Genomic DNA, 72089 nt, shown 5'->3' on the forward strand with positions numbered 1-72089 from the left:
AACTTCAACACTGCCTTCGCAGTGCTTTAGTCCCCCCCGTTGGTCCCTCCAATCCTCTCCTGTACTATCTTACTTAAATACTTAGGGATGCTCAAAGGGAGTGATGTCAGGCCTCTATGGAGTACTCACTCAAGATCTCTATTCGCAACCCCTTCTTACCAATTTACAGACAAGATGGCAGCGTCAACTTCATACCGTCTTTGAAGACGAAGTCTGGCCAGACATTCTGAATGCCCTAGACAGGGACACGTGAGAGCCCCAAACGAAATTCTGCCTCTTTAAAATACTAAATGACTGCTCAAGGACCCCAGCTAAACTGTGCAAAATGGGCCTGCTGCGGTGCAGTGAGACATATTGTGAGATCATCCATATTCTCTGCAACTGCCCCCCGATACGCCTTTTTTGGGAATCAGTTATTGCCATTCTTGATAACTCTATCCCTCTCTGCGAACCACTCCCTGTTTCCCTCATCCTCCTACATGGCACGGGCAACCTCCCTGATCTATCCAGACCACAACATCGCCTATTACACATTACCCTCGCACTGGCCAAGCTATGCATCCTTTGCCATTGGAGATAACCCCACCCGCCTACCTCTGAAGAGTGGCTGGTGGCAATGATACAGACTGCGACACATGAATGTGTCATTTACAATCTCCAGGATCAAACTGCTCTATTTACCCAGATATGGGCACCCTTCCTCCCCGAAACATCATAGTGTGTTACACTCTTCCTACATGCAATACATTCAGTGATATGGTACGATTTACTCATGGAAAAGCCACAGACACGGCATTGGTACTCTTGAGGTATTAATCTACATGCCCGTGCCTCTACTCCCTCCACTTTGGACCGATGGTTTTCATACCGGGCTGATTTCTCTCAACCCTCCCCCATCCTCCCGGATGTGGATACTGGGTGTCCTAAACCTCTCAGCCCCTAGGCTCTTATCCTCTCCTATCTGCCCTCCTTTCCCATTTTCTTAATACCTCTGCCTCCCCCTACCCCTACATCTCACTCCCCTTCTCCTCCATCATTTCTCTAGATCTTGCACTCCCGTTTACCCGCTATATCGGCTGCTCTCTCTCCTACCTCCTCGATCTCGTCTACTCATTTCTTCCTTTCCCATATATATTTATCCATCCCATAGGGATCCTGGAAAAAAACGGAGATATTTGGGAGGACCGCCATCATAGAGGTTTTCGAGCACTTTATTGTCACTTGCGCTTCCCTCTTGTCCCCCCCTTCTGACTACCAGAATCGTTGCCCTTATGCTGATCAGGATGGGCACTAGTCCAGGCTATACAGGCTGCAATCCTTCCTATACAACATTCTATCTCTACATTCTTCTGAATTTATACACCGCTCTGGCATCTTCATACCCCTCCCCTCCCTCTCCCACCTCCTCTACTGAAATGGCTCTGACCTTAGCCCATCATCTTTCCACCTTCCACCCTCCCCTTTATACGGTGGCCATTATTCAGTCATTCCTATTTCCTCACCCTTCTCTTCCTCCCCTCCACCCTCTCCCTTTCCCGTCTCTTTTTCCCTCTTCTCCCCTTTTAGACAATCCAAATGTTGAAGAACCTTGCTTATGCCTTATGCTAGTTGCCATTCATGGCTGTATATGGAAGTATGCACTACATAATATACGTTTGTATTTCTTGTCTCAGTAATAAAAATGGCAAATAAATCAATAAATACATAAATAAGGCAATTATTTTACGTTACAATCATATTAACGGATTCTCACTCATTTCTCAACAAGTTTAGGCCACAGTTGTATTGGAAAAAGGCCACTCCATTAATGTTAACACAGATATGGGGCCAACAAGCGTTTGAAGATTTTTGAAAAAACTCACAGCAGTACATCAGATCAGCATCTTTTCCATTTTCAGATTGTTTACAGATTCTAGTCTTCATATATTTGTATAACATTAACACCATGAACTGCAAAAAATATTCCACAATGTACAAATTCCAACTATAAATTATTTTCATTTTTCATTATTACTTTAAAAATATTTTATTTCTATAATTCAACATACACTTTTTTTAAATGGGTATTCCACTCCTTATTTACACTTTCTTACAACGGTACAGTTTACCATAGTACCATAGTTAATGACATACTAGACAAGTGTTGTCAATACCAGGCAGTTGGATAACAAGGCAGAGAACCAGGGAGCTGGCAAGAACTCACTGTGCAATACACAAGTAGCAAAAATGGAGCGAACATAGTCCCCCCACTGCCTCCACTCTGTAGTGTCAGTAGTCCATCAGCTATCCCCTCCACATTCACCAGTATGCCATGGAACATCCAAGGGCTACTTGCAGTCTTCCCGGCCACACTACACAATATACCTCTCATAGGGCAATCCACCAAATATGCCCACAGCAAGTAGCGCTATCCCATGTCCTGAGTCTCAGCCTCGTCCTAATCTCGCTGGGTATCCAGTCTCCTCCGTAAGTCACATAGGTGATAGGGTCCCCAGATGTGCTTGAACTTCTGCTGATTGGCATCAGGTCATGATAAGCGTCTGCCTGAGTGTTGCAATAAGCCATGCCAGAGTGTCAGTCCCATAGTATCATAAGTGGACCATTCGGCCATCGCATTGCTATTCTGCAAGGCCAACTAAGAGTCTCTTTGGGACATCTCTATCATAGCCCAGCAGCGTCAGCAAAGGGGATGAGGCAAAGGCATGACCACTAATCCCTCGGAGCTCACCCAAAACCTCGGTCCAAAATCGATGTAAGTAATGTGTAAAATGAATTTTCAGTTATATTGATAAGTCTGTTTTTGTCTGGTGATAGTATTCAGTACACTGGTATGCTACAGTGCATTTACTTTGCCTAATGCAATCCTCAGATCCATTTCTCTCATTTCAGGATGGAGAGCCATGTCTACGAATCATGAGAGTTCTGCTGAGGTGCACTTGGTCATGTATACATAGAGCTGCCGTTTTCCCTTTATTTCCTCCTCGTCAGTAATACAGGCAACATGTTGTAGTGCAGATTAAACCAACTCTTTCATTTGTTTGTAGAAACTTTGGCGTTTATAAAGACATTATCACACTATTGTACCTTGTTTCACTTTCTTACATAGTTCAGCATACACTTTCCACAGCAGTGTATAGTTTGGCGCCCAAATGGCTTTGAAAATAGCACAAGTAGTTAAGACCCAGAATTGCAAAGGTTTTGAGTGAAGTTTGTGTTACTTTTCTAACACAAACCTGACGCAAAGTGGTCAGATAGACAAATCTTGATTTGTGTTGGATAGTAACACAAAGTATAGAAACGTTGTGCAATTAGTTGCCTTGAATTACTCTGATTCAAGGGGGTATTCAATGGGTGGTGCATGGGCATTCCTATGCAACCACCAATGGGTTTTGGTGCAAATCCCTAGTCACAAAGAATTATAGAAAAGGATTTGCCCCACAATTGTATACTTTCTTTCGGCAGGCCAAAGAGGAGAAATGGTTTCATTTTTCACTGTTTTCCCCACTTTGCATTGTACAGCACATATACAAAGAAGGAAAGCCTTAAATCATAGGATTTATACTGGAAGGGACCCCTTTGCACCCATCACAAAAGATTAAGCCCTTTCCTATTCACAAACTGTATTTCTAAAGTTCCTTCAGACAAAAAGAACGAAAATAGCTGTAAATGTACTCTAGCTCAGAGCTGGAGTACTTCCAGCACTACCCATGGCCCACCACTGGTAATGGAACACCCTCCCATAGGAAATAATGGAGGTAAGGACTTAAAATAAACCCCCAGAGGCAATAAACTTAATGAAATTAAATAATTAAATCTAGTTAAAACTATAAATACATTTGATTAATTATTAAAAAAATCTAAAAATAAAATACTTTTTTTACATTTTGCATAGCTTGGAAACATTTTTCAATTTAAAAAGCAATGCAACATTATTTTTGCTTGAAATATCACTGAATTTTTATTTCCTTAAGTCTATAAATCCCTTCAAATAATTTAAATACATAGTAAAAGTATATAATTTTTACTTTAGGTAGAAATTTGGTCAATCATTTAAAATTTTGAAACACATTTTAACTTACATTAACATAGTTAAAATAATTACATTTTAAATGTAAATTAAGGCACTAATGTAGTCATTTTTATGTTGTTCTAAAATTAAAATAAATGGACAATTATTTAACACTAACATTTAAAATGTAAATATATTTCTTATATCTATTTTAGTTCAATAAACCTTTATATTTTTCCCTATATTTACCACATGGCTATCTCTGCCCTGGAGGTGGGGACTTCCACCTACATGTGAACAGTTACCAGTAGTAAGTTTAAGCAATTAATTTATTTTTGACATAATTATTAAATAATTTAAAAAGAGTAAACTGTTTGTATTTATATATTATGTATTGAAAATGACAAAATGGACGTGGCCGGCTGCAGCAAGTTAGCGGTCACGTTCCAGCGACCTGGAACATCTCCTGGTGCCGCCAAGAGGTTAGTGTCTAACCTGTGCATCCCAGAGCAGCCAACCATAGATCGGCAAAACCGCAGGGATCCTCCAAGCCGCACCCATCAACCTGCAGCCATGGATACAAACCCACTATTGTGGGAGGTGAGGTCAGGCTGTGGTGACCCCTGGACCTGAAAGGAGGCAGACTATCATCATCAGCTCCACAACCACACTGGGGACAGCCGCCCTTCCCCTTGTCAATGAAACATTGGCCAACCAGGAGGCTGGAGAGGAGTTCAGACTGACTGGATTGGACATGAGGAGGGGAAGTGGGTCCTGATATCAAGCTAGGTCAGGGCTACTGCAAACTCTATGTGAGAGCCTACATTGCAATGGGTGCTGACCACCCCACATTAGATGGCATTTGCTGAACACCCCTCACATGCCAGCTTGCATTAGAAAATGTTCTGTCTTGACTGTAGCACATGTTTGTAGGTGGCAGTGCGGCAGACCCACACACCATTGTGACTGTTGCACCTCCCAGCCATGAGGCATAGGCTGGAGGACAATAACACAGTTGCCACTTGGACATTGACCAACCACTCTCTCTGCAGGCAAAGGACCAGCATGGTGGTGGGAGAGACCAGTCGCTGGGGTGCCCGGAACTCAAGCCCACTAACTAAGCTGAACAAGGAACACCACGTTGGTGGCTATGCCTGAATCTCTGCCAGAAGCTAAATTGGACAACATCCTTGACCCAATAGCTGATACCAGGCAGGATCTATTCAGCATGGTGAACATGGTGGCAGTGGAAGTAGGATTGCTCCATAATGACCATAGGAAAGTCACAGTCCATGTCACACAAACAGAACACATACTGGATGACATCTGGTCTGCAGTATCTAACTTGGAGGGCCAGGTGCAGTCTCTCACGGATAAGGCCCAGGAACTGGAGAACAAACAAGAGGATTCTGAAGGGCATTACCACTGCAACAACCTTTGAATTGTTGGGTTCCTCAAGAAAGTGGAGGGCTCAGACCTAGTGTCCTTCTTCGAAACATGGCTTGCACAACTAGTATCACCCATGAAACTGTTCGCTCATTACCTTGTGGAGCATGCCTATCAAGTACCAGTATGGCAGCCACCGCCGGGGTCACCCTCCAGGGCAATAGTGGTCAGACTGATGAACCTTAGAGACAAAGAAACTATCTTATGTGCAACTTGTCCTGCAGAACCATTGCTACATGACTACGCATGTGTTTTCCTCTTCCTGGATTATTCACTAGCCATACAGCACCACAGAACATAATTTCTGCAACTGAAGAAGCAACTGCAGCAGGAAGGACTCACCTGCTCACTGTTGTTTCTGTTGTTTAAAAGTTTTGGTAAATCAGATGAGCCACAATGGGTCACTGAGGGATGCTGTGACCTCTTCATGTTTCTCATACCTAGCTGTTGGATGACACCACAATGAGTAACACCGGTTATCCCCGAACACTGTCCCTAGTTGGAGTTCCATGTGTAACTTCATATCCAAGAGTTCCCCACTCATGGGCTTCTTTGTGATATGTTTGGACAGTTGCTGTTTTCACAGCTGTCCAGGGAAGGCAGTTAAGGGTTCTGTTTTGCAAGTTTACTAGGTCATGCAGCACACTTAGGTCAAGCCCTAGTCTTTGCCCTACTCCTATACCCCTATACCGTAACCTCAGGGCATGACAACCCCACCATATTTTCCCTCTGGGTCCTTCCTTCCCCATTGCCCTCATATGTAAGCCATCATAGCTAGACAGCGCATAATAACTTTGAATGTCCGCACTGTGTTCAAGAGACATGCCATGCTGTAAGACATCAGGTTTTTTGGCGCCCAGATAGCATTCCTCCAAGAAACACATGTAGCGAGGGGAGGTTACCCGTTTGCATAAGCACTGATACTGGCATTACTATTGTACCACATACTCACCCGTGGAGCCCTCATTTGGGTCCCTTTTTGCTGCACAGATATAGACCCTGCAGGGCATTATGTCCTGGTGGAGGGACGGTTAGATGGCCATCCCCTCCTTCTAGGTAATATCTATGCACCGAATACCGTTCAACAAGCCTTTTTGGCCTGTCTTTCAGCTATCCTTACTAGATAGGTTCAGATCCCATGGACTATAAAGGGGAAGTCAACTGTGTCTTAAACCCAACCCTAGACCGCTCACATCCCCCCCACTGATCTCTCCTGTAGTAGCAACAGTGGTGGTGGTCTGTACTCAGTGGCTCATACACTGGTACCTGCTGGACAGATGGCACACTCGACACCCAGACATGAGGGAATATTCTTATTACTCACCCCCACATGATTTGCATGTGCACCTACACTAAATACTCTGTCATGAGACCATCCTTCTCCAAGTCTTAAATCAGAGTAGTATGGGAGAACCATTTCAGATTACAACTCGCTGCTAATACAGCTAGAGTGGAGCACACTCCACATCCCCACATGGTGATTACAGCCAGCAACGTTGGAAGACCCTGTATTTCGCGACACAAGACGTGAGCCACTGTGCTGGTGCCTGGAGGAGAATTGGGGCAATGCTACCACCAGGCCTATAGAATAGGAAGCACTAAAAGTGGTGCTCCACAGTCAGTGCTTCAATGTGGTCGTGGGCACCAGAGATGACTTGCAGGAAGACTTGGTCCAATTAGAGGCATCCCTGGGTGCTCTGAAGGTGGAGGCATGTGAGGATCCTGCTACCCGACAGACGATAGAGGCAGCCCAAAAGCACCATGCCAGATTGATTGAATAACTTAGGTGTCTAGAATTTAGAGCCTACCAGGCAAAAATGCACACTGAACACAATAAAACTGGCCAGCTATTGGCATGGTTGCTGTGAAGTGTGACATGACCACCCCGATCATCATATTCTGGAGGTCGGCAAATAGCCTGGGAGCCACCCAAGCAGACATACATGCAACAATCACTGCCAATCCCAGCATCCTTATGACCCCCCGTCAATCACAAGAATCACATTAAAGACTTCCTTGGCAGACTTACTGTACTGACTGTTGTCCCTCTTGTCTGTAAGAACCTTAATGTGCCTATCATGGAAAAGAGACCAGGGAGCCATCCGTGGCTCTGCTACATGTAAAAGTCTCGGACTGGATTGACGTCCATTCAAGTTTTTTCAAAGCATGCAAGGATGTTTAAGTTCCCAAAAGGCATAAATTCTACCAGTGCCCTCTAACAGAATGCCAACTCCCATGACACAACACAAATCCTTAATGGCCTTCCTCCTAAAGCCAGATAAAGACCCCTTGGAGATGACATCAGATCACCCGTTGTCCATGCTGGGACTGAATACAAAATCCTCAGTCAGGTCATTGCAGGGCACCTCCTCAAGTGCCTCCCCTCCTTGCTCCACAAGGATCAAAATGGTTTTATCCCAGGCAGATCAACCACCCTAAACCTTCATAGACCTCCGCAAAGTAATGGAACAGGCACCGAATAGTGTTGGACCTAGAGAAAGCATTCGACACAGTAGACTGGGAGTTCATGTTTGCAACACTAACAACTATGGGTATGACAGGTAGATTCTAGGGCCTCATCAGACTCTTCTGAATGGACACTATGGCCCATGTGAGGATTGGACAGTGCATTGTAGAGCCTATTAACCACAGCACCGAAACAGCCCTCCTGGCCACAACAGACAACATCCGCTCCCTACTGGACAAGGGAGAGACAGCGGCACTCATCCTACTTGACCTCTCGGCAGCTTTTGACACAGTCTCCCATCACACCCTGATAAAAAGACTCCACGAAGCCAGCCTCAGAGACAAGGCCCCCGAATGGATCCAATCCTTCCTCTCCGGCAGAAAACAATGAGTGAGACTTGCCCCCTTCCTCGCAGATCCCACACCCATCACCTGCGGAGTGCCCCAGGGATCCTCCCTCAGCCCCACGCTGTTCAACATCTACATGGCCCGCTAACCACCCTCGTCAGAAGTTATGGAATAAATATCATCTCCTACGTCGACGACACCCAACTCATCCTCTCCCTCTCCTACGAACCTGACAAGGCCAGACACAACTTCCACGAAGGCATGAAAGCAGTCACCAACTGAACGAGAGACAGCTGCCTTCAACTCAACACAAACAAGACAGAAGTACTCATCATAGTCCCTCAAACCAATGCATGGAGCGACTCCTGTTGGCCACCAACCCTCGGAAACCCACCCACCCCCGTCAGTCAAGCCCGCAACCTCGGAATCATCCTGGACCCCGACCTCAGCATGAACCATTAAAATCAACTCAGTCACCTCCACCTGCTTCCACACCTACCACCTCCTACGCAAGACCTTCAACTGGCTCCCCCTCGAACATAGAAAGACCGTCACACAGACCCTCATCACCTGCAGAATGGACTACAGCAAAGAACTCTACACCAGAATCAACAAAAAACTCACTAGCAAATTGCAAAACATCCAAAACAGCGCCACCAGACTGATCTTTGATCTACTCTGACACTGCCACATCTTGCAACATCTACGTACACTGCACTGGCTCCCCATAGAGAAAAGAATCACTTTCAAGATCCTCACCCACGCACACTAAGCCTTCCACAACACTGGACCAGCCTACCTAAACCAGCGATTCAACTTCCACGTACCCTACAGGGCCCTACGCTCAGCCCAGCCCACTCTCGCAGAAGTACCCAGCATCAGGAAAACCAGAGCTGGAGGATGCTCCTTCTCCTACCACGCAGCCACCACCTGGAACGCCCTCCCATCCACATCAGACAAACCACCTCCCTTTCCAACTTCACGGGGGCACTAAAGCCACGCCTTTTTCAATCCACCTCTCCGGTACATGCTACACTCCCCCGCATCTTGAGACCCTAACAAGTGAGTAGCTACACTTTACAAACACAGATTGATTGCTATCACGATAAGCAGAGGGGCACAACAGGGATGCCCTCAATCCCCGCTCCTCTTTTCTCTAACAATGGAGCAGCTGGCACAGTGGCTCAAACATCTGGGGCAGACATGGGCATACCCCTCGGAGATTAAATACACATTGTCTCTCTATATGCGGATGATGTGCTCACCTACATCTGTGATGTATGGAAAGGGATAGTGGAGATCAAAGATGTCCTGTTGGAGGTCCAAGCTGCCTGGGGATTGGGGGTGAACTGGGCATAGTCATGTCTTATCCCACTCTGCCTTGACTGCCTACCACAGCACGTGATGGTAGATACACATCTACTACACTGGGACCATGCACCATCTAGTACTTAGGCATCTGAATCTAGCACATCACACAGCACCTTATAGATGATAACCTCACTAGGGACATTGCCTCCCTGCATATACAAATGGCATTCTGCAGCCAGCTCTCTCACTGTCCAAGGAAGAGTATCCCTATCTCAAATGGTGATGTTTCCGCACCTACTATGTTTTTTTTTACAACCTTTCAGTGCACATACCCCACAGCACATGTAAGGTACTGCATAGCATTCTTGGGGGCTTCCTCTCGAACAAGAGCAGGCACTCTGTCTCACAAGCTCCAGCTGCCAGTGGAAAAAAGGGGCACTGGGAGTCCCCAACTTCGAATATCATTACTTAGAGCGCAACTGCTATTGCCATCCTACCACTGAGAAAAATCCCCTGTGAGTCCAATAACCTCCTTCCAATAGCGCACACCAGCTATCACAGGAGTCTGTGGTTAATGTCAGACCTACTCTCAGCACCCTGTTCCACAATTATGTGCTCATCCCATTTGCGCAGCTACAGACAGATCACAACTTACCAGCAGGCCAGTTCCTGGCTCATAGTAGGTTGGTGGCCACAATGCAGTGACTCTGACCTATAGTCAGCGGCCACCGACTGATCACATGGTCCACCCGGTCCTTAGCTTGCACCCTGCACGATCTCTTGTAATCCACTAGTTAGAAGTGGGAACAAGACATAGGGTGAAACCTGGAGCAGAAAGCATGAGACAGGGCTTTGGTATACCCACACAAACTCTATCACAATGCTATGTTCCAATATATCCAACACAATATCCTGCATAGGGCCTACCTCACCCTCGCCACACTTGCACAAGGCCTTTGGATCCACCTCAAGCTGGCCTAGATGTAGCGCTCAAGACGCAGACAAAACCCACATGTTCTGGAGCTGCCCAATGGTAGCATCGCTATGGCAGGAAGTCACTGATGCATTGGCCGAAATCAGGGGACACATGGGGTTATGTTCTAAAGAGTGCGGCGTCCTAGGCTTATTCAGGTGCAAAAAAAAAGGCGGTGCTACTAACCGCTTTATAGACCTGGTGCTCCTCATTGTCTAGAGGTCCATTGCTATGCACTGGAAGGCCAGCACATTGCCCACCTTAAAACACTGGTGCGCTGTGACACTGAAGTGGGGCAGGGCTGAATCTGTGGTCCTCCGGCAGGAGAAGGCCCAAGGCATACATTAGGTCCCTATAGCAATGAAATGGGATACTCTGCTGCAGGAACTGCAAGAATTCAAGGAGGACTTATCTAATTGATGGGACTCATGGGCAGATCGCGCACCAGTATGACACCCTGACAATCATCGGGCCAGCTGGCCCACAGTTCCTCTCCCCAACAATGCTCCTTCTTGTTACTGTGACTACTAGTGGATGATTCTGAACTCGTGTACATGCTACTATTCCATTGCATTGACACATGCCTGGGGCTAAAATGATTTTCCTAAGGGCTGGTGTACATGCATACTGCTCCTTACTTACCTATATTGCATATATGACTTCTGTGACCTATATATTACTATTGTTTATTTACCTGCTTATAACTTAGGACCAAATACTCCTGTCACAACAAGCTTGCTGTCATACAATGCCTAGGCCCCATGAGGTAACGATTACCATGATTTTGCATCTTGCATCCGTTTGTATTTGACCTGTGTATGTGTTGCTATATAAAACATCAATACAAATTGTCTTAAAATGTATTGAAAATTACACAACATTATAGAATTATTTGAAATTGGATTCAAACATTAAGTTCCATTTATTTTTAAATTAAAAAAGTTATTCAAATATTTTATCATTAAGTAATGTTAAATGTTATTTGTAATTTCTTAACATTCAATTTAATTTGTATATAATTTTAAGAAGTGAAAATTAATAAATATAATTTAACTTTACTTCCTGGGAGGGGTTAATTTTAGTCCCTCCCTTTCAATGGATAGTGCTGCAGCATTAGTGTTTGGATGAGTTTGGTGCTTGATTTTTATTTAATATAACTGAATAACTCAAAGCATGTGGTAAAACGGCCCTCGAGCATGTTGCAAGCTGATTGTGGCTTTATAAAATAGGACTATGGGGGTGATTCTGACCCCGGCGGTACTAGACCGCCGGGGCCAGGGTCGGCGGGAGCACCGCCAACAGGCTGGCGGTGCCCCGAAGGGCATTCTGACCGCGGCGGTTCAGCCCTTCCGCTGCCCTTCTGAATCCTCCATGGCGGCGCAGCTCGCTGCGCCGCCATGGGGATTCAGACACCCCATACCGCCATCCTGTTCCTGGCGGTTCGCCCGCCGGGAACAGGATGGCGGTATGGGGTGTCGTAGGGCCCCTGGATGCCCCTGCAGTGCCCATGCCAATGGCATGGGCACTGCAGGGGCCCCCGTAAGCGGGCCCCACTTTGAATTTCACTGTCTGCATTGCAGACAGTGAAATTTGCGACGGGTGCAACTGCACCCGTCGCACCTTCCCACTCCGCCGGCTCAATTCTGAGCCGGCGTCCTCGTGGGAAGGGTTTTTGCACTGGGCTGGCGGGCGGCCTTTTGGCGGTCGCCCGCCAGCCCAGTGCAAAAGCCAAAATACCCTCAGCGGTCTTGCGACCGCGGAGCGGTATTTTGGAGGGGGGAAGTCTGGCGGGCGGCCTCCGCCGCCCGCCAGACTTAGAATGACCCCCAATATCACTGGCACACGTTATGCTATGGAGGCTGATCTCCGTAAACTAAGTGGAAATAAATTATCTTGCTTTAACTTTTTATAATAACAATGCACATTGAATAGGAGATGTGCAAGGGTATGGTAAGGGAATATCAAGTTTTAAATGTTGTGCTACAAAAAAATAGAAGTCAAGCTATAGATGTAAGGAATATTGACCAGATAAGTATCAATAGCTAAGTACAAGTTTACTCTATTTAACTCAATAGATATGCACCTTGACTATATATATTGTGTCAAGGTACATACTTTACATCCACAATGTTATGGTTGTCAATATATTTGTTTTAAAATTCTTGTAACACAATACCTCTCTAATCAATTGGTTCACACACTTTCAGTGTGAGTGTACATCCCTGCATGTGACGACCTCTGTCACATTTAGCTTTACATTCTAGTTTGTCCTTCTGTAACAAAATGCCTCCCAAGTTCTTTTCATACAATTCTCTTATAATGGTTTATGATTAAATAAGAACACCCCTCCCATTTATTTGTGACCATAGAATTGACCTATTCACTGCTTTGGAGGCATTGGAGAAATCGACAAATGCACAGTGCACTCTTCGAAATTTCACATGGCTCTCTTAAATTACTTCCTGATTTGTTCTGAACAGGGCATTACAGAAGATACGGAATAAATTGTTTGAGGGAACTATTTAAGTATTACTAGAATCTGACCCACTATGCTTTATGTTTCCTTTATGGTGCCTACTTTCTTAACATTTTGTCTGCCAAATCAAGGTAGCTCTGGGCATGTCTCCATTCAACAGTCACAGCTTGTGAGGGTTAAAAGGGGTGGGGCGATGCATGGTGGGGGGAGTATTATATTATAAAAAATAAAAATAGTAAAAAAAAACATTACCCGCCACGCCGTGCCGCTCCTTCGGCCCCTCAGCAGGCACAGGCTCGCAGCCTACCCTGCGTCCAATCCTAATGCTGCATGAAAGCAGCATCGAATTGGCAGGAGCGACCTGCCAGGGTGCTACCAGGCAGATTGTGAGCCTGTGCCTGCTTTCTCCAGCCCGGCAACAGAGTGCCGGATTGGATAGAGCACAGTGTGCATGTGTTTAAAATACGACGCACCATGACTCAGGGTAAGGGGCAATAACGTCAGAATTCCTGACACTATTTATGTACATAGGGGCCCATTGCATGCAATGGCATGCCCCCTTTTAACGGCTGCTCTAAGTAGGCATTAAAAGTGCTGAAAGAAATGGTGCAAAGGAATCTCTTTGATTTCCTTGTGCTATTTTATCAGCCCCCCCAAACGTGGGGAACGCCCTCTTGCATACATTATGCCTGGTGCAGGCATAATGTGGTGTAAAGGTGTACAGAGTGGCGCAATGCATGCATTGTGCCACTTTGTAAATATGGCGCGTGTAAAAAGCCACTTTAGCTCCACCCCAGCGTCAAAGAAATTGTGCTATGGTGGTGCTAAGTTGGAGCTAGGGTCTCATAAATCAGGTCCTTAGTTTATTATCATTTTGTTATTAAAGGTTTGCAGCAGCTGCTGCTGGTGGGGAACAACGCTCCTCTGCCATAGCGGAGGAGCCGCCACTGCCATTCATACTTGGTAACTTGCAGCAGATATCTTGTAAAACTGTTACATTAAATCAAACTTGACTTAGGGCCTGATTACGAGTTGGGCGGTTGGACTGCCACAACTCCAATATGGCGGGGTTGAGGCTGCAGTCAAACCAGCAGCCTCACTCCTGTCGTACTGTGATGTTTCCACCAGGCTGACCAGTTGAAATGTCATATTACGATGTTTCTGCTGGTCAACCTGGTGGAAACAGTGCGGCCGAATTGCCCCCGGCTCCCTTAAGGAGCGGGGGCCAATGCCATCACAGACACAAGCACCCTCGGAATGCGCACTATCTGCAATAGCAGACAGTTCGCATTCCGATGGTGCTGGCAGGGGGCCCCAGCACCGGCTTTCCTCCAGCCTTTTATTGGCTGGGAGCCCACCATGAAAAGGCTGGCGGAAAGTGAAGTCATGATCAGCACCGTAGTGCCAAACTCAGCATGGCGGTGGCTGACTATAACTTCTACTGCCGCCAACCCACCGAGATCCCTGACGTCTATTACTTCCTGCCCCTGAGGACTAGAGTCTCATTATTCCTCTGAAATTAGGGGCCCTCTCAGTGGCATAATAAAACTTGAGGAGGCACCCTGCAAAGTACATGGAGGGACCCCACTCCATACACACTCAGTAGTTCTCAGGCCTGGGTACTGTGCTGTGGGGGCCCACTGGAGCTTTGACCCTCCCCCCTCACGGCAGGGGTGCAGTGGCCTTTGTTACACCCCTGGGTCCTCTTCTTTCCTACTTTTTTAGCACTACTGGTTGTGAGTTCCAGGTGTAGGTGTTGTCTGTGTAGAAAAATAGCTTGCTTTTTTAAACTATATCTAGTAATTATGCTTGGTTCTATTGATTGAATAGAATATACTAATTTAGCAGTTAACAAAATTTGTACATCATATTTGTATTATCAGTCAACAGATATGGCCGGTATAGGACTGTACATATGGCTTTGTAGATGTATCTCCATTGTCCCTTCATATTCATACTGTGGGTATGTGAAGGTTGTAACAGAAGGAGATTCAACTTTGGGTGTCTGATTTTGTCTGTTTGCCCCTACCATGCATTTCCATGGCATTTACATGTGGGCAAATCACATTTATCCCAATGGCTTTATTGTAGATGAGGTAAGTGACTAGGTTGAGCTACCCTTTGACAATAAACAATGTCCATGCTATATGTACCAATGCCCTACCAATGAGTGCAACATATGGTATTAGCTGCCTACATCATGTCTCAATGGTTATTAGGGGGCACATCTTATAGAGTGGGACAGTCATTGCTACCCTTAACCCAGCTAATGTGGGCAGTTTGGACAGGAATTGGTATCGACTCACCTCATAATTCAAGATGTAATGGCTTATCTGTACTACCATTTCTAATACAGGTGTTGTTGTGAAATATGTTGTCAGTGCAATCACAGTCATGTAGGTCCATGTGTATATCATGTGTACATGTCTTTTCAGTGGGATTTGTATGTTGTCTGGACTTAGGTAGAGGTAATCACATGTCAGGAATCGTGTGAGTGATCTTGGTTTACTCATGTTGTCATGTTGTGGAACTGGGTCTGCATGTCAGGTGGAATGTATTTGTTGGCTGGCGTTTGTTTAGTTGCTCTTACACTGCTCCCTGTGATTGAAAGTGGATGTCTCATGTGTGCTATGTTGGCCACTGTAGCTGTACATGCATGTATGATGTGATGTGGTTATCTGTCTTTAGAGTCCATAGATATTCATCTGGGATTTGGTACATGTAGTGACATGGCTGTTCTTCAGACGCGGATTCGAAACATCAGATGTCACCTGTGTGGGAGTGCCAGTTGTTGTGGCTTCATTAGAGATTGTATCCATTATGGCATATGTGTACAGAGGGTTCAGCTAGGCATTTGATTGGAGTGGCATGTGCTGTGTGTTCTGTGAACACAGTTGTCTTAACTAATATGGGACATTTCTTATGGACATGGACTGGTCAGGTGTTAAGTCAGAACATGCATGGTATGGTGTGATCAGTCAACTGCTTTTCCTAAAGGTGATAGGAGTATGGAGAGTTATGATCAGGATTAGGACAGAATTTCCTATAAACATAAACATGCTAACATAGCTTTACAGGTGATTTGTTGGAATGCTCCAGTTGTGCTACCATACCTGGATTATGATGTGAGAGAGATGACATAAAGGGGTGGATAGAAGTATTGTGTTGTGACATGATGTAGGATATGTGGTATTCTATATGGGATTGCCTAGCCAGGAGATGTATACCTACAGTTGTCCAAGTAGTAATGTGTGTATGTGAAGAATGTGATAACCCTCTCTCTCCCTTTCTATCACTCACTCCCTCCCTCTCTCTCTATTTGTGTGCATCAGCATTGACAGGTGAAGGAGACAGGGCGCATTCGAGTGGGGATGCTGCTGGCCACGGGACCAAGAATGCTGATACCACTGACAGCAAAGGACTCAGTTTCCTGGAGGACAAGAGGAGTGGCACGGGGGGACAGGATCATCATCATAATCATCCTCGGAATCCTCCTCCAGTCGACACTCCCTGGTGATGGAGGACCCTTCTGTGACCACCCCAGCACCATCTTTATCCGCCACCCCGCCTACCATGCAGGGAAGGGAGGGAAGGGAGGGAAGGGGACAACTACACACACACACTCCACACACACCTGACACCACCTACCATGCCCACATACAAACACACCCAGAGCAACACCCTACCCATATACACACACACATACAATCCCACACATGTGTACTCACAATATACTCACTCACAATCAGAACACACACCATGCCCTACGCACATGACACTCACACCCCAAACAACACCAACCGTAAACACATCACAACACTCATATCCAGCCACACACAAACTGATCACAAAACCACAGCCGACAGCATACCCGACGCACATACGGCACACTACCACAATATTCACTGGTACTATATCATGACACCATCCGTCCATACCACTCACTCCACCCACACCATGCACAACAACTGAACACACATCACAATCAATTGGCAGTGGCATGTGTTTCCTTCTGTTTCTGTCCTTTCTCCTGTCATTACCATATTCCAGTCAGCATCTGCCACCAGTTTCTTGTGCTTACATCCCCATACATCTGCATGCAAGACTCCCATTGGGATGGGTGCAGTGCATAGAATTAGTGGAATGGGTGATGCATTGTGGGACTTGTTTTGTTTCAAGCATTATATACAGGGAGTGGTGGTTGTGTGCACATTGGTTGAGTAGGTGTTAGTGGGGTGAGTGGGCATGCAGGGGATGGGTGTGGGTGGTTGATGGGGTGAGATGAATATGGGATACGGTGCCCTGGTTTTGGTACAGGGGGAGGCGGTAACATGCCTTTTAGGTGCAGGTGGTGGGAGGTGTGTGTCATTGACTTACCAGAGTCCAGTCCTCCAGTGAATCCAGTGAGGCCCTCCGGATGCAGGATAGCCATGACCTTCTCCTCCCACTCAATCAACTCAGGGGGAGGTGGTGGGGGACCACCACCAGTCCTCTGGATGCAATCTGGTGTCATGATGCCAAGGACTGGACCTTCCCCGCAGGTCATTCCACCTCTTCCTGATGTTGTCCCTTGTGCGTGGATGGTTTCCCACTGCATTCATCCTGTTGATGATCCTCTGCCATAGCTCCATCTTCCTGGCAATGGATGTATGCTGAACGTGTGCACCGAACAGCTGCGGCTCCACCCTGATTATTTTGTCCACCATGGTCTGCAACTTCCTGTCAGTCAAACAGGGTTTCTTAGGGGGTGCCATAGTGGGTTGCATGGGGAGATGTGTGCTGTTATGTGGTGGTTTTGTTAGGGGTAGTGGAGTGTGTGAGTGAGTTGGTGACAGGTGCGGTGATATTTGAAGGTGCAGTTGTGGGATGCGTTGTTGTGAGTTTTATGTGGCGTGTGGGGTGTGCAATAATGTGACGAGTTTGTGGTGTCCCTTTCCAGTTGACCGCGAGTTGTGTGGCAGCAGGTAGGCGTAGCTAGGGATTGTGGGTGTGTGTTTTAAAGTGGTGTGTGTGGTTATGTGAAGTGTATGTATGTGTCTCAGATGTGGGGTTTTCAAACTGACCCATGTGGGGTGTTGTTGTTGGTGAGTCCATTACGTGGCCACGGCAGTCCATACTGCCAATGGCGTACCACCGTTGCATGACCGCTGTCCTGATTTCTGATTCGTAATTAGGAGGGTGGTTTATTTTTGCAATGTCAGTGGTGGAATCTGTGCAGCCTGTTTTCCATCGTCGTTCAGCCTGGCGGGATCGGATACCTCGCTCTTTTCTGGAAGATTTTGCCCTTAGGGTCGCATTACGGCGGTAAGTTTCCCATGTCCATGCCGGTCTTTTAACGTCATACTGCACCACGGTTGGTGGTAATTACCGCCAAACTTGTAATGAGGGCCTATATATAAATTTGTAAATATCTTAAAAATATATAAAATACATTACAAACTAAATATATTTTAAAACAGAATTAAAAAAATACTCCCACCTTACATGTCCTTTTACTACAAATTTAAACATATTAACAAAAATGAAAAAACATAGCATAAAATAACAATCTTATAGCAAGTACAAGTTAAACCATAATATTATTAACAAGGCTATTAAATCATTAACTGCTGGGCCTTTTCCCCTCCTCCAGTGCTGAGCCCTTTTAGAGCTATTTGGGGTAGCTGGTGCTAAGGGCTCCATAACTGTTTCCACATAAGGTATCCACGCCAAATTTGTACCCTTTTTCCAACATTCTGAGGATTGTAAAGTAAACCAGAGTTGTAAATTCCTCTGGAGGGAACAGATAAGATTGGCAAAATATAGCTACATTTGGAATTTTCTTGGTAAAAATAGCAGAAAAGTCCTCTGGATAGAAGTATTTGGTGTTTTGTTCCTATAAATTGCATCAACCAACGGTTCGCTGTGCTAAAGCCACCATCTTCCCAGCTTTCAGTAAATGCAGAGGAAAAATTAAAAAAATAATTTTTTACCACAGTTTTCACATTTTTCAAAGAGGTAGCCCTTTTTTCCTATTTTGTGTGCCATCAACCTATTTCAATTTTTTGATGGAATCCAGAGTGAAACCGCTGGGTGATCCAGGAAAGAAAGTAGAAAGTCTAGAAAGTAGACAAAATTCTGAATTTATCAAAAGCACATATGTGTGGATCCCTCAAGGTTTTTCAAAAGAAACTAACAGACTTATTACAACTTTGGCTGCCCGACTGCTGGACCGCCAATCCGATGATGGGGAGGTGGTCACCAAGCGGGCAACCTCCCCACTGCCATATTTTGAGTTTCCCGCCAAGCTGGCTGGCCAGACAGTGCTGTGACATTGGCTCTCAGGGAGAGACGAGGCCAATGCTGCTGCACTGTCGGCACTAACAGCACACTCGTAATGCGTACTGTCTACCATGGCAGACACATTCCAAGTATGCTGACAGGAGGGCCCCTGCATTGCCCAAGACATGGCCCAGTTCCTATTTTTCTACCAGCCTTTTCACCGCTATCAAAAGGATGGCAGAAAGGCAAGTCGTGATCAGCACAGCAGTGCCAACATCGGCATCGCCATGCTTGACCACAACTTGCACCGCCACTAGCCCACTGGGATCCATTATGCTGCCAGTGGTGGTAGTCTCCTGACGTTCTGACCTCCAGGTTCATAATCTGGCAGTTGGACCACCAAGATTGCGGCTGTTGGACCACCACCGCTTGTACAACGGTCTTAGGGCCACTGTACTCGTAATTAGTCCATAACATTTAAAATAAAGAAATATGAAGATGAGTAGGACAAAAACATATTTCTGACAATATTTTTCGCAGTAACTTTTTGTCATGATGGTTGATTTACAAAAGTAATAGACCATTAGTTCTGCTAGACCCTTCTGGTTGCGGGGATGTATACATTTTGCATGTTCTCTTGGAACCCAAGGTATCCAAAGTCAACAACTGAGTTGCACCATGGATTACTTTTTATTTGTGTACTGAATATAGACCAAGTCATATGGTGAAATATGAAGATTGAAATATTAGCATCACAGAAACCTATTTATTTCTGAAATGCTCACAGAGTTTAGAGTTCAGGATCAATGGTTATTTGTACATCTCCGAATTTGTAGGTACACGTACTTGCATATGATTTAGAGGGTATTTTTGAAAATGTATTCTTTGTCACACACTGGTTTGGATTTAGAAGGAGACACAAATGTAGTGAAATCTATATGGTAATAACAAATCACAATTCTAAGCTCCCACATGTATTCTAATAAAAATGGTACGTCACTTGTGTGGGTAGACCTAGTGCCTGCGACAGGAAAATAGGAAACATGTCAAAATACAACATGGACACATAGGGCCGGATTATAACTTTGGCAGAGGGGGTTAATCCGTCCAAAATGTGACAGATATCCCGCCCGCCGTATTACATTCTATCCTATGGAACTCGTAATATGGTGGCCGTAATACGCTGCAACAGGAAAATAGGAAACATGCCAAAATACAACATGGACACATAGGGCCTGATTATAACTTTGGCAGAGGGGGTTAATCCGTCCCAAATGTGACGGATATCCTGCCCGCTGTATTACATTCTATCCTATGGAACTCGTAATACGGTGGGCGGGATATCTGTCACATTTGGGATGGATTAACCCCCTCCACCAAGTTGTAATCAGGCCCATAATATTTATCCACTGAAAACTGATAATTTTTTCCAATGTGCGTAACTTCAGATCTTGGGCCCTAACTCAGCTGGCACCTAGGGAAACCAACAAACTTGCACATTTGGTGGAATTTGGGGTGGGGTGATTTCTGTGGCTTTTTTACCCAGAATGCTTTGCAAACCTCAAAAATTGACTAACACATTTTCATCACATTTCTGTGATGTAGAGTTCTGGGATCTGCAGGGAGCGGTTGTATGGTGGAATCGCGCATGCTGGAACAACGCAGGCATTAACAACTCAGTCGGAACTACGACAGCATTGTTTCCAGGCATGCCTTTCATTGTAAATGCATGCCTAGTAAAGGCATGTTTGGAAACGGCATGTGAAACGGCATGCGTGGTTTTTTTGTTCATCCCCCCCACCTGCCCTGAGGCCCAAACTACCCCCTTTATGCCTAAACTACCCTGTTCTCCCACCCGCCTTGAGCCCTTAAAAAAACTATATCAACTCCCCACCTCCCTCTGTGCCTAAAAACTAAAGTTCCCTGACCCCCACCCACCCTGAACCATAAATAAAACTACCCGACCCCTCCCAACCCTACCACATAAAACTAAACTACCCTGACAACCCCACCTGCCCTGACCCTTAGGAAAAAAAACTATCCCAAACCCCCACCCGCCCCTAAAAACTAAAGTACCCTGGCCCGACCCATCATGAGCCCTAAAAACACTACCCCAACTCCTCCACTCCCGCCCCTAAAAACTAAACTACCCCAACACCCCCCACCCTCCATGAAATAAGTATACTACCTGACCCCACCCACCCTAAGCCCTAATTTCTTTTATCCGGACCCCAGTCACTGCCACTAAAAACTAAATTACACTGACTCATCACCCACCATAAACCCTAAAAAAACTACCCTAACCCCCATCTCTGCCCCATAAAACTAAACTACCATAACACCCCCACACAGCCTATAAAAAAGAAACTATCACAACCCTCACTTCACTCCTAAAAACAAAACTATCCTGACCCCCTCACCCACCCTGAGCCCTAAACAAAAACTACACCGACCCCCACCCCTGCCCCTGAAAACTAAATTACCCAGACCTACCCTCCCAGCCTGAGCCCTAAAAAAAACTACCCTAACCCCCACCCCTGCTTCTAAAAACTAAAGTACCCCGACACCCCCACCCACCCTATGCCCTAAAACCACCCCACCATTAAAAACTTCCCACCAACCCTGCCCCAACCCCACTTACTTCACCACATCCTCTCCTGATCCTTCCTCCTCTTCTCTCCTCCCTCCTCCTGTTCTTCCTTAAACCTTACCCCACCCCTTTACAAATAAACTACCCCGCCCAAACCCTGAATAAAAAAATATCCAAACCCCCCCAACCCCACCCTTAAAAAGAAAATAGCCCAACCCCCAAATCCTAAGCCCTAAAAAAATACCCCAAACCTCCTCCCTCTCTCCTTAAAAAAATAGCCTACACAGACCCCCCACCCTCTTCAATTCCAATCCCGTAATCCACCCCCACCCCTGCCCCAACCCCCCTTACCTCACTGCGTCCTCCGCATTCTCTCCAGTACAATGCATGGCTTTTTCTGTGCCTTAACCATGTATTTGCTTAGTTTAGCACATTTGTGCTTAAGGCACAGAAAAAGCCATACGTTGTTACAGCAAGGGTGGTTATGCTTGTGTGGGAAACATCAACGTTATTTACAAAGCATGGTTAAGGATTTTTCCCTCAGGGAGCCACAAACTTCCTTCTATTCAGCATTCCTCCAAGTCTCCAGATAAAAATGGTAGCTCACACAAGTGGCACAGCATTTTGTATCAGTAAAAGTGGGGCAATGCTGGGTAACGCAGAATTTTGTGGATTCTTGCAATTCCAGACATTTCCATCACAGAAATGTAAGCAAAATGTATGACTTCAGGGAAAATTTGAGACTTGCAGGGCTTTGTGAGTGAGAAAACCTCATGTGATCCATGCAAGGCACAACTCACTGGAATTCCCTAGATGTAAAGTTTTAATAAATGTCTGTGGTTGGTAGGCTTCCATGGGTGGCAGCCGAGCACATCCCCAAATCCTGCAGCTCCCTCTATTGCTGATCTCTCCATGTAGCACTTTAGGGACATTTGTGTCAAGGGCCTCTAGGCCCACTAACACTAGATAGGTACCATTTTTATCAAGAGAATTGGAGGAATGCTATGTGGTAGAACATTTCTTGCCCCACACAGATTCTGGACACTTTCCTCACAGAAATGTGAAGAAAATGTGTGTTTTTAGTCAATGTTTGAGGTTTGCAGGTCATTGTGGGCTAGAAAATTGTGTGGAATCTAAGTGAAGCAAACTATCCTCGACTCCCTCAGGTGTAGAGTTTTCAGAGCTGCCTGGATCTGGTAGTTTCAAATACTCTATCCACTCCCTAGGAGGGGCAGCAAATCTATTGGGTCAGGGTGGGGTGGAGCATGGGTCCATGCCAAGAGCCCCAGTCATCCCTACAAAAATTACATGAATCCAGTTCCTAGTGTCTAGTAGGCTTTCTGCCCCCAAAGGGGAAGATTGTGAGTAATTGCCCCATCCACTCACAGGGTGGCAGAATGGCTGCCTGCATTGTTTTTGGGGTCGGGCATGGCCATACCCATGATAGACAGCCCCACCTCTATATTTCTTTTAAAATACTATTCCTGGTATCTAGTGGGCTTTCTGCCCCTCTGCAGGGCCAATCAGGGATAATTTCCCATTTGCCCACTGGGAGGGCAGAAAGACTGTTTCCTCATTTAGTTGGAGTGGGGACGTGGCCATGTCAATGGTCTGCAGCCCTCACCTCTATATTAAAAAAACAAACACTTTTCCTGGCATCTCATGGACTTTCTGCCTACCCGGGGGCAGAACTACTTCCATCCACCCCCTGAGGGCAGAGAGACTGATGCTCCATTTAAATGTGGTAGGGACATGGCCAAGTCTATGGTAGGCAGCCCTCATCAAACGTATCTTTAAATAAAATCCTTTCCCTGGCATCTAGTGGGCCTTCTGCCCCCCAGGGGTCTTATTGGGGGTAAATACCCATCAGCCCCAATGGGGGGGGGTGGGGGGCAGAAAGACTGAAGCCTATTTAAATGTGGTGGGGACATGTCAATGCCCTGGCTTCTAGTGGGCTTTCTGCCCAGAGGGGTTAGATTGTGGATAATTACCCCTATTCCCTGTGGGGGCCAGAAAGACCGATGCCCATGGTGGGCAGCTCCCACCACTATCTTTAAACATGTATTGGCAATGCCAATAGGTCTCGGCAATCCGAGAGCTCTAGGTGTCGACAATGTTAATGCATTTGCGTACAGCTCTGGGGCTGGTTTTATTACTATACACAATGCATTCTCTGTCTGCCTGCATGCAAGATTGTGAGACCCGATGTTTTCACCAAACTTCTTACCAATCAAGTCTAGCCAACGCTAAATCCGCCTGTCTTCATTTTTTCCTTGCGCAATGCAGATAAAGAACTCCAGACATCAGAAATCTAGCAACAGGGTCTCTGAGAATCACAGCAGCCAGCAGCAGCACATGGGGTGTGATTGGAGGCACAGCTCATGCCTAGAGGAGCACAGGTCCTATCAGAGCAACTATACCCATCTCCTGATGGAAGAAACCCCAAACAAGCCCAACCTTCAGTGCGAGGCAGCCAGACTAGGCAAGGGAATGTTTACACCATGATTTTAGAAGGTAGCCCAGCAGGTTCATACGCCGCCAGTAAAAGAATAACTATGAACCCTTCTAATGTGACTTGAAGTGTGCGAGTCAGATGCTCTGGGTTTAAAAAGTGTCTAGGTAAGGGTACAGACTCAAGTTCCCTGCAGTGTTTGGTTTATTTTCAGCACTTGCTGGAGGCGCTTGTGTTTTCGGCTGCTCTGATGCACATTTCTTTTGTTTTCAGTGCGTAACACGAGTGCTTGTGTTTTCAGCCAAATACGGGGAAGCAGGACCTCGTGTTGAGAGCTTCAAAGGAACAAGGGAATGCACGTGGGAGTGTGGAGTGGCTGGGAGCACAGGCGCTTGGTTTTGCATGCTAAAAGCAAACTAAAAAGTAGTCCCTAAACTCTTATCTAATGGGAAGAGTGGATGGAAGGTAGTACTTAGTCCCTACTCTCAGAGAAGGAATAAAGAAAAGAAGAGGCGTGACACATGCATGCCATTACAAATCAGGAGTAAGATTAGGAGAGCTGTGATGGGGTGAGTAAATTAGAAGCTTATGGGCGGGCTGAAGACCATGAAGCAGATACAGCATGTCTTGCTTATAGAGAGGACAGGTGTGCCATCTAGAACTGAGACCTGAAAATATCATTTCCCTGGTGCCTAGTGGGTTTACTGCCCCACCCGGGGGAGGGGCAAGTTGGGGTAATTACCCCATCATTCCCCAAGCAGGGCAGAAACACAGATGCCCATTTAAAGGGGGTGGGAGCATGGCAGTGCCCAATGGTGGGCAGACCTCACCCGTTTGGTTTGAAAAGTGATTTTGCTGGTGTCTAGTGGGCTTCCTGCCCTCATGGGTGAAGATTGGGGTTAATTGCCCCAGCACTGGCTGCTCTGCTAGTGTGCTGGTGTACAACGGCTTTGGCCACAGCTCCATAAGGGAGTCAAGGTCAATGCCACCACACTGTTTCCACCAGGCTGGTTGGTGGAAAAATTGTAATAAAATGTTTCTACTGGTCAGCCCGGTGGAAACATCGTAATACGATCGGGGTGAGGCCGCTGGCTTGACAGCACCCTCATCCCGCAGCTTTGGCGGTCCAATGGTCGGCCCGCCAAAGTCATAATCAAGGCCTAAAGTTTGGTGTATACTGTATTACTGGAAGCTCATTAAATCATGTATTGCCTGATTTTTAATCAATATAGAATATGAAAGATAAGATTTTCCTTTGCAAGCAGATATTTTAACAACTCCAGTTGAAAATGTGGTCACATGACTGCCTCTTACCTGCTTCCCTTGCCTTTTTCTTTCCCAGCCCTAGCCTATTTGCCAGACATCTTTTAATGGTTGCTGGTTCTGTAGGGAAGTGGGTCAGAGTACATTTTTTTTTTTCATCCAGCATCAAGTACCACCCATTATAGCTTTCACTGTGTTGGACTGCCACATTGTTTTTAGTACTGTCACCTAATATTTGGGATCATTTATCCAAAGAGATCGTCAAGTTCACTATGTTTCTGCAAACTATCTCAGAAATGTGTTCAAAACTCTACACATAGATGATACTATTCCCTTCGTACCATTAGCAGTGGATACCCACATCTCAAAGTTTGTCTTCACTCTGGTCAAATCCTGTCTTATACCTAGGTTTAGGACCATATAGCATGTTTAGAATTAATTTAAGATTTTATCTTCTGGTAATCCAAACTGAAACGCACATCTCTCACACCACGTGATCTCAAATTCATCAATCAAGTTTGCTATTGTCTTGCTGTCCTCTTCCATCCATTCTCTGAATGCAGGTAAAAACCCTGATCATAATGCAGAGGCATGGGAGAGGAGGGCAATTAAATTCCACAAACCAAACAGCGTGCTGCCGATCAGGTTATATTCTATAAGTTGGAGGCTCTACAATTCTTAGGCAAAAGCAAGATGTTCCACAGTACGCTCCGTACCACTGTCTGGACCATATGGGCCCAGGGCTTGCTAGACTCTGTGTGCCGATTCCCCGACAATGCTTCACTGGACCACATTATACCAGCAGGCTGTATCAGGAAAAACATACACTGCTTTGTAACATGAGATGTTCAATAATGATACTTTGAATCCGGAAGACCCTACTTGTTAAACATGCTTCTTGCACAGGTCTACCAGTGTCCTCTCCTCTATCAATTTAGGAAGGGCTATAAATGCTAATCCTAGGATTATAGTAATCTTATTTTCTGCAATAAAGTTTCAACCTGACACGTATAGGTGGCACTAACTCACCAGGTCTCCTCTGATGGCCAGTCATAGTGCTATTAACGTGGCTTGTTTTTTCTCCCACCTTCAAGGACAGATTTATAACCTGACACCTGACTGATTTTTGAGCCACTATAAGCATAGCTTGAGCCTGGACCTGTCTTATGTGTTCTTGAGTCAAATTAACGGGGAGCGACTCTGATTTATCATAATTGATTTTAATGCTGGATAACATCCTACATTAGCCAAGTATCTTAATTAATGATGATAGGGACTTAACTGGATGAAGAAGTGAGAACATCCTGTCAACAGCAAACAACAAAAGTTTATATTCTCCAGATTTAAATGTAAATTCCTGAAACAGTTGGATTATCTTACTCAAATAGTAATTGGTTATTTGGTCATCAGGAACATTTAGTAGACATTTCTGACTTGTGTCCCCACAACATACACACAAAGAGATCTTACCTTAGCCTTTATATAGTAGCCACCTAATTCTCTGGAGATGTTTTTATCAACCAGGCTAAACCTTGACTTAATTTTTATTAGGAACAAACAGCTTTCCTAGTCAATGCTTTTTGACATCTAGAGAAATCATCATCCCTCTGTTTTATTTTATTGGTTTTCTTGACAAGGTGAGTTAGGTGATTAATTTTGAATCAAATTTCCCTACTCTTGACTAAGCTGAACTGGCCTTTTCTAATCAGAACTGGTAGCAGGGACCTAGTCAAGAATCTTGTACATTAATGAGGGCACTTGACCCAGTAATAAGTGGCACAGTGAGCAAGTGGCTGCTAGCAATTTAGCAACTTAGCCATGTGCTCATTATGCCACTTAAGAGACCCAAATGGGTGAAACTGATGTTGGAATGCTTGTTTTTCAGTTCAGAGAGTACCTGGCAAATGCCTTGGTCCAATCTGATGTGGCAGAGTGGCCAAAAGAATGGTGGACTGGGATACAGCACTGGGTAACTACCAGTGGCTGGGATTAATTTGAGCATTCCATCTATCACTTTTTTGGGTTCTTCATTGTTTCAAGTCATGCCTTTAAATGGATGGGTTTGTTGTGGTTTAATTTCTCTGATATGGCCACATTTGGCTAGCTAGGGGTGTGTAAGCTATAGTGATTTTTGGACTTACGGGCCTTAATTGTGGATTTCTGAACAATTTTTCTCCTTATGCTGCACATAGTAATATGTCTTATGTTTTTGTTGGTCATGCATTGGGCTTTTAATGCTGTCCCTCTTTGTGGGTTATTTTATTTGTGCCTCTTTCGGTATCTTCCTGTGTTGGTGGTACTTTTTGTTCTCCTTTTTAGGTTGCATCAACTGGACAGTTGTTGCTAGGCATATTTCTAGCTTATAGCGTGCTTGAGGCAGTTAAGTGTTTACCATTGGCTTGTGACTTCTTTATCACTCACATTTGCTTGTTTCTTATTTGTTAGCGTGTCTAGGCTTCCCTTCCTCTTTAGGTTCCCTTCCTCTTAGGACGAGGCAGTGCATGCGCCCTTGGTGAAATCTTTTGTAAACAAATTTCTTTAAAAAAAAGGCTTAGTGCGCATTCATTACTTACTATTGGTTGGCTTTGAAATCACTCTTGTTTCCTTGGTTATTATTGATCAGCACCTCCTGATCGCTCTCTGCTTCCTCCAGGTACTTCCATTGTTGGCTTTGCTTTGGAGGATGGACAAAGTACAGCTTCCTGTTAGTGACAAGTGTCCTTCCACTGACTGTGTGCTCACACAGTACTTTTTTCTAATTTTTCCCTGTACTCTAAAAGTGTATGTGTCTGCAGTCCCTCCTCCTTCCTCTTATCTTCCTCACTCTTCCCACCATCTCATCTCTTGCTCCCACCTCGTTCTCCTGCATCTTTCTCATGTTGCTTGCCCACCGGCTCCTTCTGCTGTCCATTATGCTGCTGTTCACTCCCTCTTCTTCTGCACCACCCATGTGTTTCTTCCCTTCCCCTCCTCACATTGTCTGTTATGTTGCTGCTCCCTCCCTCTCCTCCCACATAAATTACTCATGCTGCATACACATGTTTTTTAGACATATTGCACTGCTGTGCAACATGGCTGAAAGAAAAAAAAGCACTATTACAGTCAACGCTGTCCGAAAAATTGTGCTTTTTTCCTTTACTCTAAGACATGATTAACAGCAGTTGACATCTGTTCTGCAACATGTTTTGAAAAACATCAAAGAAAGCCACTAAATCTTGTAGGCGTAATGTACTGCCTTTGCCAATACTTGTTGTGTCTGTGCCTTCCCTGAAACTGAATGCATTACTTGTGTCCTTCCACTGCTCACTTTTAACAAACCACTCAGGATGTTGCAATTTTGCAATCCACAACTTTAACACAAAATAATCTAAGAATAACAAGACAGATGATTACTGAAACACCAAGCACGAAAATTTGTATTTTCAAATTATTTGTGTTTGATCCAGTGCTGCCAATCCTTTAGCCTCAAGGACAGCACGTCTTGCATATTTTTTGTGTGTGCTGCCTTCCAAGCAGGGTCACCAGAGGCACAAATTGGAAAGACTGTGCCACTGGCAGGCAGATTGCTTCATGATGGTACACTGGGGCGCATTGTATGCTGGCCTCACACTGCCACAGTGACACAGCTTTCCCTTGCCTCTCATTTGGGCTCCTCCCAGCACTCAACAGAGGAAGAGAGTGTAAGCAGGGATGTCCCTTTTTTATCTGTAAAAAATCTCAGACGTTTGGCAGGTTAAAGCCACACTGCATTCTAAAGTTAACTCTTATACTAATACCACTGCGGTTTACTATCTGCTCAAGTACATTATTGGTGCAAGAAACAAGCATTGGCAAACCAATAGGTTTTGTCTATGCAAGACATGTTGGCACTGTCAATGTTTCTAAAGATGTTGCGGTGACTCAAAGTAAATAAAAACAATGTGCCATGGAGCAGGCATAATTGACCATGTCAAATCGCTTTTTTTGATGGCTTCTACCTATGTTGCACAGAAGCTCACGTTCCTGTGCAACATCTTTAAAAACATTAACAAAGCCAAACAGCTCTGCCTCAGCATCCATGTCTTTTTCCTCCACCAAGCTGGCCATTTCTTTTACTTTAGGAATCTGCCTCATGAGTTGCATCATTTCTGCTAGCAACAGAAGAGACACATCCATATCTTGTACCTGACTTATTTTCCTGTTGGGTTTGTGAGGGAGAGAATGTCTGGGACTCGCCTTTCTCTGTCTGAAGGTGAGAGGTGGGAAGAACCGGTGGATGGCATCAGAATATAGTAGGCTGAAGATGACATCCTGCCACAGAGAGTTTCTGAGGTTTATTCGGATGGAGTAACTACTGGGTTCTTCAATGCCGACTTCTCAGCACTGGGAATCAAGGATTCCTTGGTGCCAGTTTGCTAACCAAATCTGAGGAGCTGCAGATGAACCTATATTGAAGGGATGGCTAGCTAAATCTTTCCAAGTTACTTTACGAATACATGTTTGAATGTACAATATTCATGTGTAATATCTTGCATCTTTTTGGTCTGGGAAATACGCAAACTCAATAAGAATAAGTGTGAATAGAATACATTTATTTATTTATTTATTTAGAATTTGATTACAAGTGCTGTATTTAGATATGTGCATTTCTTTATCCAAATATGAATACTACCAAAAGTTCAAAAATGTAAAGATATTCCTTTAGTCTGCTTAACAACTATATCTATTACTTATGGTTAGGATACACACACACATTTACGTATGCATCGTGATAGGTTTTATTTTATCTATAGCAAATATAATCATAACAATTGTATCTACAAGTGATTCATTATTGACATATTTCGGTATTAACTACAAAACACACACACAAAACACACAAAAAATCTTTTTTTTAAATACACAAATAATTTAGCTTCAAGTACAGCAACACTTGAAAGTCTGAGTTTCTCACTATCTAGCCACACGTGGACATCATACAATACAACTTTATATCTCAATATATTACCTTCCTTGTACATTTATACTATTTCTATGTAGTTACGTATCTGCATAGTTACTACCTTTTTCCCAATGTGGGAGAAAAAATAAATAAATAAACCTTTGACTCTCTCCAATACACTATTCCATGTCTCATTCTATAGCTCTGGATATATCTTCTAACTCTCTCTGACTCATCCCACACCTCATTCCACTACTATGATCTCCAAAATAACCCTTTCTGTATTCTTCCCTCCTCTATCCCTCCTTGGTTCACCCCAAACCCATATTTTACTACTATGATCTCCTAAATAGCCCTTTCTAGATTTTTCCCTCATGTAGCCCTCCTTTGACTCGGCCTATACCTCATCTTACTATTATGATCTCCCAAGTAATACTTTTCAGACATCCTATGGAAAGCTTTTAAGGCTGTGATTCGGGGGGTATGCCTTGCTAAACAAAATGGGGTGCTCAAGGCGATCCGTAGCGAGCTAACAGAATTGGAAACCCAATTGACCTTACTAGAGAGACGAATGGATGACGGTATAAATGAGCCCTTTTGAGTGAGTTGAGGGAAAAGCTTTCAGAGTATGAGGAAGCAGCCCTCCGCCAGATCTGCTTTCTAGGGAAAGACACCAAGGTGAGGAGATACAGAGAGGGTGAGAGAGCTGGTAGGACATTGCCGATATGCCGAGCCAGTGACCTCTGACCAATCGGCCTACACTGAGTATTTTGATTAGATCAGTTTACTGTGGCTAGAGGTCTTACACAGACAATACCTAGAATCCCCATTTTCAGTGGAAGACATCATGCAGGTTATACGCAGCTTACCTGGGGATAAAGTGCTGTGATTAGATGGGCTCACAGCAGCCTTTTACAAGGAATATGCAGATTTCCTGGCACCGCACCTACTAGAAATGAGGCACTTGAAAAGGGAAGTCTTCTACCTTTGCTCCGTGAGGCCATTGTTGTTACCATAATGAAATCAGGAAAGGACCCTTGCTACTGTGACTCCTATAGACCACTGTCACTTATTACGACAGACAATAAGATACTCATGAAGCTAATTGCAACCCAACTGCAACCCTTGTTCTCGACCTTAGTGCTTCCGGACCAATCTGGCTTTGTGCCTGGCTGCTCGACCTTGTACAATCTCCACACATTTTTTGCGGCGGCACAAATGGTGAGTCTGGAGGATCGTGCTGCCCTGGTATTTCTTGACGCCACAAAGGCCTTCGACCACCTCACGTGGCCCTATATGTTCCGTTTACTGTAGAGAGTGGGTCTAAGTCCCAGATGTAACCAATTCATTCTCTTACTGCATACAAACCCAATGGCCAGATTTAAAATCAATAGAACTGTGACAAGCCCCTTTCCTGTGGCCAGGGGGACAAGGCAGGGACGCTGTTTGCTGTGGCGATGGAGCCACTGAGACAGCATCACCACGGCGTGGGCTGGCTTTTAGGTGACGCCCAATTCTGGTGTCCATGTATGCAGATGATGTTGCCTTATATGTACCCACAGATCCATCTATATACACTTGTCGAGGAGATTGTACGTTTCGGGAAGCTCTCGGGTATTACGATAAACTGGACAAAGTCGGTGATTTCTCCTCTCTCAGACACTACACTACAGTCTAGCACCATTCAAAATACCCCCTAAGTTGGGTGGATGGCCCGGTGCGCTATTTGGGTATATGGCTCAGTAGAAAGGTAGATGAACTGTGGATGTCAAACTAAGGCAGGGCAGTTGTGTGGCTGGAGGACAGAGTTGAGGCCTGGTGTTCTTTGCCACTTTCATTGACAGGATGCATAGCAATAGCTAAGATGGTAGTCTTGCCCAAATTCCTCTACTTGTTTGTTAACATACCCCTTACTCTCACAGCCAATGTTCTAAAGCGACTTAGATCATTACTCATAACTTTATTCTGGGTGGATAGGCAGCCAAAGAATTTCATCAGAAATGCTGACGCAATCGTTCGATTTGGGCAGTTTAGCAGCCCTGGAATTGGAACTATACTATAACTGCGCGCAGGCACATTTTGCCCATTTCTGGATACATCCCATCAAATATTTACCACATTTGGCCCTGGAACATGAGTCCGTGTGGCCTGTAGGCTAGCGGGCGCTATTTGTAGTCCATCAAATGTGAATGGGTCGAGTGTGGACATGATCGCATGCATGGTGTGGGCCTGGAAGGCACTCCCGTGACACACCAAAGCTGAAGAGCTGTATGTGCCATCGATGCTGGCACTGGAACTCCTAGGCCTGCGTCAATCGGAGGGAGGAGAGATCCGTGTGTGGCTCCATTAAATGCATATGACAACCCTGGGGCTGAGGTACCCATAGGGTTTGTTTGTTACTCCGGAGGCTGCACTCCGTGAACCACACAACATCACAGGACATTGCTTTACTTATTTACAGTTCAGGGAAAAGGCGAGATCGCGATACCCGGAATTTCCCACAATGGAGAAGGTTTGCCACATGCTGGAGTAGGTTTATATGGCCTTAATGCCCCGCAGGTTGATTACTGGTCTGTATGCCTGTGGGCAGAAGTCTGCACCCTCAGCAACTCCCAAGGCTAGGGCGCAATGAGAAATGGACATAGGAGAAGTTCTCCTGGACAAGGAATGGTGATATTGCTGTGCACATATGTGAGACCTTTTCCCCAACTACAAACTGCGCTTGATCCATTTGAAATGTCTGCACCGTTTGTACTATACACTGAAACGTCTCTGGAAGATGGATGTAAGGCTTTATTCTACCTGTGCCAGATGCGCTGCCCTGGATGCTCATTTTCTGCATTCGGTGATGCGGTGATGAGTTGCGTGGGATTGAAAAAGTACTGGTGTGATGTGCTGGGCACAACTGAGGATATGAATGAGATAGACATGCAACGCTCCCCTAAATTTGTTCTCCTAGAGTATGTTAAGATGATCCAACCTGAGTATAGGAAACTAGTTGGGCTGCTGTTGGTGTTGGTGAAGAGCAGGCTGGCTATGTGTTGAGGGAGGCGGCAGGCACCCTGTAGAATGGACTGGCTGAGCGACACAGCGTACTGCTAAGAACAATTACAAGTTTACTTGCAAATTATGCCACTGGGCTCCCACCCCATAGATATATGGGCGCCCCTACAAACATACCTCACATCCCTGAATGAACATGGTGACATAGATGCCGATATGAGGGGATATGGTTCGTTCGTGACGGATCCTCCTGATGCAATGAACTAGCAGTTTACATTTTTTTAATAGGCTACTGGGGATGCGAAGATCCCCCTATCTTCCCACATTCACCCCGTGCCCCCTCCTCCCTCCCTCACCCCTCTGTTGTCTGTTGCAGAAGCTGAGTGCACAGTCAAACTGTCAGTTAGTACTTTATCGTTTGGCTTGTGCTACTGAGAAATTAGCAGCTAAAGAGCCTGGTAATTGTCTGGACTAACTGGCAATTTAGCATTACAGCATAGGGCACTTGATTATGAAAATGACGATTGGTGCTTCGACTAATGTATTGGATACATGTTGTGTATTGCAATTATACATTAAAAAAATACTTTTCAGACTCTTCCCTCCTCTATTCTATACTACTAAATGAAACTAACATACTCATATGTCCAATGCTCAAATTAACAACTAATAGTTGTCTATACTAATCCACCACTGATGCTTTTTGAGTTCCAGACCGAAAAATGCTTCAATGCCTTGTCAGGGGTACTAAGCATGATGTAACTACAATTATAATTACAATAAAGCTGTGCAAAAATCCTGCAAAAATTACAATTGTGTGCTGCAAAATGTCCTTATTTGTGCCACAAAATTAATGAATCCATGCCACAATTTCCTTTGTGGTGTTTGTTTTAATGTGCTAAGCTCCACAAGAGTCCAATGTTTTCTGCAAAGCTCACTGGGTGGGCTTTGCAAGGGAGACTTTTCCTGGACCATCAGGGTCCGGCTGCCTGAGGTGTGACCACAGAGCTGTGCTTGGGTGTTGGTTGGCCTGCGACTGTGTTGGAGGTGTCAGCCCAGTGAATGTCAGCAGCAGCAAGTACTGACGTGAAGACGGTGGGGGGGACAATGGCCCTGTATTGCTCCTGCCATTTACTGAAGGTGGGGTGGTAATAATATATGCTCCTGCTGTAGTGGTTAAAGGTGCCGTCTCGGTCCTGGTGGCACCTGGGCCTTAAACAGCCTTTGTGGCGTATACTGACTGTAATTGCTTGGCAAGACAGACAAAAGTATACTGTTCCACATGAAAAAGTGGCTTAGGAAACCTGAAATATCAGGAGCAAGAACCCTCAAGCATCACAATGGATGACTAGCATCATCATCGGGAAATGCTCCTCGCCGGAAGTGCGGGACGCCGTTGCGGAGGGTAGGTCCTTAATGAAGGACCGGTGACTCCGAATAATTAGCCGAGTCCTTGGAACATGCTTACCAAGGAGCCTGATCCCAACTTGGGGATGGGCGACCTGACTTTGACTTAGCCAGTTTACTTCAATGTAAGTGACCGGTAATTTTTTTCTACTCTTATATTGTGATTTTTGTTTAACTGGAGAAGAGCTGACTCACGTCTTTAGTTATTGGTCCTGATGAAGCGTCATTTGATCCGTGAGGACTGCATGACGCGAAACATGTTGACCCTGGTTTAGGGGGATTTCTAAAGTGATAATCCTCCTAGTTTGCTGCTCTTTGAGAGTAATTGAGCATCGACACTCACCTATTACTTTCCTTTTGGTTTTAATCTTGGTCTTCATCCCAGAGTATTGATTAAAATGATGAGATATGCAGTGATGAATAACCAATTTTAATTATAATTTTTTCTGTTCTCTCCTCTGTGTGCTGGTGCCCGAATGTAGGCATGCCTGTCCAGATAGTTTTAACTCACCAGTCAGTATCAGAACAGTACGGCTTGGTGCCCCCTGTGGGGAGCCCGTCAGGCGTTGCACCGCCGGCCTGGCGAAGAGCATTTCCCGATGATGATGCTAGTTATCCATTGTGATGCTTGAGGGCTCTTGCTCCTGATATTTCAGGTTTCCTAAGCCACTTTTTCGTGTGGAACAGTGTACTTTTGTCTGTCTTACCACTGTCGGGAGAGTGTACACTGGACCAGATAACCTCCCGGTCCCTTCCCCCCCTTTTCTTTAGACTTATGTAATTGCTTGGCATACTATCCTTTTAACACCAAAAGCGATATTGTTCACCTGCTAACTCAAGCACTTTTATAGAAGATTTGAGGTTCTATGAACCCCCAATTTGGAGATAATGCTTGGGTTATATGAGGTGCACTCCTCCTGGATTTCTGACACTAGTTATATCTTCGATACTCAGTGAAAACCAGTGGCCTTGCGCAGCATGTAATACTTGCTTAGGTTCCATAGACAGACTCTTACTTGGAGGCTGAGATTCCTCCCCCAGGTTGCCGGGGTCTGGTCAGTACAGATTTTGGTCAACTACAGTATTAGCCACGCTATGTGGAACTCCGTGAAGTCAGAAGAAAAATCTGTCACACTACGCCAAGTTCTTCTAGAAGGCAGAGTTTCTTGCCGTGCCTGTTCGCATCACATTTAACGTCACTGTCAACCCGAAGTACGTCCTCGTGTTGGAATTCTCACGCGAAGAGCATCACGCAGTTCGCATGGGTGTGGCCATCTTGGGATTTTTTGCTTGTAATGGTGCTCGGGCCTACTTTATATCCCTCTATGTCTCTCCCATTCCTCTCTTTTAAACCTATTTTCCCCTAGTTTATTTTTATTATATTACCTTTTCTCTTTTTTTTTTTTTATATTTGAACTTTTCTCCTATTTTTTGTGTAGATTTTTTCGACTTTTTTACTTTTTCATTTTTTTCCTTGCTTTTTTTTCTCTTCATTCTTCCTAATCCTTCCCTATCCCTCCCACCACCCCAAACCCCCAGCACCATGGCAAAGGGGGGAGCAGCAGCACCAGGCCCGCAACCACAAGTGTCAGCTGCCTTCCTTGCAGGCGGCGGCCATGTCAAGGGGTGCAGCCCGTGCCATATTTTCTGAAGTGGAGGTGGCTGTCCTGGTGTTCTATAGGCAACACCATCTCCCCTCCACCTTGGCAGCAGGTGGCAGGCCCTGGTCTGGGTATGGCCTCCAGGAGTGCCAGCAATGCTGGGAGAGGGTATGCCACAGCTCTGAGGTCCAGCTCACCCAGCAAAAGCTGACACACCTGTGGGCCAACATCATAGATCAGGAGACAGACCTGCTCGTCCTGCTAGGCGTCAAGGTTGCGTGGCTCCGTGAGTAATAATTCATTGTTAGTTGTGTTCTATGCTAATAGTTTCCTCCCAAATAGCAAGAATGCTGCTCACACAGAGGGAAGTTAACTTTATGTTACAAATATAGGCCCTCATTATGAATACGGCGTTCAAAACCGCCGTGTTTAATGCTGGCGGTCAAACTACTGACCGTTTGCGCCCCCGGATCCCCGCCGGCCGTATAAGGAACATTCCTCTGGGACAGCGGGCGGAAACATTGTTTCCACCCGCCGGCCCAGAGGAATGCCTGGCCAGGACATTGACGGCAGCTCCACATGAAAATCAGACAGTGACCTGCGCGATGGGGCACTGCACAGGGGCCCGTGCACTGCCCATGCCAAGTGCATGGGCAGTGAGGGGCACCCCCTCCGCCAGCCTTTTCCTGGTGGGTCGCCCCGCCAAGGAAAAGCCTGGAGAATTATGGATCATTATCCAAGGGGCAGTACCGGTGCCCTGTCGGATAATGATTCTGACCACCGCCAGGCTGCCTGACAGAGGCAGCCTGGCAGGGAGTGAGGGCTGCCGATGGTGGCCTTAATGGTGTTGTTTATGTGGCGGTGTGGCCCGCCATGCCGGATGGCGAGTTTTCCTGCCACCACCGGCATTGCAGGCCACACCGCAAAGTTCGTAATGACCACCATAATATGATGTGATCATCATTTAAACAGGTGGTCTGCGCTCCATAATTGTACTTGATTTGGCGATGGCTTGGGCTGATTAAAAAGTAATGCAGAGACTCCTCCTGTGTCTTGTCTAAGATAGTCATTGTTAATATTTGAATTAGTGAGTTTGCATGTTCTCTCACTCCTCTGTGCCTTTATTGTTTGTAGCTCATACTGTGCCAACTGTCAAGCAATTTCCCAGTGATGTGTAGTAGTTTTGCATGCACCCAATCTATGCACTGATAGATTGAGAATGAGATGAGAACTGTAGAAATCATTCTTTGCAATTTATTAGAAATAAATGTAGTTTGGGAAATTTAGATTACAGTTAGGACATTTGGAATAGGATGGTTCAGGATTCTAGTATTATTATTATACAGATGCCCTGTACCTCTGATGTAGAAATGTTACTGCGTTTGCCTTTTCCTTAAAAAAATATATTCTTGTAGAAATTAGTTATTACCAATACCACTAAACTTTTCTATTTTTTTTCTTACATAATCCAGCATCTAGGGTCAGGAAGAGGGCCGGTGGTGAGGCTGACGAGGCAGCCGAGGGTGCCCCCCTACAAGTCCTGGGGCAGGTGGCTCTGCCGGCCCCAGTAAGGCCTCCTGTTGTTGTTATATTAATGTTTATTTCCCTAACTTTTACTGGTCCACACCGAATTATTTTTTACCTTTTTACTGTGCCTGTTTCCTAATTCTTTTCCAACTCCACTTCGATTTATCTGTTTCGTAAATTCTTCTTATCCCTGCATTATCCTATTTACATATTTTCTATACTTCAAGTTTCCTAACTTCAAACTGTCTGGCTGTACTAGTCTGTCTGTAGCCTTCTTTCTTCTGCTTTGTCAGTGAGCTTTCCCTCTCCACTTATGTATCTTATCTTGTAGAGTGGTGGTACGGCTTAGAGAACACATGTACTGAAGATTGCATGCCCATGTAAGGTATTCTACACATGTTTTGTGAGAAACCTTTATTTTTATTGGTCCAGCTCAATCACAAAAAAAAGGAAAAAGGTGTTTTTGAACAAGGCTGTGTAATTGTTTGTACCCTCCAATGTTGTGTATGTATCATCAGTACTAGCAGTTTATGACCTTACACCATGGTTAGAAGACTGCCTGGCTTTTAAAAAATTGCCAAACAACAAAATGCCCACCTGATATTCTGATAGAAGAGAAGTATGTCGGTACTCAGGGTCCCAGCCACGCTCCAGTGCCTCAAGCCCAGCAACACTTCCCCCTCAGTGCCAGTGCAGTTGCTTGCCATCGTATATGCTGCCCCTCCCTCTCGGAGACCATGTTCCAACGCTGCATCCTTCAGAGGCTGGTGCTGTTAGAGGCCTGTCAGGCACATATGTAGGAGCTCCTCAGAAGAATCCTTCTGGCCTTTAGTGCCCTCTTTGGCCCCTTTTTTGACATTTTATTTTAGTGGGTGGGACTTGTGGGTGGAGAGGATGGTAATAAGTTTTTGCAGGACTTTTCTATTTTTTGTGTGCTATTCTTCAATATGGACAAATAGTGCATTATGCTAAATTTGACCCATAGCAGTGGGGTGGACAGATTTGCCATTGCCAATTACATTGCCTTAACTAAAAGCACAACAATGCTCCACAATTCTCTTACCTGAATGGATGAAGTGAGGACTGCATAGTTTCTCAAAGTGCCAAGGTGGTGTAGTAGCATGCTAGCACACTAACAGTAAAGACATCGGAAGCGAGGTTCCACTCCACTTTGGTGAACTCAAATGAAGATCCTGCACACTGAGCTGCGGTTGCTTCTACCACATCCATCCCACTAAGTGCGTGATTAATCAATGATGTAAATTGTTAAGTAACACCTCAATAAATCACACAGCCTGGGGGAAGAGGGTTAGGGATTTGATGAATGGATATGAAAGGAATTTTGGGAAAGGTGTGACAAAAATACAGACACTACACAAACACAATATTCATCTGGGAAATTATCAGCAGCCTGCTGTGGGAGGAATAGAAAAAGATGAATGTATGACACAGATAACTTTACATTCTGCCAGCCCTAATGAGACCCAGGTTGTATATGTCTGAAAATGTTTGGTCACCTATATTTGCAAAATAGTACATATAATTAATCTTGGGGTGAAGCTAACACGCACAGTTCTAAAAAATAATATTGCAAGACAAATTATACTAGTCTGTATTGCCAAATTGTGTGGTGCATCTGCAATCTTCTTGGATTGCCCCGTCAATCTTCTTGGGTGCCTGCCTGAAGCAGTGCAATAAGGTAAGCATGAGTGTTATGGTGCAGGAGAAGAGAAGGCCTGCAGATTGTAAAACAGAAATCATTTTCATGATATTGTAAAATCAAGAAAGATGGAATGGAAGGTAAGCTTCATGAGAGTTAGTGTACCAAAAAGACTCAGAGGTGACAGAGCAAGAGCAAAGACCTTTACAATCATTTATTTTATGACTGATGTGTGATCAATTAAGTCAGAGCAATTACAACAACCAACAATCACAGACAAGTGTCAGACTGTATCAGGATGATCAGACTCACAACTCTCATCATAACATTTAGCCCAGAGCACATGCATAATGTGACATTAGCATCCATCACGTCTGTCTCCTCCAGTCTCCTCAACACCCAACCACACAGTTTCATGTTTGAGCCAGCCAGCAGACACACACAACAGTATTACAATTCCCTGCTCAAATAACTGATGCACCTCTTACCACCAGTCCACAGATTGGAGTAGGCCTCTTTGACTCATCCTCACATCATCCATGTTGATTTCCATGAAGTTGAGATAACTACCCTCTTCTGGCAATTGTTTAAGTTGTCAAATCACACTCTGATTCCTTCCATCATCCTCCAGACTCTGAATAAAGATTATTGTGTCCAACTCCATACCAACTGTTCCCGAGAGTCACAATCCCTCGACCTAATTGAGATAGAGTGACCCGTTGCACATAGCTGTGTTTAACAACAAGTGAAACATGGAGTAGTTTTTTTTCTCTGGACTAGAATTTTGTTTGTTAGCGAAATGGACTGGTCGGGTCTTCTTCTTCGGCAAATGTGAACCAGAAAGCAAAGCACCAGAAAACAAAGCAGTGTGAAAATGCTGGCAAACAAATTTCGCTAAGTGTCAAAGGGGAAGGGAAAAAAATCACCTTCAGGAAAATAATTATCACCCATTATTATTTTTTCGCCAACAAAATTGTAAATTGATCATGACACAAACACAAGCCAGTGTAATAATATATTTAAACAAAATAAACACCCACTCTCACTATCTGCCGCCACTAGACATGAGTCAAATGAACCATCTTGATTCTCAACATTGAAACAAGTATCCCTCATATGAATCGATGAGGCATATAGTATTACTTACCTGTTCCAATCAATCGTACGGGCACATTGCCAATCCTCTTCAATTCAGGAAACAAAACACACATTGGCCAGCAAGTTGTAAATCAAATATCTGGGGCAGTCCTGCTAGTGGACAAAAAGGAAGGATAGGCACAGAATGGAGGCAGGCATTGTCTCCCAAATTTCCTTGTAGTGACTTTGGGGTTTTTGGGGGCTTCTTCAATGCACACTGGTCCAACTCCAATTCGGCCAGACATGTGCCTGAAAACAGTTGTGGTTCATTAGTCATTTAGACAGAAACAAACAACATAAAATAATAAGGTTCCCCCAGCCAGCTAATTTGTTCCTCAAAGCAGTTCATCAATAGTAGAAATTAGAAAATAATATGGTGCCCCAGGTCTAGTCAGGGAAGTAGAGTTCATCCTCAAACTCAGGTGGTTTGCTCAGAATGTGGCCAACTAACACACTACCATGACCTAACTCCGGCCAGTCATCACCCTCATCTACCTCCTGTTTTACTTCAAGTATGCTATAATTTGGTGGTATAAAGTGCTGATTAATTTTGATCATGGTCAATCTCTCGACGTTTTGGGGCGAGAGACTGTTGCTCCTCGCTGTGACAACTGCACGAGCTGCATTGAACACATGCTCAACAGACGCCCTGGCTAGAGGGCAAGCCAGATACTTTATTGACAGCATGCTGAGCACTGCCCATTGGCGCCACTTTCCATACCAATACACCAATGGCTTTTGATTCAGACAGACCTCAGTTCGGTCATCCAGGTAGTCTTGGACCATCCTCTCAATAGTCATTGGTGCTCCATCTTGCTCAAGCTCTTTTGCCTTCACATCTGAAGTGGACCTAAGCCCTGCATTTAGAAACCAATCAAACATAGATTTTGGGGCTGCTGCTCCTGTTTCTCTTTGTTGTTGCTTGTGTTTATTTTGGCAGCTGTGAACCAACAGCACTGCTCACAGGCTCTATGGAAGCTGTAGACTGCACCCCAGAAATTCTGCCCATGAGTGGGCCTCTAATTTCCAGCCGTTCTTTTTCTAGGTCTCTGGTTTGCTCAACAATCCATGTCTTGTAGGTTGAAACATCCCCGTCAGAAAAAGGAATGAAAATGGCCAGTAATTGTTTATACCGTGGGTCAAGAAATGTGGCACAGATGTAATGTTTGGATGACACAATGGCCCTCATTATGACATTGGTGGTAAATCCCACTTACGGCCATGCTGCCGGCCGCCAACTTACCGCCGTGGCAGCAGATATCCTTCACCATATTTTGACACACACATACCAATCCAACAGAATTCAGCCACATACAAAAATCTGCCAGTCAAAAGGTCAATGCTAAGGTGGTGGTATCAAAACCCACACCGTTACGCCAACAGAACAACGTTCACCACATTATGACTCACAAATCACCACAGTGGACATTCAACGGCAGTAAACCATTAGCAGTACATACCGTAGCGCTCACAATGGACACCCACAGACAAAACAACACCACATTGGACAATTCAAACAGCACTCACCTGACACCCATACACACACCACACCAACATACCCACATCACTATAAAACACCCACCCACATTACCTACAACCCTTTATGATTACAAATCATTGCCACCAGAGAGACACCAAGATCACTGAGACAACTAGACACACACACCACTCACACCCATACACCACTCACGCACTCCACATCACACACCCCAACACATTACCCAACACACCCCAGATAACACCAATGGCACCACAAAGACACCCCCATTTCACAGAGGATGAGCTAAGGGTCACGGTGGAGGAAATTATCAGGGTAGAGCCACAGCTATTTGGAGCACAGGTGCAGCAAATATCTATAGCTAGGAAGATGGAGCTATGGCTGAGAATCGTGGACAGGGTCAAAGCCATGGGACAGCACTCCAGAACTAGGGACCAAATTAGGAAGAGGTGGAACGGCCTACGGGGGAAGGTATGTTCCATAGCAGCAAGACACCAGCTTGGTATACAGAGGACTGGCGGTGGACCCCCACCTCCTCCCCCAGACCTCACAGCACGGAAGGAGCAAGTCTTGGCAATACTGCATCCTGAGGGCCTGGCCAGAGCTGGAGGAGGACTGGACTCTGGTAAGTCAACTTTCAACAATTATCAACCCGTGCCTGCATTTCATCACATACCCTCACCCACACTCCCACTGTACCAATGCATGGACACCTCTCACAGCCCTGCATGGACACTCATCACTAAAGCATGCACAGCATTGAGAACTAACAATCCCACCATACACTAACATACAAAAGTGAAAGCTGGCAGGGCAAAACCAACCATAGAGGGAGAACCAGGGATGTACAATATGTCATATACATCATTTACATCCCAAGAGGTACCAGAGCCAATGGCACCGGAGAGGAGGTGCCAGCACTATCCAGTCCCCCAACTGAAGAGGCCCACAGTGATGACAGTAACCCTGGACTTCAGGATCTGGACGATCTACCTGGCCTATCAGGGACCACTGGACATCTGGTTGCCTAAGCCCAGTTACAGATCACCACAGAGCCCCCCTTCACGAAACACACCACAGCACCCACCAGCGTACCCACACCTCTGTCCCCCAGGACACATCAATCAGCAGTGTGTCCACCTGTACAGGGACCCCAGGCCACACCTCATACCCAAGACAATCAGGGACCTGGAGTCAGTGGCAGTGGGCACAGGGTTCAGGGGACAGAGGCACAGGCCAACAGGGAAACAAGGAGGAGTGCTCTGCACCAGGGGGAGGACAGGCCCAGGGAACCAACTCTCCAGGAGGCACTCGCCGAGATCCTGGGAGCCTACCAACATTCCCAGGACACGATCGGCCAGATCCTGGATAACGTGCAGGAGAACAGGAGGCTGCAGGCGGGACAGTACCAGGGGATCAGGGAGGACTTGCAGGCCATCATCAACACCCTGATCTCCATAGCAGGGATGCTGGCAGACATGGCCAACATTATGAGGGAGGCAGTCTCACACCAGCGGGCCCCTGCCACTAGCCAGTCATCTGAACAGCCCTCCACTTCTGCTGCCGCTAGTGGCCAGGAGGCCCCGCCACAGGACTCACAGGTCACCAGCACCCCTCCCCCTGCAGAAGGTGAACCACCTAGCAAACATTCCCTGTGAACCAGACAGAAGCCAGAGACACTTGCCAAGACCCCTGTCAGGAAATGAGACTCTCATGAGTGTCTCCTTGTGTCCCACTCAGTCACCCTGTCCACCTTGAACTGCCATTGCTCCACTTCCTATGTCCCCTTGGACAATACACCCGTGCTACAAACAGACTGGAACAATACCCTGGACTTTCTGCCATTAACACCCCATCCCATTGCACTTTCCCCCTATATGTTAGCACTTCAATAAACACCCTTTGACAAAAATCGATTTCGACTATGTCATGTATATCGAATATGTATTGAATGAAACAGGTACAACCATTGCAAATGAACTGTACATAGAATGAGCATAGAATTAATGACCTGTAGCTGGCTGTAGTGATCACACCAGGAGTATTTGTCATATCACCAACATCTGCAAAATGAATACCCAGAGGGAACAGTAAGTGGGCATAAAAATTGGGAATTACCAGCATGCCAACGCCACACAGAATACAACCAAAGTCATTGAAGTGTAAAGTCACGCTGTCTTACCTGTGTGTTAGTGGAAGTAGTGACGGATCACAGATGTTCTGTAGTCCTCATCTTCATCCTCTGCCTCCTTTTCCTCACTGTCCACAGGGTACAGAGGGGCATCTCCAGTCTCCTCCTCCTGCAGCAAAGGTACATGTCGTCTTAGGGCCAGGTTGTGCAACATGCAGCATGCCACTTCTATCTGGCAGACCTTCTTGGGCGAATAGCACAGGGATCCACCTGTTAGATGGAGGCACTGAAAGCTAGCCTTTAAGGGGCCAAAGGTTCTCTCAATTATCCTTCTGGTTCACCTATGTGCCTTATTATAACATTCTTCTGCCCTTGTCCTGGCATTCCTCACAGGGGTCAGCAGCCATGATAGGTTTGGGTAACCAGAGCCACCTGCAATTATTGAGGGACAACATTTAGCCTCACACTATTCTATATGGCCACACCATACCCATACACCTACATATACTGGGTGGGAAAAAGGGCTCACCTATAAGCCACACCCTGTGTCTCTGTAGTTGGGTCATCACATTTGGGATGCTGCTATTCCTTAGGACAAAGGCGTCTTGCACCGACCCAGGATACTTAGCATTGACATGGGAGATGTACTGGTCCGCCAAGCACACAATCTGCACCTTCAAGGAGTAGAAACTCTTATGATTCCTGAACACCTGTTCATTCTGTCAGGGGGGAATGCAATATGTGTTCCATCAATTGCCCCAATTATATTGGGGCTATGTCCCATTGCATAAAATTCAGCCTTCACAGTGGTCAAATCCTCAACCTGGTGGAATGCAATAAGACCTGCACATGTGTTTTATCAGGGCAGACAATACTCTTGTTAGCACTATTGAAAACATTGCCTGTGACATTCCTGCTGGCAAGCCCACTGTCAGTTGGAAAGAACCATTTGCCAGGAAATGGAGTATTGATAGCACTTGCACAAGAGGGGGGATCCCAGTGGGGTGATGGATAGCAGATATGAGGTCAGGCTCTAATTGGGCACACAGCTCTGTAATTGTGGCCCTGTCCAGTCTATAGGTGAATATTATGTGCCTGTCCTCCAGTGTAGCCAAGTCCACCAGGTATCTGTACACAGGGATATGTCTCCATCTCCTATTCATCCGCAGCAGTAGGAATCTATGGGACAAAAGAGAAAGGAGCCTGTCACAAACTGAACAATGGAGCCACAACAGTAGTTGGCATTCTGTGAACATGTAATGGGTCAGTGTGATATGTCCAATATGTGCCTATTTCTCCGGTGGAGCAGCATTATTCCATAGGGCTGCCCCACCCCTCTGAAATGGCGTCCACCTGTCCTGTGTGAAGGGACAGGTGGAAGTGAGGTAATTCTGCTGACGTTGTGCGCCGTGGCAGGAGGCGGTCAGGAACCGCCGTGCAACTCCTCATTGGTTAATATTGGGCATTATGGGTTACAGTGGCCAATGGTGATCTATGCTGGCGGTGATGGTATGCACAGCCGTGGATGTGACCACCATTTTCTATCATATTCCTCACTTGTTACCTGACCTTCGATAGGAGAGGATCTACACTGCATGTGCTACTGTGACCTGGGTCTGGAACCATGGCCCGTGTGACTGGGAAAAGGGCCCCAGCCTTCACTTCAGAGGAGTTGGAGTGACCCGTGGATGGGGTCCTACCCCAGTACAAACTGCTGTATGGGCCTCCAGACCAACAGGTGAGTACACTGTCGGCACGATGCATGTGGCATAGATGCATGGAGATGTATGTGAAGGAATTGTGAAAGGGGGGAATTATCTGTTGGCGGTGTACATGTTGTGAGCTGGGCTATGTATGTACCAATGGTGAGGAAAGCGGTATGGTGGGCATGTGTGTGACAGGCTGGATTGTTTGTCTAATGGTGTTCTCCTGTCTGTATTGCCTCTGCAGGTCAGCGCCCATCAAAAGAAGGGTATATGGCATGCCATTGCCAAGGAGGTGCGGACCCTGGGGGTCTATGGCAGGCGGAAAACCCACTGTCGCAAACCGTGGGAAGACCTGAGACGCTGTGCACGGAACACCGCAGAGGCCCAGCTGGGGATGGCCTCCCAATGAGGAAGGGGTTCCTGTCGAACCCTGACCCTCCAACGGCCCACATACTGGCGATGGCCTATCCAGAGCTGGACAGCAGCCACAAGGGGGTGAGTACAGTGGCTATCATTACAGTGTACGTCTGGTTGGGTGATATCCGGGTGGTGGGTCTGTGTCACTCGGTACCCCTAGGCCAGGCCAGACTTAGCAACGTAGGTCCTCTGGTGGCTAGGGGTCTGAATTGAAAATGATGGCTATCTAGCTTGTTAGCATCCACTACTGGCCAGGGCTGCGTGGGTCCCAGGTGTGCTGCAGTTGGCGGTGTGTGGCCATCCTCATATCTTAGTGGCTAGCAATATCACTGGTAGTGCAATGCAAAGTGCGTAGGCCTGTTCCATGTGTGTGAGGGTGCTGTGTACGCCAACGGTGGTCTTGGTGCAGTCATTGACCCAGTGTATCCTTTGTCTCTCTGCCCCCCTTTCTTGTTTTGTGATCCTGTCCTTATGTGCATTAGTGTCATCTGGCGGAGGAGCAGAGGCACCGGCAACGGAAGAAGCTGCATCCCACAAGACCCTGGAGGCAGAGTCCACCGACTCTGAGGACACCAGAGGGACGAGGGTGAGGGGAGCACCACAGCGGAGACTGGAGGGGACGATACAGACTCTGATACTTCCTCCGATGGGAGCTCCCTGGTGGTGGCAGACACCTCTGTGACCACTCCAGCTACAGGTACAGCCTGTACCAGCACCGCCATCCCAGCAGCCCCTCAGCGAGTAGCCCATGCCACTCACCCAGGAGGGTGGGCATCTCCTTCGCCCCAGGCACCTCAGGCCCTGCCCCAGTGAGCCCTGCTGAGCTGAGTGAGGAGGCTATTGACCTCCTGAGATCCATCTCTGTAGGGCAGTCAACCATTGTGAATGCCATCCAGGAACTGGCAGCCCAGATGCAACAATCTAATGCATTCCTGGAGGGCATTCACACTGGATTGGTGGCTATACAGCGATCGATTCAGGCTCTAGCCTCCTCTCTGATGGCAGCCATTGTCCCTGTTTTTACCGTACATCCTCCAACTTCCACTTCACAGTCCCATTCTCCTCAACCCCAACCCATCCCAAGCACACAGCCTGACGAGCATGCACACAGGACAACACCCAAGAGTGTCATAAGCAAACACAAGGACCACACTTCATCCCACAGGCACTCTCACAAACACCATCCAGTTGCAGACACAACAACATCCATTATTTCCTCTGCCTCCCCCTCTTCCTCCTCCTCCACCTCCCACTCAATTATGTCCACACTCACACCTGCATGCACTACATCATCATCCTCTACCTGCATCATCACCACACCAAAGAGAACACAGGCCTCATTGGCAGACACCACCACAAAAGCCATGCACATGTCCCCTGTGTTCTCTCCCATCGTGTCTGTCCCGACCTCCTAAGGTACACAGACGCAAGCACTCAGACACCCAACTGCCATCCACCTGACAACAGCATACAGCCCACGCAAATGCACCCAAATCCAGCAGACAAATATCCCCAACAACCACCCCCTCATCCTCCACTCCCATTACTTCTCCCTCTTCCCACCCCAAAGTCCCTAAAAAGCTTTTCCTTTCCACCATTGACCTCTTCCCTACCCCCCCCCGTCCTGCACGAATGGCCAGGGTATCAAGAACCCAGTGAAGCACCTCAGCCACACAGTCCACGGGCCCACTTCTATCCGCACCTATTCGTGGTAGAAAGGATTCCAGGCCACAAATACTAAAGGGGAAGGAGCCTGCAACAGCAAGCGGAAAGGGGAAGGAGCCTGCACCAGCCAGCAGAAAGGGGAAGGAGCCTGAACTATCCAGCAAAAAGGGGAAAGAGCCTGCACCAGCCAGCAGAAAGGCGAAGGAGCCTGCACCAGCCAGCAGAAAGGGGAATGAGCCTGAACCAGCAAGCAAGAAGGGGAAGGAGCCTGCACCAGCAGCTGTCACAGAGCCCCCACCACCAACCGTGGTTGTTCAGCCATCAGTGAGTGCAGGGGCTGAGCAGGAGCTTCCCACTACCACCACCACAGTGCAGCCATTGCAGGGTGCAGGAGCCTCCCACTACCACTACCACCACCACCACCATAGTGCAGCCATTGCAGGGTGCAGGGGCTGAGCAGGAGACTCCCACTACCACCACCACCACCACAGTGCAGCCATTGCAGGGTGCAGGGGCTGAGCAGGAGTACCACCACCACCACCACAGTGCAGCCATTTCCGGGTGCAGGGGCTAAGCAGGAGCCTCCCACTACCACTACCATCACAGTACAGCCATCGCAGGGTGCAGGGGCTGAGTAGAAGCCTCCCACTACCTCCACCACCACCACCACAGTGAAGCCGTCACCACCGGCGGATGCAATGTGATCCAGTCTCCATGGGCTGCTGTGCAGCCTGTCCCCTCCAGGACCAGTGGGGATGACACCCACCCGAGAGAGTGTGGCCTTGCACTCCCCAGGACCAAGCACACGACATGTTTCCCCCTCCAGAACCATTGGGGATGATATCCACCTGAGAGACTGTGGCCTTGCACTACCCAGGACCAAGCACAGGGCATGTTGCCCCCTCCAGAACCAGTGGGGATGACACCCACCCGAGTGACTGTGGCCTTGCACTGCTCAGGACCAAGCACAGGGGCATGTTGCCCCCTCCAGAACCAGTGGTCTTGTTTCTGCATCCGGCTGAGGTGCCCCCTCCCTCCCCCCGAGGTGCCTGCCTATTTGCCAACTGATGCCCCTGCAGTGTTCTGTCCATATTGATGCAGGTAACGAGTGGCGCCTTGGATTTTGCCCTGTGGCCATGTGGCTCACGTGAACTGAGGACTGGGCAGTGTCTCTTTTTTGTACATTTGTACATATCTGTTGCATTGGCAAAATTATTATTAATATTGTGTTGATCTTAATACAATCACTTTAGTCAATTCCTGTTGTCCTTGGATTATTCAGCAGATTTACGGGGATTAACTTGTTTTCTTGGGCAGCTGGTTGTGTGTAAGGTGTGTGTGTGGTGTGTGTGTGTGGTGCTCGTGTGTGTCACTCTCGTTCCCCTCCTTGTGTGCTAGGCGGCTGTACTCACCGTTGTCATCTTCACCGGCGTTGGTGTTCGTGGTGGAGCATGACATAGAATATCATCGGGAAAATTTGCAGTTCTGGATCCATGGTGGCGTGGTTCTTCCCTGTGTCTCCAATGGTGAGTCCTTTCACTTCTGTAAAGTGTTTCCGCCAGTCTTTTGATGGCGTTGGTACCGCCTCAGAAAAGGTGGCGGATTGTCTTGTCATAATATGGTGGGCGGAACTTTGACTTCCGCCTGGCTGTAGGCGGCTACCGCCGTGGTGCCTGTTGTTTCCACCCTGGCGGTCGGTGTGGTACATTGGCTGTCTTTCAGAGATCTTTCTGCCACGGTCATAATTTGGTGGTAGTTACTGCCAGCCTTTTGGCGGTATTACCGCCACTTTATCATTGACTGCCAGGGTCGTAATGAGGGCCAATGACTCTTTCCAGCCTTGTATTAACAGATAATAGAAGGATTAAGCTCTCTTACAACTCCTGCGCATCTGTTTTTTCATCCACAGTTGCGTATGTTTCAGACACCTCCTTTAGCTGTTTCTGCAGCATATGCACCAATGGGACAGCTTGGGCCATAGTACAGTCCTCATTTCTGACTCATGTGGAACAATTTGAAAAGGAAGCAGCATCTGTGTCAGGCATTTGACCAGGTCCCATTTGTCCATCTCAATGATCATTCCTTTCACAGTTGGATCCCCCCTTTTCATGTCATATTCATTGATTGGTCTGTACTGCTGAAACACATGTTGTAACATGTAATAAGTAGAATTCCAATGTGTTGGCACCACCTGTATGAGGGCTTTAACTGGCATTCTATTATCACAATGGATAATGCTCAACAGCTTGCGGGCTATTGAAGAATGTCTACAATGAGTGCAGATTCTTCTGCATGTGGACAGTAAGTTGCTGACTTGGGGTTATTTTTTGAGGAAGTGCTGTACAATGATATTTATGCCAGGCGGCAAACACAGGACCCTGAAATAGTCACAATCTGACATGGCCTTAACTATATTACTGCCATCGTCCATGGCAACAAATCCAATGTTAAGCCCTCTGAGGAGCAGCCATTCAAAGACCTTGTTGATAAAGTCATACACAATGTTTGCAGCTGTATTGGATTTCTCTAATTTCAGCTGTGTCAACACCTGCAGATATCATTTCTCTAACCCCCCAAAAAGGAATCCAGTGCAGTGATGCACATGTAATCAGTGGCTTGTCAAGTGGCCCATATGTTTGTCTTCAGGTGGATTGTGGGGACAGCACTGCGTTGCAAAGCTTGTCCAACCAATTCCAGCACATTGTGATGTAGCACTGGAACAGCAACTCTTGTGAAATAGGTCCAGCTAGAAACCTTCCATTTTGGGCAGATAGCTGCCACAAATTCTAAGAAACCCACTCCTTCCACAAAAGAAAAACGGATGAGGTACAACGCTAACATTTTAGCCAGCTTCCCGTTTTACAAGCGTGCTGTTGGGTGGTTACATTCATACTGCCCCTCATGCCTAAACATGGCAGTAATAGTAGCCTGGATTTTTTTATTTGCTGGTGCCACTGATGCAGGCGACTTAGTTGGTCGTGGTAGGCTCAATGTGCATCTTAGGGGGGCAGTCACTGTATCATCTTGCCTTAGTGTTTTGACCTGACCCTGTGTCATTGTGATGTTACTGATGTGTGTGACAATACTATTGCACTACTACAGGTCCGATTTGTGTAACAAAAACTCTCTTCTTCACCTTCACCTTACACCATGATCTGATCAGATTTCTTGTTTTAAACACCTTCACTTACACCACTTGCAGGCTTTTAGCCACTACGGTGCGCCTCCCAGGGATTGCACAGAGTTTTCTCAAATGGGTTGTTGGGCCTCCTGTTCTATAGTTTGTACCAAGCTTACCTCGACTAATACTTGCCAATGGAGCATATGACAATGTTTGACTCCTTTTCACTAACCATAAAGAAGTCCCAAACTGGGGAGGTGAACTTTCTAACATTGGGGCCAATGTCTGAAGAAGTGGGGGTAGGTGGATCTTGTTTTGATGATGTTTGCATCTCTGCAGAGAATTCTTCTACTGAGGTGGCTGTGGATATAGGTCGCACACGTGGCCTTGTAAATATGATATCTGGCGGAGGTGGTGTTATCTGTGCCACATCCCTCGGAGCATGTTGAGAAGATGGGGTAATGTTTGACTCTACTGGGGCTGGACTAACATTCATGATGACTGGCTTGTCATCAGATTTGTCATCCTCTTCTTCTTCATCCATAAATCTAAGGCTTTCAGGAACCTTCATTTTCACTCCTTGCCTCTCCTGGCATGTGTCAGACTGAGGTGACATCTAAGTGGAGTCTTTATCATCAGAAGGGGGGCTTAAAGAAGAAGATGGCAGAGATCTGGAAGACAGTGGCTCTTGTGAAAGAGGGGCTCCTTTGGCTTCCTCTGCATGGAGCTCAACATCTTGATGTGTTCCTATTTTGGGAGGAACTGCTATTGCTTGCTGCAGCTGTTGTTGTCCACTGGCCTGAGTTTCCTGCAATGATTGGGTACTACTTTGAGAAAGAGATAAGTCCAATTCAACGTTAATGCTCGTCGGCATTCCTGTGATTATAGAGGCTGCCTCAGTCCCAGACATGGGCTTGGGCCTAGTTTGAAATGGGGCTGCTGGTGTGAGAGTGCTGCTCCCAGCTTGGTCCCCAGAGGGTGGTGCAGCAGGCATACGTTTTTGCCCAAAAAAGGTCTGGGGTGACATATCATCGGTAGGAAGCGCCTTCTTATCACTGGCCATTTTCTTGATAGCAGCTATCTTTGGGGCCATCTTGAAGCTGTCAGTTGGCAGTAGCATTTAGCTTCACAAGCTGAAGAGATGCCTGTGTGGTCATGAGTGTCGTCACGCATCACATCGTGCACAGGCCTTGTGTCTGGCAGTACTGTGGGTGGTGTCTCTTTCACTTTGGCCCTGATTCCCGCCGCCCGCAGGCGGGAACCGCCAATCGGCCGCCATGCAGCCAAAAGACCGCTGCCGGCATTCCAACATTCCCGCTGAGCCGGCGGGAATGAGGCCGCAACACAGAAGCCGGCTCCGAATGGAGCCGGTGGTGTTGCGGCCGTGCGATGGGTGCAGTTGCACCCGTCGCGATTTTCACTGTCTGCTATGCAGACAGTGAAAAGCTGGCCGGGGCCCTGTTAGGGGACCCCTGCACTGCCCATGCCAGTGGCATGGGCAGTGCAGGGGCCCCCAGGGGCCCCAGGACACCCCTTACCGCCAGCCTCTTCCTGGCGGTGAAAACCGCCAGAAACAGGCTGGCGGTAAGGGGGTCAGAATCCCCAGGGCAGCGCTGCTTGCAGCGCTGCCGTGGCGGATTCGCCCAGCCGGGGCAAAAACAGCAGGAAACTGCTGGCCCCGGTTTTCCGACCGCGGCTTTACCGCTGCGGTCAGAATGGGCTTGGAAGCACCGCCAGCCTGTTGGTGGTGCTTCCGTCATTCTGCGCCCTGGCGGTCCAAGACCGCCAGGGTCAGAATGACCCCCTTTGTGTCTAAAAGCAAACATGCAAGAAGTATCAGTGAAATGTGGCATTGTTGCAGTTGCATTAGTAGTAGAAACAATATAATTTAATGGTCACTTAACTAAACTTATAAATAATTATGAAATACAATGATTCCATTTGTAAAACCACACCAACATCAACTTTCATTATCATGTACAGTCATGAAGGATAAGAAAGAACAGCAACTACAACATACAGAATGTAACTCTTAGCTTTATCCGTCTGCATCAAGTTGACAAGCGGCACTCAGGGAGGTGCTGGCGACAAATGGAATAATAATCCTTGAATAATTTAATGTAGTGCAACTGTACACCTATGGCAGACATGGGAAAGTGGGGAAAATGAGGAAAAGTAAGAAAAAAATGTAATTTATTTAAATAAAATTCTAAAACCAAGGAAAAAATAAAAAATACTTAGATATTATTATTGTTATACATTTATTATAAAATTAAATACAGTAAAGTTTGAGAAACAACTTAGAAAAAAAGAACAACATTTTTTTTAAATAGATTTCAATTGCCGATGTACGAGGGGAAGGGGATTACCATGAAAAAACACAGTGATTATCGGAGGCAAGGAGTGGTGGATTTGAAAAATGAAAAAAGTATATAATAAAATACAAAAACTGCTCAAACAGTACATTTAGTAATAAGCATTGACCTACTAGGCCTGAATAACGCACAAAATGCCCACCAGCCACATGGTCAAACAGCAACAAGCAAGGAGGCATGGCCACCACAACAAACAAAACATACAGGCCTAAAGCACACTGGCTGACTACACAAAATGGCTGCCAGCTACATGGTCAAACAACAACCAGCATGGCGGCATAGCCACCACAACAACGAAGAACACATGCAGGCCTAAAAGACACTGACTGCCTATGCAAATTGTCCTCTAGCCACATGGTCAAACAGCAACCAGGAGGGAGGCATGGCCACCACAACAAGGAAGAACATATGCAGGCCTAAAGCACACTAGCTGCCTACACAAAATGGCCACCAGCCATATAGTTGAACAACAACCAGCAAGGAGGCATAGCCATCATAAAAAAGCCCAACACATGCAGGTCTACTGGCTGCCTACACAAAATGGCTACCAGCCAAATTGTCAAACAACAAGCAGGATAAATAGAAAGCAAAAAAAAAAGTATATAGGTGTAGGACTATGAATGATGATACAAAAAGGGCCCCTGGCCACAAGGCAGGGGGAACAAAAACAAATGGTGGCTTATGACAAACACTATCATGCCCTGGCCATACAAAGAAAGCGTTGGTACAGGAGAAAAAAACAGCATTAAGTCAGTAATTCTAGAAACTAAAATAAAAGGGGCAAACATTTTTACAACAACAACACACATCATACAAAGACATCAACTGCTATAAATCCACCATAGACTATGTGAAATACCGCCAAACAACTTTTTGTTATCTTTAATCCAATGCCATCCATTGTGTTTTAGTTCCATAGACACCACAAGCAGGTGTTTCATCATGCACCCATGACTAGTACTTGGCCTACAGCTGGAAGTCCTATCCCATTAGCAGGTTAGGCCACTTAGCATTAATATTGTGAATTTAATGAATATTGAAAATTTATAACATGGAGAAAATGTAATGAACTGTAAAACATTTTTCCTTTGCAGAACAGAAATTACAAGTAAAACTATAATTAGGCCCCAGATGCAGGCCACCCACCACAATAAATTTAAAAAATCAAATAAAAGTACAGATAAATCCTGGTACATGCCCTCTGTCAAACATACAAGTTGTACAACACCCTCATACAAGTGTTTTTTAACTGACTTGTGAAATGTCAAATACAACAAACTCCTTAAATACAATGATATATCCAGGAGACAAAAAAGTGATCCTTCCAGCTCGAAATCCAAGTGAAAAGTGACCAGGAGAGGGACAAAGCATTGGGAGGAGCCTGCTGGACCAGGACAGGAAGTTGGAGCCTCTGGGGCACTTCCTGTTGTTGAAAAAAAAAGTACTCCTGGCACAACAATATCAAAGCGAATGGTCAATTAGAGAAGATTTTTCACTCAAAGCAGTAGATGTTAGCTGCTTCAGCTTCACCAGGATGCAGCAGCAATGAATCGTGCTCGCATAGGTCACAAAAGACACGCAGGAAGTCACTGGCATTGCGCTAACTCTCACAAGCAGGTAAAAAATCTTGTTTGCGCTTGGAGAGACTGAAAGTCTCTCGTTTCACTTCTCGCGCATGTGAAATTACAGTAAGCATGAGCCAACGGGGAAAAACTGAAAAAAACTCTGCTATGTTGGGTAGTGGGGAGTTTATCAGTAACTCTGTGTTCTCCACTGAACGTGGAGTTGCTGAATTCTGCAAAGTCCACCAGCAGAGCAGGGTTTATTCACCCGAGCCTACTACAGTATAGGACGGTAAACATGGTGTAACCGAAAAGTTGTAAAATTGTGAGCCTTTCCAGAGAGGTGAGATCTTACAACACAGAGGATGCTGGAATAGTAACCTCCCTTGCAATATTGAAAAGGCACGTTAGAAGCATACAAGGAAATTTGATGAGATCAGGCCATACTTGACATTAAATCCACTTTTGAACCTCAAATTGATGCACTGGTGATTGAAATGGGATTGCTCAGACCGGTCCATTAGAAGCATAAGGAGAAGACAGAGAATAATTAATGTAATTTAGCTGTGATGAGACCACTTGTGAAAGATATGCAAACCCAGCTGGAAGACCTACAAGATGAAGAGTGATTCTTGAAAATTACGGTGGTTGACGCTGAAGATCACTAACGTTGCTCCAATGTAAGGATTGTGGGCTTCCTGGAGTGAATCAAAACCAAGCATGGAACTCTTTCTTGAAGAATGGTTGGCAAATACAGTGTAGGAAGGTAAACTCTCAACTTCTTTTCAATGGAGCAACTCATAGGATCCCAAGCAGAGTGCCTCTTCTAGGTGAGCCTTCCCAAACAGATGGTAGCAAGACCATTTAACTATCAGAACAGGGATCTCATTTTTCAAATCATGTTAGAGACTACTCTGGCGACCATATTTCTGGACTATATGACAGATCTCCATAGAAAAGGGAATAGTTTCTTGAAGTTAAAAAGGTGGCTCTACCACATGGATTTACAGTATGCCCTCATGTTTTTGCCAAGCTGAATGTACTGGCTGTGGGTAAAACGCAGTTCTTTTTGATGCAGCAGAGGCCTGGTAATGGTTGTTGTCAAAATGGGAGATTGTTCTGTTCAACAGGCTATATCTTAACAAAGGATGGACAATGCATAGGAACAGATCCTGATCCAATAGGAAGTTGTGGAGCAGACCACCAAAGGACAGCCTGCCAGAGACAAAGGTTTGATGGTAGCAGAAGAGGAACATCATAATGGCTCTTGGGCAGGATCCCTGAGGTCCTCCTTGGAATCAGTAGTTAGGTCAGAAGACGGCATGTTTATAGATACCATCTTAGAACTAAGGGAGTACCCAAAGATCACCCCAATGATTGTGGAACTTAATATTAAATTGCGTGAACATATATATATTTTGTTTTGGTGACAGAACTTGGTTGACACTTGAAACCAGGAGGAGGGGATGGTGCAGATGTGTCATGTCCCAGGAATTAAGGTGATAGGTAGAGGGATGATCTGCATTAGTGCATGCATATGTCTATTTTGTGCACTAGTTTTCCCTATTTTCTGAGATAGATGTTTTGGTTGCACAAGTTTACAGTACTGTATTATTGGCTGGGCTAGTACAAGTGCCTTGGCCAGGGAGCAACAGGTGTGGTTCGCACTCCTTAGAGGAGTTTTACTACTTCTGAACCCGGACAGGCATAATATATTGATTTAGAAGGTGAGAGGTATGGCTACCAACATGAAAACATATAAAATATACACCTTTCTCAGATACAGACATATACTTTATGTGTCTGCAGGAGTGAAATCTTACAGCAAAAGATCTGAAGAAATGCCACAAACGATGGTTGGGTACAGTACTAGTAGCAACTTATTTGGGGTTTGATAAAGCAATGGCATAACAAAAGCCCTCGCAGTGAGAGGGCCCCCAAGCTCCAAGGCGCCCCCTCAGCAAAACTGGTAGGTGGTGGGTCAGGGAGGATGGGGCCCTCTCTATGTACTTTGCAGGGTGGGGGCACCCTCAAATTTCATTACGCTACTGCGACAATGGGGTACTTATTTGCATCACCACAGGGTCCTATTCACTGTAAAAATTCCAGAATAGGCCTAGGTGGCAGATATATGATTGTTGAAGAAGCTCTGAATGGGGCATTGCTGTCCCTTATTGTGGTATATCCACCCAAAGTAAATCTTGCTTCATTCCTGAATAAACTTACATCAACTCTAAATAGAAATACGCAAGCAACCCGCCTTTGGCAAGGAGATTTTAACTGTGTCCCAGATGTGGATCACACCAGAGCCGTACTGGATGTCCCAGTGACACAGTCAATCGTAGCTACTCAACACCTTAGACAGTGGACAGTAACAATCAGGAAACTGACAAGTGGACGCACCCTGGGATTAGGGAATGTTCATTTTATTCTGAGTTACATTCTTTGCACACCACAATTGACCTTTTTATTGTAACATTGAGGCTGAATTGAAAGTGGCTGACACAGAGAAATTGGGTTGCATGTTGTCCCACAGCCCTCTTAGATTTTCCCACTCCTGGGTGTTAGAAATGGGGTCTCTACTTGGCAGTGAGTTTACACACTGCCCAAATAGGGATCCTCACTCTACTCAGGGCAAGGGAGTCTCACATGTAAGATAACCCCTGCTCACCCCCTTGGTAGCTTAGCTCAAGAAGTCAGGCTTATCACAGAGGCAATCTGTAAAGTATCTGTACACACACACACACCGTAACAGAGTGAAAACACCACAAAAGCACTCAACACCAGTATAGAAAAATAGCCAATATTTACCTTGTCGCGTAGGCTCTCATTATTCTAATGAGACTACTGGATTTCGAGTGCCATGTGGGAGACTGAGTCTAACCCACTACAGGTGACACCTGTTGCTCCAATCCGGGTTCTGCTCCGGCTAACTAGCAGTGCCTCATCTCTACCCAAGGGCAGGGATGATTGGGCAGCCGAGCGCATGACATAACTGGTTTCTCATGGAAGCCGTGGTCACTCAGGTCTCATCCGTTTCTCTCAGTTACATTAGTCTCACATATACAATGACAAACAGAGGCAGTATATATTTCATTAGTGCTTTAATAAAGTGACTGCATCTTAGATAGCAAAGCGTGGAATGCAATAACCAGGATGATACAGCATGACAAGATTACAATTGTGACAAGAAGAGTAAAACTAAAATAATGCTACCATATTGTCACTAGAGTCAACATACTAATTCCAATCTAGGCTATGATAGAGCACAGCTTGTTAAGGTCTAATTCTGCCCTTCAGGTTCCCCTGGGAAGACATCCTCCCCCATACCTGAGCAAAGGCCTGAAGTCTGCAAAACAGCTGTAGCAAAGCATTCAGCAATCATCATACAGCTGTGGTTCTCTGGCTGGAATCTCCCTCTAACGTGTAGGGACAGGGAAGTGTTTTTATAATAAAATAGCTGGTGTTCTAAGAAAATGTCCCTGCGTAAGGATGTGTATTTTCTATGAATCTCAGAGACTACACTTATACCATGTTCACCGGCAACCTATCTTGCTGTAGCCTTGAAAGAAGCACAGAGTGAGCAAGAATGTCTTGTTTGAGAACAGAGTGCTGGCCTAGGCAAAAACAGTCAGATAGAGAGAAAATAAAACAATTCCGTAAAAGTGGCTACTGTAACAATAATAAAGCAAAGCTGAGTAAAATACATCTAGGTTAAAGTGCAGAGCGGCAGACTTAGGCCCTCATTCTGACCCTGGCGGTTTGAAACCGCCAGGGCAGAGGGCAGAGGAAGCACCACCAACAGGCTGGCGGTGCTTCCGGGGCAATTCTGACAGCCGCGGTCAGAAAAGGGGAACCAGCGGTTTCCCGCTGGTTTTCCCCTGCCCCAGGGAATCCCATGGGGATTCCGACCCCCTTCCCGCCAGCCTCTTCCTGGCGGTTTACACCGCCAGGAAGAGGCTGGCGGGAATGGGTGTCGTGGGGCCCCTCGGAGCCCCTGCAGTGCCCATGCCACTGGCATGGGCACTGCAGGGGCACCCTCACAGGGCCCCATTAAGATTTTCAGTGTCTGCAAAGCAGACACTGAAAATCGCGACGGGTGCCACTGCAGCAAATCCGCCGGCTCCATTCGGAGCCAGCTTCATCTTTGCTGGGGCTTTCTGCTTGAGATCGCCCGCCGGCCCAGCGGGAAAGTTGTGATCACCGCCGCGGTCATTTGACTGCGGTGCGGTGTTTGGGCGGTTTCCGCCCGGCAGGCGGCGCCCGCCGCCCACCGGGGTCAGAATGACCCCCTTAGTCTGTTAAAATAATGTGGATGGAGCTATAACTAAAATGGCTAAACAACAACCTGATTTAAACAAGACCAAAACTACACAAATTCAACATACACAAGTAGTGATATCACCTTCTAACGTTTGAAAGATTCTTAATCTTGAAGTATCAATGGTTGTATTCTTACAACACACAGTACCTTGGATGTGTCAAAAGCAAAGACAGTGTGGACCACAAAGGAAGAGGGGCATCAGAAAAGCATGCAATGCGTCAATTATTTTCCTGTCGGACAAGCAATGAGTTGATTCTTTTCCTGCCGTGTTATAGATGCATCAAAATTTTTAATTGCCGGAGAGGTGATGCATGGAATCTTTACTATGGTGCAACGTCAATGAAGAAAATAACACACTGGGATGATGTGTGGACAATCCAGATGCACACAAAGATGAATCCACGCTGAAGCAGGATATGCGTCGAATCCACAGCTGCAAGACAGGCGCTTCGTCGATGTTCCATCCTCTGTAGATGCTACATTGATTTTTCTGCTGCAAAGGCCCGGTGTGTGGATTTTTATTCAGATCACCAGCTTCTACTTCCAAGGGCCCAGTTACAGGATTTTGCACCACTTGGTAAGTCAGGACTCTAATCAGAAGAGCCCAGGCACTTGCGGATGAAGTCTTTGAGGTCCCTGAAACTTCTTAACACAAGGCAAGCTCAGTTCAAGCCCTTGGAGAACTTTGGAAAGCTGGATGTAAAAACCGGAGCCCAGTCCTTTCACTCCAAGGCAGAAGCAGCAAGAAGCAGGCCAGCACAGCAAAGCAACAGGCAGAGTTGCAGTTCCTCCTACAGCATCCAGCTGTTCTCCCTGACAGTGTGTCCTCAGTCCTAAAGTGTTCTGAACTTGTGGTCACAGAGGCCCAATATTTATACTTATTTCTTCCTTTGAAGTAGGCAAAGTTCAAAGGAAAGTATTTGCGGTGCACAAGACCCTGCCTCTCTCTGTCCTGGCCCCAGACACACTCCAGGTAGTTGGAGACTGCTTTGTGTAAGGACAGACACAGCCCTATTCAGGATTCTGGGTCATCCTGACCCGTACTTGTACTCCACAACCAGGCAGATGCACTGAATGGTTAAGCAAGTCCCGAACTCCAGATCTCTATCTGCTCCCAATGGGAAATTATACATAAAAGATATGTTAAGAGAATCTCCATGTTAACCTAGGGGAGAGATAGGACTCACAATAGTGAAAACCGAATGTAGTACTATTAAAGCATGTACAACACACCAGGACATGTCCTACCTTTTAAATACACTGCATCCTACCCATGGGACTGCCTTGGGCCTACATTAGGGGTGACTTACATGTAGTAAAAGGGAAAGTTTGGGATTGGCAAATGGGTGTACTTGTCAGGTCAAACTAGCATTTCCAAACTGCCCACACAGACACTGCAGTGGCAGGTCTGAGACATGTTTGCAGGCTACTCATGTGGGTGGCACGATCAGTACTGCAGGCCCACTAGTAGCTTTTGATTTACAGACCCAGGGCACTTTTAGTGCACTTTACTAGGGACTTACTAGTAAATCAGATATGTCAGTCGTGGAAAAAACAATCACCATTCCAATTTAGACAAAGAGCACTTGCACTTTAGCACTGGTCAGCAGTAGTAAAGTGCCCAGAGTCGAGAAGCTAGCATAAACGAAATTCAGCACAGGATCAAAAACAGGAGGTCAGAAGCAAAAAGACAGAGGAAACAGTGCAGAAAGGGCCATTTCCAACATGTCCCAACCTAAAACCAGGGTAGGCCAATCAATACCTTGCTGTACTTCCCTGTTTAAGTACAATGGCCAAATTCTGCAGGGGCTCTGGCCAGTTCTTTTCCTCTCTAAACCCAGGAGTCTACACTCTCAGGGCCCACTGAACTAACCCAGGGGTAACCCTTCTCATCATCTGTGGACTTCATCCGTGCAACACTTAACCTTACCTGGCTCACAGATGCATCCCAGTAGGCAGACAGTACCACCATGGCCAACAGTGTGATGTGGCTCATTTCATCACTTGGGTCTGACTTCTGTCCCCAACCGAGGGAAAACTCTGACCACAAGGACAACAACCAAAAGAGACCACTGATAGCTGTCAGTGTCAAGAGCCAGGCCACAGGCCATGCCAGGGTCTCTAGCCTCTGAGGTTTTGAAAAGTGGGAGGCAGTAGCCCCAGGTGTTTTGCACCCTTTTCCCCTTCGCCTCCCACCAGTTAAGGGTTGGTATCCTGAGACTGATAACTCAACTTATGGTCAGTACGCTCAGGCTGAGCAGAGGACAGGGGTGGGCTCTGAGTCCCGTACCTTCCACTTTCAGGTGGTACCCCCCAGAAACCTGAACTGTTAGAGTGCCTTTGGTGACTGGCCCTCCTAGTTCCCCTGATACCGGGAGCAACTCATTCTGCAGAATGCAGTCTATGGGCATCAGGAGACTAGCTATAACCCTTCTCTGGGTCACCTCCCCACCCCAGCCTAGGGGCAACAGAGCCATAGGGTGGAAAAAGTCCTGCCCATGGGCTGGAGTCACTGTACACACCCGGCCGGTGTATTGCTCTGGGGAAACTAGCCTTTCCACAACTAGTGCCCCTCAGAGCAGTGGCTGAGACCTCCTCTACTTTCACCTGATAGAAGTGACGACTCCCACCATCTGGGATCACCAACTCACCCTCTAAGTTCACCTCTCAACTAAGGGAGATTACAGCATGGTCTATGACCTGCCTTTGCAGATTATCTCCACCTATGGCCACATTGGCCACCCCTGTAGAGGGGCCACTAGTGGGGGTTTTCTTAGGACAGGCAGAGTCCCCTTTTTGTGTCCTAGCTGGGAACACTCAACACAATGGAGTTGAGAATGGGGTGCCCTGGGCCACAGTCCACCAGAAACTCTCTCCTTCCTGCCAGAAGGGACATGGGAACCTTTCCTCCCCCCTTATCCTGGGACATGTCTGTGTTTCACTTGACCTCTCCCCTAATCTGTTGGGGACCCTGTCCACTCTTGGCTGAGTCTCCCACACACAACTTCTTTTGGACCCTGGTGCTGAACCAGTGGTCTGCCTCCTTGGGAAACTTCTTGGGGTCTGTCTTTGCTGTCAATCAGTGGCTGGTGCAGCTCCGAAAAACAACGACTAGATAAGTGCTCTGGTGCAATCAAATTGTACAGCCCCTAATAATCTATTACCTCACTGCCCTTCACCCAGTCATCCAGTGCTCTGCGGAAAGAATCAATATACTCCACCCAAGTTTGTGACCCAAGTTTAGCACTCTCCCTAAACTTGACACTGTAACTCTGAAGTGAGACCATACCTCCTGGTCAAGGCTTCCTTCTTGACAGGGTACCTCCTCTGATCCTCTGGATCTAACGCCAACAAGGTGTTCCTCCCATCTACTGAAAAACACTTACACAGGTCTGCCCCCAAACTCTCTCAGGGACCCTGTGCGTCTTCAGCACCACCTCATACCTTCTGAACAACTGCCCAATGTCATCACCACTTGTTTGAGTATATGCATCTTTCCCTCAGACCGCACTTGAGAACTGCTGCCACCATCTGTGCCGGACTTGTTGTTTAGATCCAGCTCCTTCAAGCTCAATTCTTAAGCTAAAAGCAATTTTGTTTCCTCCATCGCAAGTTTCTCTTCCTCTGCCTCCCTTTTGATCTTGGCCAGCTCCAGTTGAAGTTGTCTCTAATGCTGCTGCTTGAGGCTCTCAATTTCCATTTGATGCCTCTGGATCTCACGCCTGTGCTCCAGCTCATCTGGGGTCAGACCTCGGGAGGAATACTTGTCCTGAAAAGCACCTCCCTCCTAGGCAGATCCTGGTTATCCACCAGCTCATCCTGCAGGTTGTCCTCCTCTCCCTCCACAACAATATTCTCCTCCTATGCGGGCCCACACTAACTTTTGGTGAATCGAATTGTATTTTGGAAACCAACTTATGAACTAATAGGTCAGTTCCAGATCACAAATTGCAGTGGGTTACAATTCTACCTACTTCATGAATATTAATGAGGAAGACTACAAATTACGACCCACTACGATTCTATGCCATCACAGGGTTGGTGGCCTGCTGACATCAGCAGACAATTATGTCTGTTATTTCTTTTAAATAAAGCAATTTCTTGAATGTAGCCTGTTTAACTTAAAGGAACACATGCTACATTTAAAAAATAAAAGTTAAAAACTATTTTTTAAGAGTAGGCAGTGGTTCTAAGGACAATTGCCTACTCAAAACAAAATCTTTGCAAGGTATTAATGTTTTGCAATTGTATTTCAATTGCAACATTACCCATATATAAAGGAATGGCAATTCGGAAGGGATACCCTAAACACAGGCGTTTCAAATAGCAATTCCTAATGATTCCGAAACCAATTTAGCGATTTGATAACATGTACCTGAATCACTAAATGAGTTTATGCATTAAAAAAATCCCCGTTGCAAACCCTGTGATTTACTGAAGGGTTTGGGACCAGAAAATGCAGATTCCTAGATATGACCCCTTAGCATCTCCTCTGTCTTAGGAAATGGAGTTGAAAAAGCACAAGGTAAATCACCTCAATTTTCATGGTTGATTCAAAGTGCCCACAGTTCACATATTCTGTGTTTGTGGCATGTCCTCATTGCTACACAAGTTGTTGTTTTTATCAAATATTGTATTATTTTTCATTTTCTTCAATGTAGTTCTATATGGTATTTCTTTTGTAACTTGATTGTCATCTCCTTTGGTCTTATCGACATCTTGACTGAGTTATTTAAGCTAAGTAAAAACATCTCGGGCAATTTCCACCACTTGCTGACACAGCACTAGTCATTCAGCTCCTGTGAAAGAAAGACACATAATTAGGCTGAACAATGAAAGTGCATCATATTATTCAGCTTTCCCCAGAACAGGTCCACACATGTTCTCTTCTGCGTCAGATAGAAATAAATATCAGAAGCAAGTGTACCCTTTGCATACTGTAGGAAAAATAATAAATCAATACAATTGTATCGCAAAGCAAAGAACTTAATGGTGTGCAGTATGTGCTTTGCCACTTACACAGAAGCATGACATTTTAAGTCAACCGAAACAGAACAGAAGACATATAAAATAAACAGCGTCCAACATAAGAACACAAATTACTGAAAGAGGAAGGTTTAGATGAAAATACCCAAGGAACTGTTGCGATAGCGCTGAAAAGAGTGGTCTGTAAGGGTTAAGCTGGCATAAGAGAATAATTAAGCATTTATTTGTTTAAACGTATTTTATTTGTTTCTGAAGCACACAGTTAACAAAGACATCAAAGCGTTAAAATGTACAAAGGACAGCCCAAACCAAGCAAATGACACCAGCACAAAGACAATAAATAGATACAAAAGGAAAAGCTAGCAAAAAGGTGCATTTCAGGTGCTTCGTGGAAAGACTCCTAGTCAGTCAGGATACACAAGTGCAATGGAAGAGCATTCCAGAGCCGGGGACCGATTACACAAAAATACCTGCCTGTACAGTGTGTTTTCCTTTGCTGAAACGCCTTCACGAGAGAGTGAAATGCAGATTGTAAAACACGTGGCTCAATCAGATTTGGGAGAAGTTTGTGACTAGTGGCCATTGAAAATGACATAGAACCTTGTATCGAATTCTTTCCTTGATGAGGAGCCAGAGTAGGAACTTGCAGACATCTGAGATGTGATCATACATTCATAGTCCCATTTACCATTATATTTTGAGTGCTTTGACTTTTTCTACATTGTTTTTCAACTACACTAAGGAAGGTTGCGTTGTTATAGCCCAGTTGAGAGAGAATCAATGGACCTACCCTAGCAGGCCATTTGTTTTTAGGGCTAAAGTAATGGATTTGCCTTAAGATATGCAAAAGGAAAAAAGCAGAAAGTATAAACTTTCTGAATATGTTTATTAAAATGTAGGGCCTGATTCAGAGTTTGGTGGATGTGGATGGGCCATCAAAAACTGTCTGTTTACCCGTCCGCCACCATAGAGATCCATCCCTCAGATTTAGGGAATGGCGGTTTGAAAGATGAAATCCGTCAACTGTCTGCCGCCTCCTCCGTATTTCACTTTCATCATTGATGGCGGTATACTCTAAACAAATAGGAGGGAGTATATGAAAGACACTGCTCCATCCACCATATTTAAGTATAATTTATGTTGACAGAAACATGGGGGCTCATTCTCCACATCTGCTTTGGAGCAAAATGAGCATAAATAGCCAACCCCTGCCCAATAAAACCACAAAACCTACTCAATCAACATATCCCTGATACCGGGACTCTACCTTGCAGTGTTGGAGAAACAACACCACAATGCACAATGAAATGGCAGATACATACACATTTGTAAACTTTATAAATGGGTTATGTTGAAAATCAATGTTTCTAAATGTACCTTTATGTACACCGAACTAAAGATGCCATTGATTTACCCTGTTTCCCAGTATAACCACGTCTCACACTACATAACCTTATTACTAAGTAGTCACCTAATACAGTTTCACTATCCCCCATACTTTCAAGTTAGTAAGTGACTGCATATTTTAGACACATCTACATGGTTACAGAAACATATAATGCTAACATTTAATAGATAAGCTGTTTTCAATGTTTCCAAAATAAATGTGTACTAGCAGCATTTCCAAATTGCAGTGTTTAGTATAAATCACACCAATGTCCTGAGACAAAACTTTAGCCCACTTTAGCCACTTACCACAAACGCCACAATCATATGATGCAATCATTCACCCCAAGTACACATTTTCACTACCATATCACTGATAAATGTATTTAAATCTGGCACATAATACCATGGGCTGGACACACACTCACATCCCAGGTATTACAATCATATAATTAACCTAGGTGTAGGAGTACATAATGTAATGCATGAGCTATGCAGGAATCTCAATACCTGAAGTTATTACTAATTTCATCACAAAAATAATGACGTTAAATGTATCCACATGCATTACCAATCTGAAAGCCGTAGACACCGTTTAAAAAATATATATATACCTTTCTATTGAATTTTCATTATTAATCCAAATTATGACAACTAGTGTGAATGAAATAACAACCTGAGATGATTAGTATGCATAATGCATGGTCAAATTTGGAAAGCTAATCTTGGGAGACTCCCAGTATTAAACTAACTTCTGTACATACTGTGGCATCTCAACCTCATTCCCTTTTATGGAATGTCTCATAGGGATATCCACATCCTCTGAATGCCCACATCAGCATTGTCATCACCATTATTTCGTTCAGTCTGTTTTTAGAATTCCCTCCATGGGCCTCACACTCCACGCTTTTTTGAGTTTCCAAGGCCACCTGCATTATGTACTGCACCTAGATACCTAATGTCAACAGTGGGGATCCTCCGTTGCCAAAGAGGTCCAGCGGCCCACTATCGACTAGAATAAATGTATTCCCTGTCACTCCTCCAACCCCCTTTGTAAATTTGGGTCTGTAGCTAGATTACTAGTCAGTGAAGCTATCCCTCATTTCTAACATACTATCTATGACAGTATTGTTTCTCCCATACACAGATACTCTGTTGTTAGCAGAGGTATGTTGTGCCAAAGTTGAGTGAGACAGCTAAACCATTCTGGTCAGTGGACTCAGGCTATTTTGACATCATTCTATTACTGCTTAATAAAAATAAATAGTCTTTGCACTTTTCAAGGAGTAACCAACTCAATGCTATGTGTGAGGATAACGTCTGTATATGTTTGTATATGCTGGGTTGCTACATATTAAACAAAATGTTTGAAATTCATTATGGCTTCACTTTTTCACTCTCTGTATGGAGTGAAATGTGAATTTTAACACCAGAACTGGAACATTGTAGTCCTGGTGACATGGATTCATCTGTTCAAACTTCTACTACCATAAATTGCCTTTTATATTGTATCATATCAAGAAAAAAAGTGTTATGTAAATCTGATAAGAGTTGTTGAAGTTTACATTGTAGTAACCTGATAGATGTTGTCTATAGATACGGGATGTGTGCTTTGTCCTGTTAGATTTTGTTATCTCTATGGGTTGTGTTAAAGAGAATGCAGTGAATTGGGACAGACATCAGTGAGCATGCTTGTATTAATAATGTGTCATTAGTTTAGAGATTTTATTAGGGATTAGGGGTGTGAAAAGGTGGAGAAAGTGAATTAACAATTGTGTGAGAGAAAGTGTTAGTTTCCCCTCGACCTGATATTTTCGTGATGCCTTCAGTGTGACATATGGACAATAACGTCTCCTCTGATGGCATGAAATATGAATGATTTGGGTGACCCGCCTCCTGTTACCAGGGCATTTTGATGTGCCCTCTAAGCATGGGAACAGAGTCTCCCCTGCAGGTCATTCCACCGCTTGGGGATATCCTCCTGTGAGCGTCTGTGGTTGAAAACAGAAATTACCTTATCAACGATTCTGGCCCACATTTCTTTCTCTGGCCATAGTTTGTGCCTGGACCAGTGCAGACAAAGAAGTCTGCTGGTGCTTCATTTTGTGAGGGGTGTATTTTGTAGTGAGGACTGCATGTGTTGTTTGTGAGTAGATTTTAATCAGTTGTGTGTTTATTGATGGATGTGCCTGCAGTCAAAAACTCGGTTTGCCAATTCTGTCCTCTGTTACGAGGGTCTTTCTTTACTAGTCTGATGGCCGACAGTTATAAATATGGTGGCATGTCCGCCATACCAATGTTGATGTCACAGTGTCTGTTGATAGTAGACAGGGACACCAACAACGGAGGTGTGAAGTTCAGCCAATGGACCATCTACCAGCTGACGAATGGAAGTCAATTAGGCCAAGCCCCAAATTCTGGAATGGTGGATTGGTCACTTCCTCTGTGATGAAGAAATGCTGGTCCACCTGCCAAACTCTAGATCAGGCAGGAAGAGCATTATGAAACCATGTGCTGAGATTGTTTTGCTCATGAGCTTGGGATGGGCAGGTTGCGAAGAGTGACCAGACATCGTCTTTGGACCAGATTGAGGGAACTTTTTACTGCTGTTCAGCTTGAGAATGTTGTTTTACTTTCAAATACGTACTGTTCAAACACAGTTCTGTGGATAATCACACAGAAAAATGAATACAATCCAATTTGCTAAGAAGGTCCATTCAAAGTGGAGGGCTGAATGCTGTAGGCTAATCTTTGATTCTCTGGTCCTGGCTACTTGAGAACTCAATCCTCGGTTGTTAGCTCTCCTATGGTACACAGAAAATAAATTAACAGTAAAATATTCAAAGAAATTAGGTACTTTCAGGATTCTCTATTAGATATCTTCGGAATCAAAGTATTTGACAGAGTATTAGACTCATACTGTGATTTGCCTTCTAGATGCATGCTATGCTATTGAGAGTAGAATCAATGGACAATGGAGCTTACTTAGAAATCATAAGGGTGGCCTGCCAGCCTATCAGAGTGTTGAAGGCTATCACCACCCCTATTTACAGACTCCCCTCACCACTGGGGATTATTTTGATGAAAGTAATTCAGCTAACATGACAGGAAAACTTTTGGTTAGTACTTGAAAGCAGGCTGGGTACCATAGCATGGACGCCTGTTGGAATTGTGTTTGGTTTTTCACAAGCACTCCAAAATTGGGAAGCCTGAGGAGAGGTTTCCTGCAGTGGGACCAGCCAAGGCTCTGTTGTTGGATAACCAGCAGGTCTCCAACTTCTAAATGAGGTGAGAGAACTGTATTGGCGATGCAGAGGGACATCTCCTAATTTACAGGGGACTCCTGCTCCACCAAACTCTAAATGATTGATTTGTCTGTTAGACTGTGGCAAAATATATTTAGGTGTAAGAAGGAAAGGGGTTCTCCATTTAAAACAAATTGTAAAAAAGGACAGATTGGGCCTCCAAGGTTAGCATATCCCTATGTAAGAGGATGCTCTCTGGAGGACGTTCGCCTCTCAAATGGGCACATATGTAAGGTCCTTTACTTCACCGAATATGCTCAAAGGGCTCTAGGGGAATTTTCCATGATTTTACCTCGGATTCTGTTTCAGGGCTAGTTTTTACAACCTTTTTCAGCCCTCGTAAAAGTACCCCAACTTTAGTGGTGACTCCAGTGGCCACCATTTCTCTCCGCAGAAAAGTCAAATTGTGTGTGATCATGATGTCAGAAGTGGCACAGAAGGAAATGTCCATTAATTTGCTTGATTCGTAGGTACAGAAAATAGTAGTGGGTTACCATGTAGGTTTTTTATAGGGTTTATTGCACACCAAGACAATTAAGTACCTTATATCGCTAACATTTCACAAAGGAAGAAGCTTTCCTTAGTATGGAAGGGGGTCTCAAAATTAGAGCTGAAATGGCCATTTGGAGTACTACCTTGGAACATTACACAATGCAGAAAAGCAAAAGGTGATATTGGCATATGTGCTATATATTAAATTGAAGAGTGAAAATGGAATGGTTTAGAAACATTTTCAAAGTTTAAAGGATTCCCCTCTGGAAAAACAGTGTTTAGGCTCAAGATAGGTTAAAGAGAGTGAACCTCAATGATGCTACATACAGTCCCTATAACCCACACCTGCCCCCCAACATCAAACATTTCTTTAATTTCGTTTTTAGGACAACAAATACAGGATTAATTTCTGTAAATGGGGCCTTTCCTTATCCCCATATTTCAAGATATCAAGGTGATGAGTCTCCTTGTGACACAATTCAGAGCAAAATGGTATCCATTTACTTATTTATCTAGAAAATATATTTGTCAAGGTACCAGTCAAGCAAAAGACAGGTGGATTAATATTAAATTCGCAGTTTTCTTGTGTTATGTTATGTTTTATTCCTCAGCAAATATAAACAGGACATATATTGCATTATTAAGGATAATGGCAAGTGATGTTAAAACAGCAAATAGTAAAAGTAAAGCTAAAAGTTGTTATAAAAAAAACTAGTTTAGTTTAGTGTAGTTTAGTTTAACTTAGTTATTTTACTTCATGGTGAATTTAAAAAAGGCCCAGTGTGAGTCCCACTGTGAGACATGAGTTTTTGAGATTCTCAGGAAACCCAGATAAATGGGGCAGATTTAAGAGCACCTAGCGCCTCCTTGTGCCACATTAGCATTGTTTTATTTACGCTAATGTGGCCCAGCGAGGCCAAAATTGCAGTGCCAAATTTACGCCAAATGTTGGCACTAACCATGATCAGTACATCAATAGCGTCAGAAATTGCGGTGCTATTGCGCCTTACCTTGCGCCATGGTGTACTGTATTTTAAATATGGCGCACACATTGTGGCAGTGCGGGGGTGAAAAGACCACAAGAAAAGTGGCACTGCATGGAATGTACCACCACTTTTCTTAAACCTGCCCAATGTATTTTATATCTGAGGGACGTTTGGAATTAGCTTCTCAGGCAGTGCTGAATTTGTAAAAGAATGAGTGTTGGTGCCCAAAGCCCAGCTCACAAGGCTACTGCCTGCACTATTAAATGTTGCTGTAGCTTTGAATCCAGGACAGGCCCTTTTAATATACTAATAGACATGCCCTGCCCCTTTTTGTCACTCTAGGAAGTTTCTGGTCTCTTTGTTTGTGACTATTTCCTTCTTTTTCTTCCTCTGTCGTTCTACTTTATGTGTTTGTTTCTCTTGCTCACAGGAAATGTCTGATATGGAAATATAAGTTGCAGTCCGCAAAATCAGTGCTATGGGTCACACTGGCAACCATCAGATTAATTTAGGCTCTTTTCTACGGGTTGATTGCACAAATTGTCTGATTTTAAAAGTGAGGTGTCATAGCTGGTTAAAGCTACCTTTCGTGGACAACTCCATTATAGGTCCATTCAAAGACAGAAAGGTCATCATTCGAGGTTTGGCTTCCATTATTCAGATGTGATGAATGTGTAATGAAAGGCAGGGAGGAACTCCGTTAGTAGCTAAAACACAGAAATTAATGGAATGAGAAGGGGGTTTTGGAAGCTTCGGCGAGATCATAATCGAGCAGGAAACACGTTTTCTTGGGTTAGGCCCTCTATTGCAAAAGGAGGACTATTTTGTTTGAATATGAATCCAGTATTTCGGCATTTATAAGTTCTTCTAAAAGTAATTTGCTAATCGCCCACAAAAGGACCTTCAGCAATTCTTCTTTCCCCACCATGGCACACTGGGTCAGTTTGATTTTGTGGTAGGCAGCAGAGATTTACACTTTCCAGTTCTAGGCTCTATCAGTGCGAGTAGTAATTATTTCTGAGGACTCCACGACTGTAAGCGGTTAACAGACTGGTCTCACAACTTTATCTTCGCGGTGTTTTCGTTCAAACAACTCGTGAGTGTGGGTTGGAATCTGACTGTTTAAACTTACATAAGGTTAACCTGCTTGCCTTTAAATAAAACCTTTATTCTATCCAGGTAGTGGAAAGAAAACATGATCATATTAAAGATGCTAAGGCTAATGTTTCCCCTCTCCTCTCTACCATGCCTTTGATGACGCAGAAATGAAGGTTTTACATGGGA

Source organism: Pleurodeles waltl, chromosome 11 (assembly GCF_031143425.1).
Source record: "Pleurodeles waltl isolate 20211129_DDA chromosome 11, aPleWal1.hap1.20221129, whole genome shotgun sequence".
Taxonomy (NCBI): Eukaryota; Metazoa; Chordata; class Amphibia; order Caudata; family Salamandridae; genus Pleurodeles; species Pleurodeles waltl.